Source organism: Vicia villosa, unplaced genomic scaffold (genome assembly GCF_029867415.1).
Source record: "Vicia villosa cultivar HV-30 ecotype Madison, WI unplaced genomic scaffold, Vvil1.0 ctg.001763F_1_1, whole genome shotgun sequence".
In the NCBI taxonomy this organism is placed as follows: Eukaryota; Viridiplantae; Streptophyta; class Magnoliopsida; order Fabales; family Fabaceae; genus Vicia; species Vicia villosa.
In genome coordinates, this window is record NW_026705720.1 from 63,669 (window position 1) to 135,757 (window position 72,089).

Here is a 72,089-nt window from a genome sequence, read left to right on the forward strand (position 1 = left end):
ATGTAACTTCGTCCACTAAAAAACACAAAAACAAACAAAAACTAAAGAGCCGAACTACGGCGCTCTGATTCCTGAAAAGGATACGTAGGCATTAGGTCGCGGGGCCTAAGCGAGCACAACTATTTAAAAACCTTATTTTCCCCGTGTTTCTTTTTCATTCATTTGCATTTAGCTTTATATAGTACACACCCTTTAGATAGCAACAAACATAGGTGGATACCATCGAGTACGATGGGCGTGAGGGGTGCTAGTACCTTCCCCTTGCGTAACCGACTCCCGTACCCTATCTCTGGTCAAAAGACCTCGTTTTTATTCATCTTAGGTTTCCTGATATTCCTTTCCCCCGATGGGATAAATATATTGGTGGCAACTCTGTTCATTTTCGCGAGCGTGCGACAGCTGGCGACTCTGCTGGGGATGTTTAAGCAAGTCGATCCTAGCCTTTGTTTGTTTTATTTTATTGGGTGTTTATTTGTTTTTATGTGTATACCTTGTATATATGTTTGCATGCTTATTCTTTGCCTGCATATCATGTTTATTTCTGTTCGCACATCATGCATATGGACTATATTCTGTGTTCCTTGGGGTCTTCTGTTCTGTTTTGCAGGTGGGGGGTTTGTATGAGGTAAAAGGCCCACTACCCAGGCCAAGTGACACCTAGGATTAGCGTGGATGCTCATGTTGACTCTCGTAGCGCTTGCTATGGCTGAGATTGGCATGGGGTACCACAACTGGGCGAGGTTCTTTCATGGAACACTGTGTCTGGCACGCTTGTTGCCTCAAACACTTTGTACCCCATGGGAACTGTAGACCCTGGTGACCATTAGGGACCACTTGTCCGTGTCTAGACTACATACCCGTGAGATTGGGGTGGGACAGGAAACTTGACCTTCATCACACCCGGATTTCTGCCATTCAATAAAAGGCGTCGAACCTTTGATCCTGGGACATTTGACTTATACAGAAGTTCTACATTAGTTATCTATCAACGTCGAACCTCTGAATCTGGAGGTTTGACCTTATTTGACTTATGCAAGGGTTATCTATCAGAATCAACGTCGAACCTCTGAATCTGAAGGGTTCGACCACCTTTGACTTATGCACAAGCTGTTTATCCAGAAAGCAACGTCGAACCTCTGAATCTGGAGGGTTCGACCATATCTTATTGCCACGAGAAGCTGTTATCCGAGAGGCCTTGATCCTTGATCCTGATTTATGATACATTTGCATCTTCATTAACATTTTTGCATTCATGCATGTGCATCCATAGTTACCAAGACTCTTACCACTCTTCCTCTCCATCAGATCAGTCAAGACGATTCCTCCACACCGATATCTGACAAGAGCTCACAGAAGAAGAATCATGGAGAACTATGAGCAAGATCAAGCTGCCATTCGAGAAGAAATGGACCAAATGAAGACTAAGGTTGATGCCATCTTGGAAGCTATCCAAGCCTTGAGAACTGAAAGGGTTCCTGTTGAACAAGAGATTCCCGTTGTTGGTAACCAAGCTGTCGCTAGCCAACCTGAGGTCATTCCACCTTCTTCCACTCCATTTGAGTTCCAAGCAAGGACCAATGCTACTCTTGGGATGCCATTTAACTTCATGACTGCTGATACCCTTGGAGCTTCAAACCAAGGAGGGACTATACCCGTGACTTCTGGAGTGCCGACTATGACTTGGCCTGTTTTCCCATTTCCTACTCCACCTCCTCATACAGAGATCCCTTATCCTGCTTTCTGTGGTCCTCAGTCTGCTAATCCAGAAATGCACCCGATACCAACTGTTGAGAGAGCTCGACCCATTGAGAGATCTGCTGATAAATATCAAATTCTTGAGGAAAGGATTCGAGCTATTGAAGGTTTTAGTGCCTATGGAATGGATGCTGAAGAGATGTGCCTAGTTCCTAATCTGGTTGTCCCTCCTAAGTTCAAGACTCCCGACTTCCAGAAGTACAAGGGTTTGAGTTGTCCGAAGAGCCATATCATCATGTATTGTCGTAAGATGGCTTCTCACATCCACAATGACTCATTACTCATCCATTGCTTTCAAGATAGCTTGTCTGGGGCATCTTTGAACTGGTATATGAACCTGGAGCGTAATAGGATCCGATCTTGGAAGGATTTGTCTGATGCCTTTCTCAAGCAATATCAATACAACATTGACATGGCACCGACTAGGTTGCAACTGCAGAATCAAGTGCAAAGAACCAATGAGACATTCAAAGAATATGCTCAGAGGTGGAGAGAAATGGCTGCTCAAGTTAATCCACCACTTTCTGAATCTGAATTGGTTGACATGTTCATGAACACTCTTCAAGGACATTACTATGAAAGAATGGTTGGAAGTGTTTCTTCTGGTTTCTCTGATTTAGTCAGGATTGGTGAAAGAATTGAGAATGGTTTGAAAATTGGTAAGATCCAGAACCCCGCCAATACTGCTGCTGCAAACCAATATGGGTACAAGAAACCTCAGGGTAACTTTGTCAAGAAGAAAGAAGGCGAGACCAGTGCCACCTATGCTCAAGATCAAGCTCCTCGCTATCAAGTGGCCGCCACCGCCCCTCAAGCTTATGTGGCACCTGTTGGTCAACAACCTTGGGTCCCTTATCAACAATATGTCCAAAAACAACAACAAGGTTTCCAACAACAAGGTTATCAGCAGAGACAAGGTCAACAGAGGCAGAATAGGCCTAAAAGGGTGTATGATCGTGTACCAATGACCTATAGCCAACTTCTCGCCGCCTTGCTTGATCAAAAACTGATTCAATTAGCTGAAGTGAGGCCTCCTCCTGATCCTCTCCCTCCAAATTACAAGATTAATGCCAAGTGTGAATTCCACTCTGGAGGATCTGGTCACACTACTGAAGAATGCAGAGTTCTCAAGGACAGGGTTCAGGATCTGATTGATGCAAAAGAGATTACATTCGCACCTGTGGCACCTAATGTGGTCAACAATCCCATGCCACCTCACAATGGAGCTTCCACCAGTGGACCATGAAGACTTTATGTTTGTCAGAGAACATTTCATTTGCATTAGAATAAGGCCAAGCTTGCCATTGTATAGATTTCTTTAGCACTTTCAATTGTATTACTTTTGCTGTTATCAAGTACTTCCCATTGTAAGAAATCCACTCTATTTGAATAAAAATAATGTAATATACATGTTTTTCTCAAATCATTTCATCTTTGTCATTATGTTCATTGATATTCAACTCATTTGTCTTAAGCAACTAAAAAAAGAGAATGATGAAAATCAAAAACACATGAATCACTAACTGTATGCTTTTGGAACAAGAAACCTGCTGACGATGTACAGGCATTATTTCAATTCCCAAACACCGGAGTTATAAGGGAGTGAAACCTTCGTCAACCCCTTTGAGCCTAAGGAGTAGTAGTTTCTTTTCAAAAAATACAAAACCCTCAATCTTAACCAGGGGCAGGGTAGTCTTCAGTTAGTGCGACCGAGCGCTCAACTTTCAGGTATTCCATCAGAGGATCAATCAACTTCTATCTCTCGCAACAAAAAAAGGAAGAACACAATCCACAATGGAAGTCTCTCATTCACTAAGAAGAGGGCAGTCACAGCCTTTTCATCAAGTCAATCACAAAAGTCATACAACTTGTTCCCGAACGAGACGAAAAGAATGAAAAGAAAGTTATGAATCATGATAAAAAAAAGAAAGAAACAATAGCCCGCTGTTGCACCCCAAAATTTGCCCATATATTTATTCCTAATTAGCTTTCACATCCCATTCATATACATGTTTCATTTAGGCCATCTTAACATTCATACATTCATTATTCAAATAACTTTGCATTGAATCAAGGATCTTGGAAACTAGGGTTTGTGTATGGACGTTCATGGTGGACTTCTTTATCCTAAAGCTACAAGATTTTCCTCTATGAAGATTCATTAGAGGCAAGAAGACTATGGTTCTTATACACAGTGTCTACAATTGTCAATTCATCAGAGATTCATTGGATTTCATGTCGAGGTGCTCTTATGTGCTTCAATACTTTCTTCCTCGAGGATTCTTCAATGCATTATTGTTATGGCGGATTGAAATACCAATGTGAGTCATGGCATGAGAGATGAACTTGTGAATTCATTGTGATTGAAGAAGTTTTTGTTCTCATCATTGTTAATCGTTGCCTATAATATAAGTTGACTTGAATCTAAGATGGGAGTTAAGGTTTTAAAAGTGACTACTTGATACCATGGATTCAAAGGCCGTTCATAAGTGAAGTTCCATTCGAGGGGTCGAGGTCAAAATTCATACATTCCTCAATTTCATTCATTCATCTAATACCATAAACACCACTACAAACAAAAAGAAGAGAAATATAACAAAGTTGGTTTTGTCCATTGAATGTACATATGCATTACTAAATTCCTCACAAAGTCCAAATGCCATTCACCTTCATAATCAAGCTTTTGTTCATTCAATCCATAGAAATATGCATTACCAAGTCATAGTACACAATTACAAAAGGAAGAGAGGGAAACCATTCATTTCATACTATTGGGAATATAAGTCACCGTCACAAGTTCATCACAATTATAAAGTTCAAAACGCGTGGAATACAAGCTATTACAAGTTTTAACCATTACACAAAAGGAAAGCCACGGTTGACCGTCGACTTGTTGACTCTTCGACAAATTCAATAGACTTCCTAGACCTAATGCTCTCCTTTTCAACGTCATTTGGTCTCTATCCCAAGACTTCTTCATTTCTCCACATCCTCATTTTTGCTCCACATCCATGTGCTATTTCAAGTGCCACTACAAACTACCACCAAGGAAATGCTGAACCTACAACACATCACAAAGGAACCATAGTCTTGCATCAGTTCAAAATAAACCAAATCCAACGCTGCACACACACAAAAAACAGTCAAGAAGAAAATTTCACATAAAACCCGCAAACCATACCATACCCAGTCCTTAAATAAACATTTTCAACAATTCAAAATAGGTCCCTCCATTGTTTACTACAGCAGCCCATACCAGTGCATTTTCACCAAAGCCTATTGCTACTATATCATAGACAGCACACACATTTATACATACACCATTCAACAAAACCAAATTGTTACAGAAAATCAAACAGCATCCAATCCCATACCCCATTCAAGACATCAAATTCAGTACCATACCCCAAAACTAACATATAGTTACTAGCAAAATTAACCCAACTACTGGATTTCATGACAAACCTATAAACAGAAAAATTTCACTTTCAATTAACATAACCTAACCATAGCTAACCCTAACAGAAAGATAACTACCAAAAAATCAGTTACAAACAACTAACAGCTCTAACAGAATTATAACCAACACCTAACCGATCCTAACCATATCTCAACTAACTTCCCATAACAGAATCTATAACTACCCTGCATCAAACCATAACCAACTAACAGTCATAACTAACTTCTAAACTACCTAACAGAATTATCCAACAGATTTTTGACAGAAAAGGGAGAAGGAACTAACCTGCAAACCATATATAACAGGCTTCACCCTTCACCTTTCAGCTCGGAGAATTCATTCATCTTCATCTCCCTTCATCACCTCCACCTCTTTCATTCTTCAATTCACTGCAAAAATCATCACCTTCTGAGTAGTACCACACAATTCTTCATCGATTCATCTTCAAACTCACCCCTCCAATCTTCAAATTCTTCAACGAGCTTCAAGAGTGCCTCACACCGTTCTTCATCTTCATCACTGTAACCTCATGATTCTTCATCGCACATCTTCGTCATCTCCGTAGATTCTGCAGAAAAGAGAAAGTGAAAAAGAAGAGGAAATTTGAATAGAAAAGAAGAAAAAACGAAGAAGAGAATGATTGAATGCGTTTACCGATTGATGTGAAAACGAAACAAATCTGAGAGAGAGTCTGATCGGAGAACGAAACTTGAATCGGAGAGATGAGATAAGAGACGAAGGCGGAGAGACGGGAGAGAGGCAGTTGTGTTGGTTTGTTCACGGAAGCGTTGCCGGAGAGGGATGAGACTCCGCCGCCGTCGCGAATTCACGAAGAAGATGAAAGTGAGCAAAGCGAAGGAACTGATGATGAGAGGAGATGTCGTTGATTCGTAGTGTCGTCCATGAAAGGCGCCTTGGAATCTCACCGGAGAGAACTCGCCGTCGCCGTTGAAGGAGAGTGAGGAAGATGAGTCCTCGAGGAAGCTGATGCGTCACATGAGTAAAACCCTAAATCCCTCTTTCATCCATAATTTTATTTAATTTAATTTCTTTTTTTTTATATAAAATAGAAAATCTGATAGTTGGATCAAAACAAAAACCATGGGCTCACGAAATTGCAATCTACACCCCCTGAGCCCAATCATACCTTTTTTTTGTGCTAGTAGAAATCTGAAACAAAAAATTCACATTGGGCCAACTATGGCCGGGCTTGCGCCTGTACTCTAGGCATACACTGATTTTCAGGCTTTCACCCCCTGTTCCCATATTTTTCTTGTTAGAATTTAGTATTTTTGACATAGTTTTGTTCTAGTTTTTTAGATAATAAAAAGCATGTAAAATCATAATTTTTTATTAGATTTTTAGATAATAACGTTTAGAATCATAATTTTTGTTTGATTTTTAGGTAATAAAAATGACATATAAAACAACAAAATTGTTAGTTTTAGGGTCAATAGATCTTTAACATAGTTAAGCTTGAATTAGATTTCCCTTATTAACAAAAACTAAAAATAGTAGTATTTTTTAGACTAATTTTGCACTAATGCTTGAATTGTTTTTGTGTCATTTCCATGCTATTTTTGTATAATTGTTGTGTAATCTTGTTACTTAGCTTTTGGCCATATTTTGGGCCTATTTTGTTAATACCATTTGTATGATCCTCTTAGAATATATCTCATTACCTTGTTCATCTTAAGACTTAGAATTTCCCTCGTACAAACAATGACACTTAGATTAGAGAATAGGTTAGTCTCCTTTGTTCATTTCTTTTTCTTTTTCAACTCTAAAATACTTAATAAAAAAACCTGACAAAGATCACACTGTGACTTTTTCTGATGCGTAGTGAGAAAGAAATGATTGGGGTGTAGGCCCCGATGTACGTTCTTTCTCACATAGTAGAAAAGAAATGATTGGGGTGTAGGCCCCGATGTACGTTCTTTTCTACTAAACGGAAAAGAAATGATTGGAATGTAGATTTCGATGTATTTCTTATCCGTTATTTAGAGAATCGATTGTGGTGTAGACCTCGATGTGCATTCTCTAAATAGTCAATAACAAAACTCTTTTTTTGGTATGATCCAAGTCGCAAAGTAAATCCCCCTTAAAAAATACTCAACCAGAAAACATTCAAAATGATTAATAAAGGCTTTGACTTAAAACAGAGTAAGGAAGCGACGCGAAGCCCTGTAGAGGGTCTTCGTCATCGTGGAATTACAATAAAAGACACAAACCAAACTTTTGCTTTTCTTTTGCCTTGTTAGGCGCTTAAGAACAAGTTAAGTCCCTTCCAAAAGTAGGCGTGTAAGTCTCCAAAGGTCGAGCATCGTGGATTGTGACCTTAACCTCTGTTCAACTAAAAAACACAAAACAAATGGAAACTATGGAGCCGAACTACGGTCGTTCTGATTCCTGAAAAGGATACGTAGGCATTGGGTCGCGGGGCCTAAGCGAACACACTTGTAAATAATTCCTTCTTTTCCCCGTATTTCTTTTGCATTCATTCGCATTTAGGTTTTAGACATTAGACACCCTTTAGATAGAAACAAACATAGGTGGATACCATCGAGTACGATGGGCGTGAGGGGTGCTAACACCTTCCCCTCGCGTAACCGACTCCCGTGCCCTGTTCTCTGGTCGAAAGACCTTGTCCTTGTTTCGAGTTAGGTTTTCTGATATTCCTTTCCCGCGATGGGATGAATATATTAGTGGCGACTCTGATCCATTTTTCGCGGTAGCGACAGCTGGCGACTCTGCTGGGGACGTGATAGACCAGTGCTGGTCCATTCTTAGCGAGTCGATCCTAGCCTTTGTTTGTTTCTTTTCTTTGGGTGTTTTTATTTCTCTGTATATATGTTTACATCCTATATATATATGTTTGCATATCATGTTTATTTTCTGCTTGCATGTCATATTTACTTTCTCGCATTCTGGACTATATTATGGGTCCCCGTGGGGGCCACATATTTTCTCTGTTTGCAGGTTGGGTGGGATGTTCTATGAGGTAAAAGGCCCAATACCCAGGCCAGAGTTGACACATAGGATACCTAGGATAGAGTGGATAGTCATGACGCTGATGAGATGTCAGGTCTTGTCTAGTGCGATCATGAGACCCACGCCCAGTCGAGGTCCAAATGGGGTATCATTGTTGGCATGTAGATGCAACGATGGTGGTACCTCAGGAGGACTGATAACGCTGGTTGCCACTTTGACCTACCCTGACCTAGATTCACCTGTGAGTGGGGAGGGATATACATGACAGGTACCGTTGGTGACTCAGGTTCTGTTGGTGACTATTGGTTCTCTTGGTATTCAAAAAGGCGTCAGACCTTTGATCTCGTGACATCTGACCTATATCAGTTATTCAGAAGATCGTACGATGGTTATTCAGATTATGTGGACCCTTGATCCCATGCTTTTGCATTGCATAACATCATTGTTGTATCCACTTCATTTGTGGGGGATCCTAAAGTCTATTTCCAAAAAAGAGAAAAAGAAAAAGGAAATAGAAAAATAAAAAAAAAAAAGAAAAGATACTATATGCTACAAAAAAAAAAAGAATAAAAGAGAAACAAAAGTTGATGAAAAGACTTTAGGATCCCTTAGAAATGAAACATGCATTCATACTATCATGCATTTCATAGTTCTCTCAGAAGCTTATGAGGGCCCTTTCTACTCAAATGCTAACTCCAGCAACAAATTGACTTCTCACCGCTACGTGCTTGAAAGTTAATGATGGAACAACTCCGTGAGGACTTGAATGAGATGAGGACATAAATGTTATTCAAGCCTTTTCTCTTTGACAAGGAGAATTGAGACAAATTCCTTAGAGGCCAAATGACAATGTTAATCTCACCCATGAGAAGTTCTTATGAATCAAAATGTCGAAGTACTGTTGAGGTTCCTATTCCTATTAAGGAGACTTCGCATCGTGATAATAATTTGGAAATTGAAGTCTTCAAGTTTCCGATTATTGAGATTGACAAAAGATTCCACCTCTTGAAGACAAGGTTGAAAGCCATAAAAGATTATGACTCCGTTGATTTAGACATTGTTGGATTGTGCCTAGTGCTTGATGTCAATAGCTGCAAAGGTCATTTATTTTCTCTCTGGATAGTTTGGACATGCAAGCAAAAGTGGTATTCATCTCTTGTACATATGTGGAAGTTATTTGGGGCTCCCGACCGAGGGATAAGCAAGACGTATTCTGGTCTTGAGCATTGCACCATTCGCGTTGCTCGAATCCCTAAAGCATTACAATTTTTTGTGCAACTTTGTCAGAATCTTTTGCCATGTGATAATCAAGAGTGTTCTGCAAAGGCATTTCTCATTCTCAAGCTGTTGCTTCATATCATGTGTCATCTCTTCCTGGAATTTTCTTCTCATAACCCTTTGCTTGTCAACAGAGATAAAAAGAATATGGGAAACATAACGATGTAATGCAAGTGCCTTGTGGTTGGTATTTCAGTTGGCATTATGGGTCTTCCTTACCACATATAGCTCTCCTGAGTTTGATGATCATACTAGCTTCTTCCATTTATGATGGTGATTACTGTTCTAGCATCTATATTTGGGGCTCCCGACCGAGGGATAAGCAAGACATTGTCTATCTTGAGTATTGCATCATTTGCATTGCTCGAATCCCTAAAGTAAAATATAAATGCACCACTCTTGTACGCCTTTGTTGGAATATACTTCTGGGAAGTAATCTGAAGTGTGTGGAAGGAACATATGATAATGTTAAGTGGCTACCATGCTGGGGCACCTAGCCATTCAATTGAAGGTGGTAGGACATTCAAAGGCAGAACTCAAGATCTCATTGATTTCAGAACAATCACATTCACTCCAAGAGGTTTATACACAAATTGAAGTCTCAATGGGGGTATCAAAACTACATAAAGCATTCAAGAGCAATAAGTCCAGACGGAGTCAAGTCTCCTCAACAAGGGCATTCATTTAGTTCTTTATTGCATTCTCATTTGTAACGTTTCATTGTTTGTTTAAGCATTTCTAGCATGTAAAAATTTGTTAATTTCTGAATGAAAATCATAATGCATTGTTTATGTTTGTCTTGAAGTAATCCATTCGTTTTCACTCAAAAAAAAAAGAGTTTTTGGAATTACGATACCAACTTTACTAATCACTTGCTTAGGCAAAGAGCGGAGGGAGAATGATGATAAAAAATGCAAAATCCCTAATTGTGTGTTTTTGAATAAAACCCTGCTGATGATGTACAGGCATTATTTCAAATCCCTAAACACCGGAGATATAAGGGAGATAGACCCTCGTTAACCCCTTTGAGCCTTGAAGTAGGAGTTTCTTTTCTAATAAAAAAAAAACCCTTATTTTTTACCCTGGGGCAGGGTAGTGTTCATTTAACTTGATCAAGTGTTCAAAACTCACAAATGATATGTATCTAAGGATACAACAATGGTTATCCTTCGAAAGGTTGAGGAAATTCAAAATCGTGATGATTATCTCTCACCTACCAAGTGGACAAAAGATGACGATACCACAATTGTAATTCTTCATCAATCATGGAATGAGGCAGTCGCAATCACTTCCAACGAATCAAAGACAATGCGAGTTCACACGACTTGTTCAAAAAAAAGAGAGCAAAAAAAAAAAAGGCAAAAAAAAAAATGAAAAAGAGAAAAAGAAAAAAGAAATAGCAGTAAAAAGAAAATTTGTGAAAATAAAGCAAGAACAAAGTCGTGTGATAATGAATCAAAAGAATAAAAGGTGAGCGACTGCCATGTCCGAAAAATCTCATTGATTCCTCAACCATTTCAAAAATTCCTTGTGAGGGATGAGCACTCATGTTGAGTTAATTGAACTTAGGAGTGGAGAACACCACGAAGGGGGTGGGCACCAAATAATTTTGAGCCTAAAAAATCCTTTGTTTCTAAGAACCATGAACTAGGCCAAGTTACAACCCTCAAAAGCCCTAATTGAAGTAGGGTTTATTTCGAAGACGCACTCCGAAGAGATAGCGTTTAGCTGACTCCCAATGAAGCGCAACACATATCTATGTTGGTATTGTATGCCCTCTTGGCATTTCATCCACAAGAGGTGGCCACCTCATTGCATAAAAAGTTTTTAAACTTCAAGACTAGCATAGGCTTCGCATTAGAATTATCATTCTCAGAATTAACATTCTCTTGCATACAAAACATTTGCTTAAACATCAAGGAAGTTTCCATGATGAGAATCTGTAAAGAGCTTGATCATGTCAAAGTAAAAGGACTTGAGAACTCCTTAGAGTAAAAAGAAATCATTCCAGAGACTAATATATCAAGGGGCATGTTGCCTGAAGACTCCATTGAGCATGATAAAGGTGCTTCCACAGTTTGGTTGACTTCAAAGAAAGTAGACTTGAGGATCATTATAAGATGTACATAATCAGGGGCAGTCACGACGGGGAATCTCTCTCTTGAGTTCATCCTATCTGGGGCAAGCAAGTCAAGGTTTGACATCTCAAATTCGACCAATCAGGGTTAATCAAGTCGAGGAATCTCTCTCTTGATTTCAATCAATCTGAAGTAGTGACGTCGAGGAATCTCTCAAGCTCACTCAATCTGGGGCAGTTACTTCGAGATTCGACAAATCTCTTCAAGGATCCGTGAATCAAGAGAAAGAATATTTCAAACGCTTGAATATGCTGGGGGCAGAATTATCTCAAGTAATTGTGGTGTAAGGATCCTTTCGAGGCAAATATCTTTGTAAATCAGATATCTTCATGAGTCAGGCGGCCTGGGGCATGACCTTTTTGGTTTGTATTGAAGAAATCATCATTCACTTGTAAAGTGCAGTTGGCCATCATAGAGTGGAGAAGTATCATAATGCTTTTCCCCAACAAGTTACTCTCTCCCCAAGCATAGGAGTTTATTTCTCCTGAGAGTTGATTCCATTTATCAAGCATAGGAGTTTATTCCTCCTAGAAAAGTCTCTCCCCGAGCATAGGAGTTTATTTCTCCTGAGAATTATTTCTCTCCCCAAGTATAGGAGTTTATTTCTCCTCGAAGCTGTTCTACTCATCCCATAAAGAGTTCCTCATCAAGGTTTCTCATCCCCAATATGGTAAATTGAGGGAATCTCCTCAAGCTAAAAATTCTCCGAGCTATGGCGCATGGTGAGAAGTCCGAAGTTATTCTTCAACCCAACGAAGAGATATATCTTGCAAGGGGATTCTCCCTGGTGTTTACCTCTCCCGAAGTCAGAGACGAAGCTCGATTGACAAGTCAGCGAAATATTCTTTAAAAGGCCCTCATTATCTCTACATATAGTAATCATTGCATTCACATTGCATCTACAAAAACGCGTAGCATTTCCATGAATATGGAGCATTACGCCATGGAAAAATTCAAACATGCATCAATGCATAAGCCAAGTTTGTATGTGCTCCCAAAGGCACAAGGTAATATATCCCCATAAAAAGTATCACTTGCGGACTGGATACAAAGTCTTTCTTAGTCAAGATCATTGCCTCTTTGGTTATTTCCCTTTTGTCGAGTTCAATCGTTTGGATAACCCATACTTGGTGTGTGGCAGTTCGAATGATTGCCACTCTTGATGAGTTACACCCCGCCTTTGGCCTGAGGGATCCATGTAATTCTTATGCTTCGCAAGCATTGATATCTCCTTGAAAGCCCAGTATTTACTAGCATCCCCTGACTGACTCTAGTTGTCACTAGCCTTTCTTTCAGTCAAGTCCAATGATTATTGGCATCTCTTACAAAAGTCCCATGGTTATGGGCATCCTTCAAATTCTGGTTGTTACCAACAAAAGCCCTGTTGTTACAGGCATCCTTTGGTTGAGTCTAGTGGTTACTAGCCTTTTCCTTGAAAGTCCCATGGTTATGGGCATCCTTCAAATTCTGGTTGTTACCAACAAAAGCCCTGTTGTTACAGGCATCCTTTGGTTGAGTCTAGTGGTTACTAGCCTTTTCCTTGAAAGTCCCATGGTTATGGGCATCCTTCGAATTCTGGTTGTTACCAGTAAAAGTCCTATGGTTATAGGCATCCTTTGGTCAGTTCTAGCTGTTACTAGTCTGTTCCTTTAAAGTCCTGTGGTTACAGGCATCTTTCGATTAGGTCTGATTGTTATTGGTCCTTTCCTTCAAAGTCTGGTTGTTACCAGCAAAAGTCCTGTTGTTACAGGCACCTTTGGTCAGTTCTAGTTGTTACTAGTCTGTTCCTTTAAAGTCCTGTTGTTACAGGCATCCCTTGGTCGAGTCTAGTGGTTACTAGCCTTTTCCTTAAAGTCCTATGGTTATAGGCATCCTTTGGTCAGTACTAGTTGTTACTAGTCTGTTCCTTTAAAGTCCTGTTGTTACAGGCATCCTTTGGTCAGGTCTGATGGTTATTAGTCCTATTCTTCAAAGTCTGGTTGTTACTAGTAAAGGTCCTGTTGTTACAAGCATCCTTTGATCAAGTCTAGTGGTTACTAGCCTTTTCCTTAAAGTCCCATGGTGACAGACACCCTTCGGTTGTGTCTCTTTTTAATGTCTAACTGAGGTTAGCAAAATAGGATCGAATTCCCCTTCGGCTGGTTTCATCCTTTATCGAGTCACCCTTCGGCTGTGTCTCTTTTTGAAGTCTAACTAAGGTTAGCAAACAAGGATCGGTTTCCCCTTCGGCTGGTTACATCCTTTATCGAGTCACCCTTCGGCTGTGTCTCTTTTTGAAATCTAACTGAGGTTAGCAATTTGGTAAGATTCCCCTTCGGCTGGTTTCTTCCTTTTGGAGTCGTCCTTCGGCTACGTCTCTTTGTTGAAGTCTAACTGAGGTTAGCAAACAAGGATCGGTTTCCCCTTCGGCTGGTTACATCCTTTATCGAGTCACCCTTCGGCTGTGTCTCTTTTTGAAGTCTAACTGAGGTTAGCAACCTGTGTAAGGTCCACCTTCGGCTGGTATCCTTTGATAACATTCAACACTCTTTGATTTACCGCAGAATGCAAATTTTGATGGTACTTTCGGGTATTCAATCCACTTACACCTTAAATGTCCGAAACCCAAGACGTTCGTACATTCAGGTCCAAGAAGATTGAATAGGGGCAGCTGTTGCACCCCAAAATTTGCCCATATATTTATTCCTAATTAGCTTTCACATCCCATTCATATACATGTTTCATTTAGGCCATCTTAACATTCATACATTCATTATTCAAATAACTTTGCATTGAATCAAGGATCTTGGAAACTAGGGTTTGTGTATGGACGTTCATGGTGGACTTCTTTATCCTAAAGCTACAAGATTTTCCTCTATGAAGATTCATTAGAGGCAAGAAGACTATGGTTCTTATACACAGTGTCTACAATTGTCAATTCATCAGAGATTCATTGGATTTCATGTCGAGGTGCTCTTATGTGCTTCAATACTTTCTTCCTCGAGGATTCTTCAATGCATTATTGTTATGGCGGATTGAAATACCAATGTGAGTCATGGCATGAGAGATGAACTTGTGAATTCATTGTGATTGAAGAAGTTTTTGTTCTCATCATTGTTAATCGTTGCCTATAATATAAGTTGACTTGAATCTAAGATGGGAGTTAAGGTTTTAAAAGTGACTACTTGATACCATGGATTCAAAGGCCGTTCATAAGTGAAGTTCCATTCGAGGGGTCGAGGTCAAAATTCATACATTCCTCAATTTCATTCATTCATCTAATACCATAAACACCACTACAAACAAAAAGAAGAGAAATATAACAAAGTTGGTTTTGTCCATTGAATGTACATATGCATTACTAAATTCCTCACAAAGTCCAAATGCCATTCACCTTCATAATCAAGCTTTTGTTCATTCAATCCATAGAAATATGCATTACCAAGTCATAGTACACAATTACAAAAGGAAGAGAGGGAAACCATTCATTTCATACTATTGGGAATATAAGTCACCGTCACAAGTTCATCACAATTATAAAGTTCAAAACGCGTGGAATACAAGCTATTACAAGTTTTAACCATTACACAAAAGGAAAGCCACGGTTGACCGTCGACTTGTTGACTCTTCGACAAATTCAATAGACTTCCTAGACCTAATGCTCTCCTTTTCAACGTCATTTGGTCTCTATCCCAAGACTTCTTCATTTCTCCACATCCTCATTTTTGCTCCACATCCATGTGCTATTTCAAGTGCCACTACAAACTACCACCAAGGAAATGCTGAACCTACAACACATCACAAAGGAACCATAGTCTTGCATCAGTTCAAAATAAACCAAATCCAACGCTGCACACACACAAAAAACAGTCAAGAAGAAAATTTCACATAAAACCCGCAAACCATACCATACACAGTCCTTAAATAAACATTTTCAACAATTCAAAATAGGTCCCTCCATTGTTTACTACAGCAGCCCATACCAGTGCATTTTCAACAAAGCCTATTGCTACTATATCATAGACAGCACACACATTTATACATACACCATTCAACAAAACCAAATTGTTACAGAAAATCAAACAGCATCCAATCCCATACCCCATTCAAGACATCAAATTCAGTACCATACCCCAAAACTAACATATAGTTACTAGCAAAATTAACCCAACTACTGGATTTCATGACAAACCTATAAACAGAAAAATTTCACTTTCAATTAACATAACCTAACCATAGCTAACCCTAACAGAAAGATAACTACCAAAAAATCAGTTACAAACAACTAACAGCTCTAACAGAATTATAACCAACACCTAACCGATCCTAACCATATCTCAACTAACTTCCCATAACAGAATCTATAACTACCCTGCATCAAACCATAACCAACTAACAGTCATAACTAACTTCTAAACTACCTAACAGAATTATCCAACAGATTTTTGACAGAAAAGGGAGAAGGAACTAACCTGCAAACCATATATAACAGGCTTCACCCTTCACCTTTCAGCTCGGAGAATTCATTCATCTTCATCTCCCTTCATCACCTCCACCTCTTTCATTCTTCAATTCACTGCAAAAATCATCACCTTCTGAGTAGTACCACACAATTCTTCATCGATTCATCTTCAAACTCACCCCTCCAATCTTCAAATTCTTCAACGAGCTTCAAGAGTGCCTCACACCGTTCTTCATCTTCATCACTGTAACCTCATGATTCTTCATCGCACATCTTCGTCATCTCCGTAGATTCTGCAGAAAAGAGAAAGTGAAAAAGAAGAGGAAATTTGAATAGAAAAGAAGAAAAAACGAAGAAGAGAATGATTGAATGCGTTTACCGATTGATGTGAAAACGAAACAAATCTGAGAGAGAGTCTGATCGGAGAACGAAACTTGAATCGGAGAGATGAGATAAGAGACGAAGGCGGAGAGACGGGAGAGAGGCAGTTGTGTTGGTTTGTTCACGGAAGCGTTGCCGGAGAGGGATGAGACTCCGCCGCCGTCGCGAATTCACGAAGAAGATGAAAGTGAGCAAAGCGAAGGAACTGATGATGAGAGGAGATGTCGTTGATTCGTAGTGTCGTCCATGAAAGGCGCCTTGGAATCTCACCGGAGAGAACTCGCCGTCGCCGTTGAAGGAGAGTGAGGAAGATGAGTCCTCGAGGAAGCTGATGCGTCACATGAGTAAAACCCTAAATCCCTCTTTCATCCATAATTTTATTTAATTTAATTTCTTTTTTTTTATATAAAATAGAAAATCTGATAGTTGGATCAAAACAAAAACCATGGGCTCACGAAATTGCAATCTACACCCCCTGAGCCCAATCATACCTTTTTTTTGTGCTAGTAGAAATCTGAAACAAAAAATTCACATTGGGCCAACTATGGCCGGGCTTGCGCCTGTACTCTAGGCATACACTGATTTTCAGGCTTTCACCCCCTGTTCCCATATTTTTCTTGTTAGAATTTAGTATTTTTGACATAGTTTTGTTCTAGTTTTTTAGATAATAAAAAGCATGTAAAATCATAATTTTTTATTAGATTTTTAGATAATAACGTTTAGAATCATAATTTTTGTTTGATTTTTAGGTAATAAAAATGACATATAAAACAACAAAATTGTTAGTTTTAGGGTCAATAGATCTTTAACATAGTTAAGCTTGAATTAGATTTCCCTTATTAACAAAAACTAAAAATAGTAGTATTTTTTAGACTAATTTTGCACTAATGCTTGAATTGTTTTTGTGTCATTTCCATGCTATTTTTGTATAATTGTTGTGTAATCTTGTTACTTAGCTTTTGGCCATATTTTGGGCCTATTTTGTTAATACCATTTGTATGATCCTCTTAGAATATATCTCATTACCTTGTTCATCTTAAGACTTAGAATTTCCCTCGTACAAACAATGACACTTAGATTAGAGAATAGGTTAGTCTCCTTTGTTCATTTCTTTTTCTTTTTCAACTCTAAAATACTTAATAAAAAAACCTGACAAAGATCACACTGTGACTTTTTCTGATGCGTAGTGAGAAAGAAATGATTGGGGTGTAGGCCCCGATGTACGTTCTTTCTCACATAGTAGAAAAGAAATGATTGGGGTGTAGGCCCCGATGTACGTTCTTTTCTACTAAACGGAAAAGAAATGATTGGAATGTAGATTTCGATGTATTTCTTATCCGTTATTTAGAGAATCGATTGTGGTGTAGACCTCGATGTGCATTCTCTAAATAGTCAATAACAAAACTCTTTTTTTGGTATGATCCAAGTCGCAAAGTAAATCCCCCTTAAAAAATACTCAACCAGAAAACATTCAAAATGATTAATAAAGGCTTTGACTTAAAACAGAGTAAGGAAGCGACGCGAAGCCCTGTAGAGGGTCTTCGTCATCGTGGAATTACAATAAAAGACACAAACCAAACTTTTGCTTTTCTTTTGCCTTGTTAGGCGCTTAAGAACAAGTTAAGTCCCTTCCAAAAGTAGGCGTGTAAGTCTCCAAAGGTCGAGCATCGTGGATTGTGACCTTAACCTCTGTTCAACTAAAAAACACAAAACAAATGGAAACTATGGAGCCGAACTACGGTCGTTCTGATTCCTGAAAAGGATACGTAGGCATTGGGTCGCGGGGCCTAAGCGAACACACTTGTAAATAATTCCTTCTTTTCCCCGTATTTCTTTTGCATTCATTCGCATTTAGGTTTTAGACATTAGACACCCTTTAGATAGAAACAAACATAGGTGGATACCATCGAGTACGATGGGCGTGAGGGGTGCTAACACCTTCCCCTCGCGTAACCGACTCCCGTGCCCTGTTCTTTGGTCGAAAGACCTTGTCCTTGTTTCGAGTTAGGTTTTCTGATATTCCTTTCCCGCGATGGGATGAATATATTAGTGGCGACTCTGATCCATTTTTCGCGGTAGCGACACCCGCTAAGTCAAAAGAAAAAAGAAAAGCTTTGAAGCAATTGACTTAGGCAAAAATTAGGGCATATCCCGCTGGACAACGAAAACCAAAAGAAACTTTCTGTCCAGGCAAAAGTTAGGGAATGCAAAAAAAGAAAATCCTCCAAGGGATAAGTTGTTATGACCATCAACAAAAGCGCAAAAGGGTGACTGCCACCTCCATCAAAGCTACAAAGGATCCTCATCCGTCACCATCCTTCCTGAAAGGCGAACGCTCGCGTTAAACTAACTGAATGTAGGACTGGAGAACATCACGAAGAGGGGTGGGTTAAGTAGAACTTGAGCCTTTATCCCTTGTTTCTTAAACCGTGAACCCGGCCACGTTACAACCCTAGAAAGTCCTAATTGAAGTAGGGTTCGTTCCGAAAGCATACAAACTGTAAAATCATGTCAAACTGACTCCTAATGTTGCTGTGTCATTTGTGTTCGTATCAGTACAACATTTTGAAAAATAAAACTTTTCTTTGAGATTAACATGTGCATTGCATTCTCATTATCTTTTTCAACATTGAAATTCCGTCGAGTAATCTTACAAGGGCAAAGGTTGGTCATCCACAAGGCAAATACTTGAAGCATCCATATGGTGGAACAATTCCTTTCAATCTGGGGCATTCATCCCTTGATCTATACTGGGGCAGACCATTACAAATCTCCATGATTCGAGCATTATCAAAATCCTGCATCAAAAGATCATACAAGCTGGGGCAAGATAGAAACAACTCATCTCTTCATCTTCAATCAAGTGTCAGATATCGATATATGTGTCGAGGAGTCAAGCTAAACACCACACCTTCACAAGTTCTATCCTTCAAGCAACAACCTTTCCGCAAGGGCATCCTCCATTCACTCCTAGTATCATGGAAACAATCATTCCATTCATAATCATACATGCATTATACATAGCATTGCATTGTCATTATCATTTCTCCCACATGATCCAATCACCAATAAAACAGGGGCATCCACCCTACCTTGATTCTCAAACAAAGTTTCAAAACTCCGCTTGATCTACTCCACAAAGCAGAAACCCTGATCAAATCAATCAGTACACTGCATATAGAATCCATAGCATTGCATCTCCAGAAGTGCACAAATAAATCAAACATTGCATATGAAGCATAGGCCAAGTTACTCATCAAATGAGGTCCTTACAAGTATTCAATTGATAGTTCCACTGGATCACTCAGAGTTACCATTGTGGTGTCATCTCCCATAGTCAATCGTGTTCATCTTTCTTCAACCCAGAGTTGATGTTTTTGTGTTCAACCCAGAGTTGAAATTCCTTTCATCTTTTAACTCCGAGTTAATTATCTTTTTCCTCTCAACCCAGAGTTGACGGTTATCTTTTGTTCAATCCAGAATTGACTTCTCCTTTTTCCCACTCAACCCAGAGTTGACGGTTATCATTTGCCTTTTCCCACTCAACCCAGAGTTGACGGTTATTCCTTGTTGATTTCTTCTTTCCCACTCAACCCAGAGTTGACGGTTATCTTTTGTCTTTTCCCACTCAACCCAGAGTTGACGGTTACCTTTTATTCAACCCAGAGTTGATCCTTTCCTTTTCCCACTCAACCCAGAGTTGACGGTTATTCCTTGTTGATTTCTTCTTTCCCACTCAACCCAGAGTTGACGGTTACCTTTTATTCAACCCAGAGTTGATCCTTTCCTTTTCCCACTCAACCCAGAGTTGACGGTTATTCCTTGTTGATTTCTTCTTTCCCACTCAACCCAGAGTTGACGGTTATCCCTTTTTCAACCCAGAGTTGACGGTCATCCTTGTTTCTTTTCCCTCTCACCCAGAGTTGACGGATACTTCTTATTGATTTCCCTTTCCCACTCAACCCAGAGTTGACGGTTACCCTTTTATTCAACCCAGAGTTGACGGTTATCTTTTCTTTTCTCACTCAACCCAGAGTTGAAAGTTATCTTTTCTCTTTTCCCACTCAACCCAGAGTTGACGGTCATATTTTGTCTTTACTCACTCAACCCAGAGTTGACGGATATTCCTAATTGTTCATCTTTCCTCTTTCAACCCAGAGTTGATTTACCTTCTCTCAACCCAGAGTTAATGTCTATCTCTTGTTTTCAACCCAGAGTTGATGTTCTTACCTTCTGTCTCAACCCAGAGTTGATGCCTATATCTGGTCCCATTAATACTGATTTCTCTTTCTATTCTCAACCCAGAGTTGATGTTTACATCTTGTCCAACCCAGAGTTGACTTCCCTTTATTCTTCGACCCGGAGTTGACCTACTTTTCTTTTTCAACCCAGGGTTGATGTGCATTTCATTTCTAACCCAGAGTTAATTTGTTCATCCATAATTGATAGAATTTTCCTCAGTGGATGTGACACCATCTTTTCCCCAGTGGATCCTATCTCATCAGGCAAATTTTCAGGTTCTTTTGGTATTTAATCCTCTTCTACCTTGAATGATCGAAAGGCTAGCGCCAATCTCTCTTTCAGGTTTGAGACGATTAAATAGGGGCAGCTGTTGCACCCCAAAATTTGCCCATCTGATTTTTATTCTAATTGGCTTAAACTTCACATTTCATCCGCATATCTCCATTAGGTCATTCGAATATCATGCATTCATTCATTAAATGAAACCTAAAAAAATATGGGATCAAGAAATCAGGCAAGCCATGACTCGTATGTGATTTGAAGATTTTCACATCAAATGAGTTTAATTTAATTGGTTTTTTATTGAGCATGGATTAAAGTTAGTGTGTTATTCTCCTCAATATACAAGGCTTTTTCGCCTTTTAACATTCATCGTGATCAAAGAAATTATGGGGTTTTAATCAGAGTTTCTAGGCTTGGCAAGTTTATTTCAAATGGGGTTGACATGATTAGAGTTTATTTCTCTATTCATGTGTTAAGCAAAAGTACTCTTTTCGGGTTTGATTTGTATGTTAAATATGAAAGCCTCCTTTGGCTCATGGTCCTTCGCTCAAAGTATAAATTATCCCTTTGGATCTCATACAAGTGATTAAGGCGTCATAATATAGAAGATTACCTTTTGAGTTCAGAATACAAGACTAAGAATTTTGACTTTGCTTCTGGAGTTATCTTATGTCATTCATTCACCTTGCAAAGTTTGAAAAAAGACATTTGGAATTTTGAACCGAAAATGAAAGAGAAAAGGAGGGAAAGATTTACTGCATTATTTATTTACAAGTTATTCTACAAAATGTCATTACAAAGGAAAAAGAGAATAACTATTTGGAAAATTGGTCTTATCATTGAATCTAAAAATTCATTACAAGAAGATTACATGAGCTTGTGCTTAAGTCTTATTCTAGAGATGTATTACAAGAAGTATACGAAATTAGAATTCCTAAACTCCATGCTACAATCTGCTTTTCACCTTGATTCAATCTCCATGCTGAACTAAAGTCCATCCTTGACCCCTGCACCTGTTCAAAACAAAAAAGACAGAATAAATAGCTCAGTCATAAACCAGCCCACATACAATACAAAAATCAAATAAACTCTTGCAGCCACACATTCATACAATTCCATACAAAAAATCAAGCAACTCCATACATTCATAAACAGCAGCCAACAATCAATGCATAACTTCACAAGTTCAACGAAGTACCTCACATTCAAGACAATTCACTTCACATATTCAAGCATTCTTCAGCTTGCAGCATACCATCATGTTTGGATATTTCATTCCAAATCCACAAAGTCAGTGTCATGCTTGTACGATCAAATGCGATGCAAAAAAGAGGATCACACAGCAGGTTCAGAACAGAATTCAGCAAGATAAAATTCAAAACCTTTCTATGCCACCAACAAATATGAACACAGCCCTAACTAATTATTAATTAACTAACAGCTTCCCTAACTGTTTCCAGCTAATAGTTAATCTACCTTCAAACTTTTCCTAATCTTCTAACCATCTAACCAACCTAACCGATTCTGTTACAAACTTAACAAACTTTCAACCAACTTCCCTAACAGAATTTCAATCACTTGTAACTAACTTCTAACCACTTTGTAACTGAAACTAACAGGCTATAACAGAAAAGAGAAGAAACAGAGTGGGAACTTAACTTCAGAAAACCGATCTTCATCTCTATATAAAAGGATTTTCTTCATTCTTCAAGGTCCTCTCCACCATTTTTCCATCATCTTCACACCACTCTCCTTCATCACTTTCACTCATCATCATACACTCTCTTCACCATTTTTCCTCTCTTCACTTTCACTCTCCCTTCACTTCCATAACCTCCACAATTCTCATTCATCTCCACCACCTTCAATCCTCCACCATTTTCTCACTTTCATTCATCATCATCTTCATCTCTACACATTCTTCATCCATCTTCAAACCTCTTCCTCAATCACTTTCTCACCTCCTCCACAATTCATCATCTTCAGAACCATTCTTCACCTTCCACAATCTCTTCAATCCTCTCTTCCGTCCACCATTCTTCATCTTCATCATACATTCTGAACCACCTCCACCATTTTTTGTTCTTGACCACTTCTCACCTCTCTTCACTTCTTCACATCTTCAACACTGCATCTCCTCTTCATTCATCTTCATCCCTTCAATCTCCACACTGAATCATCACTGCATCCTCAATCTTCCATCCTCAACCTACAAAAAATCCAACAATCAGCATAAGGAAAATTCAGAAAAAAATATGAGGAAAAATCTGTAATAGCAAAGCAACCACCGGAATCTTCATCACCTTCAACTCACCATAACAGAATCTTCAATTTCTCCTTCGATTCATCTTCAATCATCATCGTCATCCACATCTGTTCTTAATCATCAACGCGCATCTCCAGCAAAATTCTATCGTCCTTCTTCATCTTCATGGCATCATCTACCCTCACTGATCCTGCAACTTCGACAAACAACATCTGTAATCATCACATCAAAGGCGCAGCGCCATCAATCAAGGAGAACGGATCCGAAAACGAAAAGAAGAAGAAGCCAAAGGATCAAGAACTCCCAATCCGCAATCAACGCCCTCGCACCGCAACAACGACGAATCGCATCAACGTTCGCACATCAGAGACTGAAGAAAGGGACGAAGAGGTGAGGAGAGGGTTCGATTCGTTGCTCTTCTTATCATGTCCGAAGCATCACCGGAGTAGCAATCGGAGAGCCGCGCCGTTCACGTTTTGAGAAGGGGGAAGATGAAGTTCAGATGATTTCAAAGGTCACATACGCGAACCCTAATTCTAATTGTGTCCTCTTTGTTTTTTATTATTTTTGTTTATTAATTTTAATTATTTGTTTTAGTTTCATTCTTGAATAAAAGCAAATAAAACCATTAATGCTGAATAATAATTATCATGGATCAACACAAAGAAACCCTCTGGGCCCGAATTGATAATTACCCTCATCAGGCCCATCACATCTTTTTGCCATGAAAAATCTGACAACAAAAAAACATCACCTTGGGCCATCCTTTGGGCCCTGCGCCCAGCTTACTCCTCAGGCCCCTATATTCAGACTGCACCACCCTGTCTCCTTTTGTTTCACTTAACAAATTTATATTTTTACTTAGATTTTTTGCCACTTCTTTTTAGTAATAAAAATACTAATTTTTCCACTATCATTTTTTAGACCTTTAATTCACAATTTTATCATATAAAAATGTTCACAAAAATATTAGTTTTAGGCTATTTGTTTTTTAGTCTTTTGCTTGACTTGTAATTCAATTTCCTTCATAAAAATCAATATAAAAAATAGTAGTATTTTTAATTCATTTTGTACTATGTTTTTGAATTGCTACTTCATACTTGTGTATAATTTTGTACCATTGTATCCTTACTCAATTTTGCTCATGATGTGACTTTAATTTTCATGTTTCTTTTATTCCTAACCTTAGGTAGAAACCATGATAACATTAGGTAGAAATTCCCTTCATACTTAGGCTAGTTTCTTTTTCTTTTCAACTTTAAAACACCTAACAATATCCAAATAAATTTCCCATAAAAAATACCAAGAAAACTCATAAAAAATGACTAATAAATAATTTGACTAATAAAAAGGGAATGGAAGCTTGTAACTTCTCTTGCTTAAGGGATGTTCGAGTGCTTGGAGCTCCCTTGCTTAAGGGTTCCATTCAGGCGTAAGTTCCCAACCTCTAAAAAACACAAACCAAAGAGTAACTCGAGTTTCCCTTGCTTAAGGGATTTCCTCGAAACGCTCAGACTCTCTTCTCTATCTCGCCTCCGAGGCATTCTTTAATCGGACATGTTATTTCCGCTCCATTCCCAGCTTAAGACTCCAGAGGTCGAACAGCGGAGTGCGAATGTAACTTCGTCCACTAAAAAACACAAAAACAAACAAAAACTAATGAGCCGAACTACGGCGCTCTGATTCCTGAAAAGGATACGTAGGCATTAGGTCGCGGGGCCTAAGCGAGCACAACTATTTAAAAACCTTATTTTCCCCGTGTTTCTTTTTCATTCATTTGCATTTAGCTTTATATAGTACACACCCTTTAGATAGCAACAAACATAGGTGGATACCATCGAGTACGATGGGCGTGAGGGGTGCTAGTACCTTCCCCTTGCGTAACCGACTCCCGTACCCTATCTCTGGTCAAAAGACCTCGTTTTTATTCATCTTAGGTTTCCTGATATTCCTTTCCCCCGATGGGATAAATATATTGGTGGCGACTCTGTTCATTTTCGCGAGCGTGCGACACTCCTGACCTTAGAACTTTTGATACTTCAAATGGACCTGTCCATCGTGAGCGAAGCTTACCAGGGAAAAGTCGTAATCTTGAGTTGAACAGGAGAACGGGATCACCAATGTTGAAATCTTTCTTTATGATCTTCTTATCATGCCATATCTTGGTTTTTTCCTTATATATGATGGCATTCTCATATGCGTTCAAGCGAAGCTCTTCCAATTTGTGAATGTCCAGGATCCGTTTCTCTCCGGCCTTTAGGTAATCTAAATTCAAGGCCTTAATTGCCCAATAGGCTTTGTGTTCCAGTTCGAAAGGTAAATGACAGGACTTTCCGTAGACCAATTGATAAGAGGTTGTTCCAATAGGGGTTTTATAGGCTGTTCGATAAGCCCACAGAGCATCTCTAAGTTTTGCTGACCAGTCTTTTCTTGACAACGATACAGTTTTCTCTAAGATCTGCTTAATTTCCTTATTCGATACTTCCACTTGGCCACTGGTTTGCGGGTGATATGGTGTTGCTACTCTATGTTTTACTCCGTACTTACTTAGAAGCTTGTCAAATATCTTAGATATAAAGTGTGATCCTCCATCACTTATGACTAACCTCGGGGTTCCAAACCTAGGGAAAATGATATTCTTGAACAGTTTGATAACTACCTTGGTATCATTTGTGGGTGATGCAACAGCTCCGGTCCATTTCGAGACATAGTCAACGGCTACTAGGATGTACTTGTTACCCATTGAGGAAGGAAAAGGCCCCATGAAATCAATACCCCAAACATTGAATAATTCTACCTCTTAAATGTTACTCAAGGGCATTTCGTCGCGTCTTGAGATGTTCCCAGTGCGTTGGAATCGGTCACATTTTGAAATGTAAGCGTGGACATCGCGCCATATGGTAGGCCAATAAAGACCTGCTTGGAAGATCTTAGCGCATGTCTTAGACGTGCTTGCATGTCCGCCATAAGGTGCAGCATGGCAGTGTTCAATAACGTTGCCTAGTTCTTCTTCTGGCATACATCGTCTAAATATGTTGTCTATCCCTCTTTTAAATAGGAGAGGTTCATCCCAAAAGAAATGTTTAACATCACTGAAAAACTTCTTCTTCTGTTGGTAACTTAAGTCAGGGGGTATGATATCAGCGGCTAGATAATTTACAATATCTGCGTACCATGGTGCGCTGTTCAAGGTTGAGATTTCCTCATAGGTTTCCTCTTTAGAGGTATGCAGGGTATCCTTCTCAATTTTGTTCATCCCAGCTACTAGTCTTTCATAAGTAGAGTGATCGTCTATAGGTATTAGTTCAGGTTTAAGATGTTCTAACCTAGAGAGGTGGTCAGCAACTAAGTTCTCTGTTCCCTTTTTATCTTTGATATCAAGGTCAAATTCTTGGAGTAAGAGAACCCATCTGAGCAATATAGGCTTAGCATCTTTCTTACTAAACAAGTATCGAATCGCTGCGTGATCAGTGTATACTATTATCTTGGCTCCTACCAAATAAGATCGAAATTTATCGATAGTAAACACTACAGCTAGCAATTCCTTTTCTGTGGTTGTATAATTAAGCTGGGAAGCGTCTAGGGTTCTACTAGCATAGTAAATGACATGTAGTTTCTTATCTTTTCTCTGCCCTAGTACGACTCCTACAGCGAAATCACTAGCGTCACACATGATTTCAAAGGGTTGCATCCAATCGGGGGGTTGTATGATAGGCGCTGAAATCAGTGCTTGCTTTAAAACTTCAAAGGCTTCAAGGCATTTTTGGTCAAATTCAAACTCGACATATTTCATCAATAAGTTTGTTAAAGGTTTTGTTATTCCAGAAAAATTCTTGATGAAGCGTCGGTAGAACCCAGCATGTCCTAGAAAACTCCTCACTTCCCTAACGGTCTTAGGTGGGTTTAGGTTTTCTATAACTTCTATCTTGGCCTTGTCAACTTCTATGCCTCTCTTAGAGAGGATGTGTCCCAAGACTATCCCTTCGTTCACCATGAAATGACACTTCTCCCAATTCAACACAAGGTTCACTTCCACAAATCTTTCCAAGATTTTCTCCAAATTTGAAAGGCAGTTTTTAAAATCAAATCCATACACCGAAAAATCGTCCATAAATACCTCCATAATTCCATCGAGGTAGTCTGCGAAAATCGACATCATACAGCGTTGGAAAGTGGCAGGTGCATTACAGAGCCCAAAGGACATTCGTCTGTAAGCGAATGTTCTATAAGGGCAAGTAAATGTGGTTTTCTCTTGGTCTTCTGGGTGAATAGGTATTTGGAAAGAGCCAGAATATCCATCAAGATAGCAGAAATACGTGTGTCTAGCTAGACGCTCAAGCATCTGATCTATAAATGGAAGAGGGAAATGGTCTTTCCTAGTCGCCTTGTTCAACTTTCTGTAATCTATACACATGCGCCATCCTCCTTCTGTTCGTTTTGCTACACACTCACCTTTCTCATTTTCCACGACGGTGATACCTCCTTTCTTTGGTGCCACATGAACGGGGCTTACCCACTCACTATCTGAAATCTGGTATATGATGCCAGCTTCTAATAACTTAAGGACTTATTTCTTTACTACATCGCTCATGATAGGGTTTATTCTTCTCTGATGTTCTCTTGAGGGTTTCGAATTTTCCTCTAGCATAATCTGATGCATGCATACGGATGAGCTTATTCCTTTTAAATCATAGACTTTGTATCCTAAAGTTGAGGGATACTTCCGCAAGGTATCTAAGAGTTGGTTTGTTTCGATTTTGTTTAGAGTGGTGCTTACTATGACAGTTCGATTCATCTCGTCATCCGGTAGTTCCTTAAGTTCTATGGTAGGTTTCTTGGTGCACGGCATAGGGTCAGGGGTAAGAGCTAAGCATTCAAAAAGGTTTTCGTCAATGTAAGGTTCAATACTCTTAAATCCGTCATCCTCTAAAATGGGGGTAGGAGATAATCTGATTAAGGATTCGTTATGTTAGAGCTCATTTACACACTCATCAGTGACATCGATGGCATAACACGCATCTCCTATCACTGGTGCCATTAGAAATTTCGATAGAATGAACTCGATCTTTTCATCTCCTACCTCAAAAATCAGCTTCCCTTTTTTAACATCTATTATAGCTCCGACGGTCGATAGGAATGGTCTGCCTAGGAGGATTAGGATGTCATCATCTTCTTTGATATCCATAACTACGAAATCGGTCAAAATGTATAACTGACCAATTTTGACAGGTATGTCTTCTAAAATATCCATGGGGTATTTGACAGATCTATTAGCTAGTTGTAATGATATCTTAGTAGGTTGAAGTTCTCCTAATTTTAACCTCTTACAGACGGCCAAAGGCATCAGACTTACGCTTGCTCCTAGGTCTAAAATGCTTTGTCTATCATATGATTTTCTAGGACGCAAGGGATAGAAAAACTTCCAGGGTCTTTGTCTTTCATGGCAAGTTTATTCTCAGATATGGAATGAAATTCTAAAGGTTTGGGATCGTCGAGTCGCCATTTGTTTGACAAAATATCCTTCAAGAACTTGGCATATGAAGGTATCTAGGTTATTGCTTCGGTAAAGGGGATTTCTACGTGGAGTTTCTCTATTACCTTAATGAACTTTTGGAATTGGTTTTCTGTTTTGGTGTTTTTCAACCTTTGTGGGAATGAAATAGGTGGCTTGTAAGGTTGTGGTGTGCGATTCTCTACCTCTGGTTTTGATTGCTTTTCAGGTTTTTCTGATTCCTCTACCTGGTCCTTCGGTTCAGCATCTTCCTTTGGTTTTTCTGATGTGCTTAGGTTAGGATTTCTAGGTCCTTCATAAGCGGTTCCACTTCTCAAGGTGATAGAATTTGCTTGGCCTTTGGGATTGGGTTGAGTTTGTCCAGGGAATTGTCCTCCAGGTACAACTTGCGGAGAGGTAGTTTGGGCTACTTGTGAAATCTAGGTCTCAAGCATTTTGGTGTGGGTCATCATCTGGTCAAACTTGGTTGCTAGTTGAGTAACTAACTTGTTTGTGTGAATGTGTTGATTCATAAACTCCTTATTTTGCTGAGTTTGATTCTGAATAGAGGTGTCTACGGTTTCTTTAAGGTTTGGTCTTGGTGGCACAACTTGCATAGGTTGGTTTTGTTTTTGTGTTTGGAATCCTTGGGGTCTCGAAGATCCGGAATTTTGGATGGGGTTATTATTTTTATAAGAGAAATTTGGGTGGTTTCTCCATCTAGGATTGTAGGTATTCGAGAAAGGGTTCCCTTGGGTATAGTTAAGTTGGTTTGAGCTAGAGTCGTTCAAAAGGTTACAGTCAATGGTTTGATGTCCTTGAGTTCCACAGAGTTCGCACTCCGATTGGATTGCTGCCACTGTGGTAGGGTTTTGAGACATGTTCTCGACTTTCAAGGCCATGGCGTCCATCTTAGCATACATCATGTCCATGAAACTTATCTCATGCTTTCCTCCATGGCTCTCCTTTTTCTCTACCGTCGCTCGTTCTATTCCCCACTGGGTGTGGTTATGAGCCATGTCCTCTATCAGGGCACAAGTGTCTGGGTAAGGTCTGTTCATCAACGCTCCGCCAGCGGCAGCGTCAATGGACATCTTTGTGTTGTAATGAAGTCCATTATAGAAGGTGTGTATGATTAGCCATTGCTCCAGGCCATGGTGCAGACAGACTCTTAAAAGTTCTTTATATCTTTCCCAGGCATCAAAAAGTGATTCGCCTTGGTTTTGAGTGAAACTAGTGATCAGGTTTCTAAGGACAGCGGTCTTACTTGGTGGGAAATATCTGGCAAGAAAAGCTCTCCTAAGGTCTTCCCAAGTTGTTATTGAGTTGGCTGGAAGGGCGTCTAACCAGTCATGGGCTTTACCTCTAAGGGAAAAAGGAAACAATCTTAAGCGGATGGCTTCGGGTGTGGCTCCATTTGCCTTAAGGGTATCAGCTAACTGGATAAACACTTTTAGATGTTGATTCGGGTTCTTTGTAGCGAGACCAGCAAATTGGTTTTGTTGTACTAGTTTTAGTAATGAGGGCTTAAGTTTGAAATTGTTGGTGGTTATAGCGGGGTTTACTATACTAGAACTAGGCTCCTCATTAGATGGTTGAGCAAACTCTTTAAGCGGTCTATGGTTACGGTCTTCGGCCATAGCTTTCTTTAACTTCAGGATAAACAGACGTGCTCGGGCGTAACGTTCGGGTTCAACTAAAGGGTTTAATAGGTTACCAGTGCTACGATTTCTACGCATCTACCGGCTAGAATAGCCTTAGTCTAAACGGGATAACAATAGGGTACGAAATTTGACGAAGTTGGTCCCTGGCAACGGCGCCAAAAACTTGATGGGTTGTTTACGTATAGCCTAAATATAGAACTGCAAGTGTACAGCCTATCGAAGTAATATATAAGATTATCGAACCACGGAGACCAATTGTCAATCTATCAACTCTATTGTTAAGGTGCTTATCTAAGGTGAACAAGAATATTGTTGTGAGTGTAGTGCAACAAGGTAAGTGAGCGAAGTGAATAACAGTTTAAGCGACAGGTTAGAATGTAAATCATGAAATTAGACTATGATCCAGACATGCATAAATGAAACGACTCATGGGGCAGTATTTTCTATTCGTAGCAAAGAATCAGTTTAACGGGAACTTGTAGCTTTTGGCTACTGAGAACCAAATTTACTCTTTAAATTAACTTCCTTTATTGTCACATATAAAGGGTGCCTTCCGCGTTAAAGAGGTAAACCTATTTTTAAGAAATTGATAGTTTTGACTTAACAGAAAAGTAATTTTGGCTTGGAAAGATTAACTTAAAGAGACTTTTGGCTTTTGGCCAAGAGTCAGATTTCAAACCTACAAATGCGTCCGAAAATAGTTTCAAAATCGTTTTCTAAAAAGAGTTAATGATTCCTTTTTAACCAACCAAATCGCTTTCGCTTCTTTTGTTTGGTTAAATAATAATCTAGTCATATCATTGATATGGACGGCTTTCGATCTTACCCAATAAACATTTAAACACAAACTGACTTAAGTTAAAAGCAAAACATCCCCAGAGTATTTTCACTAGCATGATAATTGGAACACGATCATGATGACAATCATTACGTTCAAACCTTTATAATTTAGCCAGACATAATAAGTGTGAGTCTATAACACATGTAGACTATGATAAGAGCGAGTAATAAAAAAGGGTGCGAGTCTATAAAATCGTGTAGACTATGGTAAGAGCATTTAGAGTCTATAAAACATGTAGACTATGGTAAGAGCAAGAAGATAAATAAAGCAATTAAATAGAACCTTACTTCGATCGGAGATTTGAATCTGATACAAAGTGAAGGCTGGTATGATGAACTTCAACCAGAGTACTCCAAGACTCGATTACAACTCAATCTACACCGTAATAACTCCCCGATGTGAAGAGATTACTACTTTACAGAAACTGATAGTATATGGCTTAAGTTTGTACTAAGCTTGGATGAAACTAGAAAATGAAAATCGAAAACTATATATAGAGGATTCTGGAGGTGCGTAAGGACAGGAGTGCCTCTTAAATGCTTCTGAGCGGGAACTGCTTTGTGAAGGCCGCGGGCGCAGCAGCCTCACCGCGGGCGCGGTGTTGGGTAACGGACATGATCGTGGGATCGTGGCAGTTGGCCCCATTATGGAGTGGGCCACGTCATAGCGTCCCCTATAGCCGGCGCGGTGCTGAACGCCACAAGTGTGAATCTTCTTGAAAAACCCTATTTTCTTGGCGTTTTGGCTCGTTTCTTCACTAAAGGCTCCGAAAGGTCAAGAATCCTGAAAACAAAGGAAATAGAAGCATAATATGAGAAAATGATAATAAAAACTAAGGAAAACATGTGATATTCGAGCCAGAAACATAGTGCGATTCAGTGCGATTAGTCACTGATGGGTTTGGGTGGTGTATTGATGTAAAATCAGCAAGTAGTGGCTTATGCGTCGAGACAACTCAAAGTGCATGAAAGGAATTATCCGACTCATGATTTAGAGTTGGCAACTGTGGTTTTTGTTTTGAAGTTGTGGCGACATTATTTGTATGGTTCGAGATTCGAAGTGTTTAGTGATCATAAGAGTCTGAAGTACCTCTTTAATCAGAAAGGACTTAATACGAGGCAACGGAGATGGTTAGAGTTTTTTTTAAGATTATGATTTTGGTTTGAATTACCATCCTGGTAAGGAAAATGTTGTGCTAATGCGTTGAGTGGGAAGTCTTTAAATATGTCGGTGCTAATGGTGAAAGAGTTGGATTTAATTGAACAATTTAGAGATTTGAGTTTGGTTTGTGAAGGCAATCCTAATAATGTTAGATTGGGTATGCTAAAGATGACTAGTGGTATTCTTGACGAGATTAGAGAAGGTCAGAAAGCTGATGTTGAGTTGATCGATAAGTTGACTTTGAATTACCAAGGTAAAGGCAGTGAATTCAAAATCGAAGAGAATGGTATAATGAGGTTTGGTGATCGGGTTTGTGTTCCTGATTTTTTTGAGCTTCGAATGAATATTCTAGAAGAAGGACACCATAGTGAATTATTGGACTATGACGATGTTAATGAGTTTGAGTGCAAACTCAGAAAGGACACTATTATGTAGAAACGAAAGTTTATGCTTAAATATGGTTGTCAGCTATCTATTGACAAATTAAAGACTTGATCACCCTTAATCTCTTGTTGATAATAGACGAAATCATATAGATGAGATGATATTGTTTGTTACCTTAATGATATAAGATGTGATGAATACTAAGCTGTGAGAATAATCATTCACCATGTTGTGTGAACTTATGAAGAAGTGAATATGAAATAGTGCAACATATTGGACGGTGACTTAAGACGGGTAATCGGAGTCGCACAACGAAAGTGTGATGTGGAGTGGTGTTATGAGTACTACTCATGGGCAGTGAGGAATTAATATGTCAGGAGCCTACGTAGAGAACGTGTATTGATCTATATGTTGGATTTAAGATCTAGTGGATGTAAGGATGTTGTACCTGAGAATTAGAACCCTTTTGAATAACTGCCGAGATGATGAATATGTTATTGTGGTTGTACGTAGTTAACGAGTATGTATTCGGCGAAGTTAAGACGATGAGTTGATGCTATATGATACTATAATAATTTTGTGCTGTTGTAAGGTGTTATTGTAGATTTCCAGATATAATGAGAAATTATACTCTATGAAGGACGAAGTTGATTTAATTCTTAGAGAAGAGTGGGACTCAGTTTGAGCTTTTTTGTAAGCAATGATATATTGAGGCTGATGAGTGTGATTATAACTACTTGTGTGTACTCGTTCCGATGGTTGGAATGTTTTAATAGATGTAGTAACTCAAGAATTTGTTTTTGAGTGCGTGTAAGTATTTCTAAGTGGTAAATTAGTATCATGTATGATAAAGAATGATTCTTGAACGAATGAGTAAAGAGAGCCAGAATTGGGTAAAACTCGGAAATCTAATTGGTAATGATGGTTGTAACGAGTAACCAGAGTAGTGCAGCAAAAGCGGAATGTAATGGATTGGATAATTGCAGGTGTGAATTGAGAGGAGTCAGATAGTTGAAATTCAATGGTATAGGAATATGATTATTGAGTTTCTCGAAGGAAGCAGTTGGTGAAAAGTGTAAGTATTATTTTATTGCTCAGATGGAAAAGTGTGTCTAAGGTTGATACGTTCGGTAGATGGAATGCATTACTGCAGTGTTGATCAATTATGATCATACCATGGATTGTGTAATTATATTATTCAGTTATTGGGCGTATTATATGAGTCGCACCTCGACGTTTCGTTGTCGTTAACCTTTTGGAGATATAGCGAGTGGTACACCTTTGGGGTGGTCGAATGCGATGTAAGAGCTGAGATTGAATGCATGAGACATGCTTTCTGTTGGCTATGTCAGATGAATTTTGAGGATCAACTATGGAATGTTACCTGGAAACTGGAGAGTCAAATGAAGGACTCCTATCCGGAACTTTTCACTTGAAGTATGTTTTCGAGAACGAAAACTCTTTAGTGGGGGAGAGTTGTAACGCCCCATATTTTCTAATTTTAATTTAATCGGAAATTAAATTATTATTTAGAATTATTTAGTATTTTTGTTGAACTAATTGGAGGAATTATGAAATATTGGTCTTTGGGCCAAGTGTGGTATTTAGTAATGAGGGGGTGTTAAGTTGTTGAGCCCATTACTAAATTATGTTATGTTTTCATAAAACAAGGAAATAAGAGGAGATTGAAAAATAGAGGAGGAAAACCTAAGAGGGAGAGAAGAAGAACTCTTGGACAAAACCCATTTTCGTATTCATGGTGCAACCCTCACAAAATGAGTCATAACTTTCTGCTCGTAGCTCCAAATCAGGTAATTCTTGAAGATTCGGATTCTACATGAAATTTCCTTCGATTTGATATATTAATTTGTGTCAGGGAAGTTCTTGATGAGGGAGATAAGCGAGTTTGAAGATTGGAGATTCTTGCTGAATTTGAAGAAAAAAGGCTTACGGGTTTGATGGAGAAGAAGGGGAAAAGTCCAGATTCTTGGCTAAGGTAAGGAGGGACTCTTCCGATTAATTTCTATTATGTAATTATGGGCAATAGAATAGATTGGTATATGATCCGATTCAATTGGGTATATTGTGATTGGAATTGTTAGGTTTAAGATTGTTATAATTGATGAAATTGCATGAATTGTTGGATCAATGGTGGACATAATTCCCATTGAGTGGAATTTTTGTCGGTTGGGCGTATCTCAATGAGGTATAAATCGGTTAGGTGGATTAGTTCCACGATTTATTGGTATCACATGCATAGTGTCAGTTGGTCATATGCATTGATGTCATAACATGATTGAAATGATTCAGTGTTATGTTTGGTGTGTATTTGTTGTGGTAGATGAATGATGATTGAAATCTGAATATATGACAAATTGGGTGAATGATATATTATGATTTTTTGTTGCTTATGAATGCATAACATTGTTTAATTGAGAATGAGACTCACCCTTACTTGTTGACATTTTTCAGATTGAGGAGTAGCGGCATTAGTGCTCGGTGAGGATGACTCGTAGAGTTATCCGTTATTTTGGGTAGTGTCGGTCATGCTCTGATCTTGTAACACTGGGGGGACGCTAGTTTAGAGTTTTGATTATAACTCTATCTATTTGTTTTGGATTTATTTTATGGGATATTGCATAGATGATGTTCTGCTTATCCGTTGAAGAATGTTCCGCTGTGTAGAAACATGATTATGATAATTTGATGATTTGTTCCTAAGTGTAGCATGACAATTGACATATGATAAATGGATTTATTTTAATTGTGGCACCCTTGTTTTTATGTTTTACTCTGAATTTTGTATAATTGTCGCGGGGTTTAGAAGGGTGTTACATGGGTGACCGGATCCTAAACCTATAAACGCGTTCGCTAATAGTTTCAAAATCACTTTCTAGAAATATTAAGCTTTCCTAATTAATTAATAAATTTTTTTCGCGGTATGTATTAACCAAAAACAAACCAATTTTAGTCTTTAGTATTTGAATGACTTTCGATCTTACCCGACATGTTCACGGTTCTACTTTCGTAGTAGCCGATCAAATTAAGTTCAGAAAAATTATGTTAAAACCAAAATAAACCTCAATTGTATTCCTAAAGAAACAACATAAAGAGTACGGTCGAATCAATGATCCTCACATTCTAACACTTAAGAAATTAGTTGGACATAATTACGGTAAAAATAAAGGCTTTTGTTTGAAAAGTGGAATTAAACATATTAAGAGTGTGATATATTAAATTGCGGAATTAAAGTTAAGCAAGGAAGATAAACATGCAAGATAAATAGACAAGGAAAGTGAAGAGTAAATAATGCACAATAAATTAAGAACCTGCTCCAAACAGAGAATTGAATCTGGTACAGTGGAAATAAACTTCGATGAAATGTAAATGGCGGAAACAAACTTCTGCATAATGTAAATGCAGGAAGATAAATGACTTCAAAGTAAAGGTGCTCCAACTCGACAACAACAATGTGATATCCTCTGATGTGAAGAATCAAAGCCTTTTGAATGTGAACTTATGCCTAAGTTGTACTAAGTTTGGATGAATTGAAAAGTGAAAAGTAAATACTGTCTCACGAAGGCACCCCAAATCCGAAGTGTCTTTAGAAGCCATCATTCAAGGCAAAGATGAATCACTCTGTGCCTATATTGAAAGGTTCAATAAAGAGGCCGTACATGTGTGAACCACTGCTGATATGAAGAAGTATTTGCTGGAGTGAGGACTCTGACCCCGTTCTGATTTTGCTAAATCTATGGGCATATAAACGCCCGCTACGCTTGACGCGTTCTTCCTCAAAGCTCAAGCTTATATCCAATACAAAGAAAAGGAGGCTGCGTACGTTGCTCGAGACTCCAGGCATGAGGAAAGTGCCAAAAGTGTGAAACAAGAAGAAGGGTTTCGCTGAGGATCCGAGAAGAAGAGGGAGGAAAAAAACCGCGATGCCCGGGATTACAAAGGTCCTTTGGGAAAGTTCAGAGACTACACCCCATTGAACGCCTCTCACGAACGCATCCTGAAAGAGTGTGTGAATTCAGAATTCAAGACAGCTAGGGTTTGCTTCCCTAAACAACTGCCTGGTCAACCTAACATGGACAAGTCCATGTTCTACCGGTTCCATATGAGCCGCGGGAATAATACACAAGACTGCATCCATTTAAAGGATGCCATTGAAATACTCATTCGAGAAGGGCATCTCAAGCAGTACGCCAAGAAGAAGGAAACTCCCCCAATAAATAGAGACAATAGCCGAGGAGATACCATCTTCCGACGATGCAGCTGCTCTACAGGTCGCCATGAGCATCACCAGGCCTAAAGATTTTTACATGCCCTAATGGGCCCATATTCCTACGTTTTTATCCTCTCACAGCCCCTGGGAGTCATTTCCATCCGCAGTGGCCATCTCAGTTGGAGGATTCAACAAATTCACTGTGGGATTTGTAAAATATAAATTCGAGGAGCTTATCTTGGCAAGCTCGAGCAAGAGCGCTACACTGGACCAAACTCGGGGAAGTTCAGTCTCAATCGCATTCTACAAGGAGGAACTCCCAGTGGCTCTCCCAATGCTACCATTCTCTTGCTCGTCAGGGCTAGGATGGCAAACTTTGACGTTTGACGCATCTTGGTCGATTAGGGAAACTAAGTAGATATTATGTACTCATAACTGTTCTCCACTATACAACCGGATGAGAGTCATCTTACTCCTTACGTGGGCTCAAACTTGCAAGGATTCAATGGGGTCATGACCAAACCATAGGGGTTCGTAGAGTTGATTGTATCGTTTGGAGCATCCGAGACGGCCATGGCCATCAAAGTTTAATTCCTGGCCGTCGACTGCCCATCCATCTATCAGTGCATCTTCGAACGTCCCAATATTGCCGAACTGATTGCAGTACCCTCAACCGTCCATCTCAAAATGAAGTGCTATGCTACCAAAGGATAAGTTGACACTTTACACGGAGATATCGAAGCTGCCCGGAGGTGCTTTGAGGCAGCATCTAAGGGCCTCAATTCCATTAAGGTGTCACCTTGGTAGGATGCGAAGTTAACACTACCCAACAACTTTGAGTCGCATAAGCTGTTGCCACACGTCGACACCGTCGACTTAGACAGCCGCTTTTTCAAGGAAGCCGAAGATCGATTCAGGAATGAAAAATATTCATATATCGTCAAGGACCCCTTGTGCCCTATTCTTGATGGCGACTTCGAGCTGGTCCCCCTAGGCTATAACCCAAATAGAGGAGTCAAGATTAGAGTCGATCTCCTCAACCTGGCGAGGAAGCGGCTAAAAGCATGTCTTCGAGAAAATGTTGATCTATTCGCTTGGGGTGTAACACAGATGCCCGGCCTTGACCCCGAGGTCGCCTGCCATCATCTGACCATTGATCCCACATGCAAAGTCGTTACCCAACGAAGGAGGAAGCAGCCCCGGAGAAGACGGCTACGATCGAATTAGTTGTAAAAGACCTCCTAGAGGCAAATTTCATATTGGAGGCCAAGTATACCAATTGGTTGTCCAATGTTGTATTAGTTAAAAAGAGTAATGGAAAGTGGCACAAGTGTACCGACTACACCGATCTCAATAGGGCTTGCCCTAAAGATGCATATCCTTTTTATAGCATAGATAAACTAGTATATAATTTTGCAGTCTTTAAATTACTTTTGTTTATAGATGCATATTTGGGGTACAATCAAATCCCCATGGCTAAAGCCGATAAAAAATATACAGCCTTCATGACAGATTCAGGGAACTATTACTACAATGTAATGCCTTTTGGTCTGAAGAACGCTGGCGCGACATATCAACGAATGATGAACAAAGTTTTCCGAGGAAAAATCGGTGACATGCTCGAAGTTTACATGGACGAAATGATCGTCAAATTCCATGAGGAAATCGATCATGCGCTCCATCTCAAAAAAGTTTTCGAACAAGCCAGGAAGTGCATGATGCGATTTAACCCTGAAAAGTGCACGTTCAGCGTTCAAGCAGGAAAGTTCCTCGGTTTCTACCTCACAGAGCGTGGAATTGAGGCTAACCCCTGACAAGTGCAGGGCCTTTTCCGAGTTCCCTACGAGCTCCAAAAAATCCATCAAATCCTTAAACGGAATGCTCACATCATTATCCCGTTTTGTCGCCAAGTCGGCCCAGTACGCTCTTCCCCTCTTCAAACTTTTGCGCAAAGAAGCCGCGTTTGAATGGACAGATGAGTGCGTCAAAGCCCTCGCTCATCTTAAAATAAACTTTCACGACCACCAGTCCTTTCGTGACCCAACATCGGAGAAGTGTTGTACTTGTACCTTGCCATAGCATTTGAGGCCGTCAGCGGGACCCTCATTAGAGAAACCCTAGAAGGGAAGAAACCGATATACTTTACGAGCAAGGAACTTCAGGGCCCCGAGCTTAGATATCAACAAATCGAGAAGGTGGCACTGGCCCTAATCAACTCGGCGAGAAGATTAAGACATTACTTCTTAGAACACACTATTATGGTGCAGACAGAGCAGCCAATTAAGCAATTGCTTGGACGTCTCGATATGGCCGAAAGAATGCTCCTTTGGTCGTTGGAACTATTTGAGTTCAACATCAGATACGGGGGAAGAAAGGCCTTAAAGACTCAAGTCTCAGCTGATTTCGTAGCCGAGATGACCTTTGTTGATTATTCAACGAGCGATGCCCGAAAGTGGACCTTTTACGTCGACGGGGCATCCAACTCAACAGGCGGTGGAGCGGGCATAATTTTGGAAAACGAAAAAGGTATCCTGATCGAGGTATCCCTCACATTATCTTTCCATACTTCTCACAACCAAGAAGAATACGAAGCATTCCTCTCCAGATTGAGACTAGCCGAAGAAATAGAAGCCGAGGAGATCAAAATTTTCATTAACTCCCAACTCGTCGTGTCTCAAGTATCCGAGCAACATCAGGTCAAAAATGACAACCTTGCGGAGTACTTAGCCCTAGACGAGAGAGAATAGTCAATTTTAAATCGGCCAGAGTAAAACACGTTCCCCGCGAGCACAATACCCGGGCAAACGTTTTATCCAAACTAGCGAGCACCAGGAAGAAAGGAGAAAACAAATTTGTCATCCAAGAAGTGGTCCCCCGATCGAGCATCGAAAAACCGACTGCGGCCCTAGCCGTATATGCAATCGGAGATGCCACTTGGCGGATGACCCTAATATATAAGTACCTCACAAACGATGAAGAGCTTGCTCATACATCTTAGTGGAGGGAAAACTAAACCAAAGAGGATTCTCCACCCCCCCTCCTCAAATGCGTCGAAGAGACAAAAATCCCTCACATCTTGCACGGATTTCATGAAGGGATCAACGCCCAACACTTGGGAGGAAGGTCCTCGCTCAAAAAACCTTACGAGCAGGATACTACTGGCCCACCATGTAACAAGACGCAAAATAGAACGTCAAGAAATGTGATAGATACCAACAGCACGGGGACATGCATATCGCTTCTCCTAACGAGCTCAAATCCTTATCCTCCCCTTGGCCCTTTGTATGGTGGGGCATGGACCTCCTTGGACCATTCGTCACCGGCTCAAACCAAATCCATATCGCTCCTCCTTGGACACTCAAGTGGAGCTTCCCTTTCGTAGTCGTACCATGATGGTAGAAAACCCTGCTCGCGAAGGGACTGTTCATGCCATGAAATTCTGGCACTATATCTACAGAGTCTAAGATTCATTCGAGCCAGGAACATGACCCCGGCAAATCGATCAAGTTCCCCACACTTGACGATCACTTAAAAACCAAGCAAAACTCCCTATATGAAAAGCTACAAGCACGACATACATAATAGCAGAAACTATAAAACATGCACGCGTGGGAAGAAACTTATCATAAAAAGGCCAAAAGCCCAAAAATAATATGCCCGTCACTAGACCATTACAGCTTTGATGGTAATATTTAGTACATCATAAAAGGGGGGCATACCCCCACCAAAATAAAAAAAAAAATCCCAAACAAAGTGGCCCGTAGGCCAGAAACATAACAAAAAAATAACATAAATCACAATCAAGAGGTCTCCTCCATAGGTATGCTCTAATCACCATTAGCATTAGACTCCTCTCCTCTGCTACCATCCTCGAGATTGGGAGCCACTATTTGCCCATCAACCACCTGATGAAGATGCCTGATACTCGCGGTCACCAACTCAACCCCCAAATTCACAATCCTTAATAGGGCTATGGTCGAGTTGTGGGTGTCCTGAGCAGTGGCCAAGCAATCATCTTCAAGTAATTTGACGTGCCAAACCAGATCTGCCTGAGTTTGGAGAGCTTTCTCCTCGTCCGTCTCATCCTCGGCGGGAACCAAGGATCGGCGAAGAGCAGTTTCCTTAATAGCGACAGCCTGCATGACCCCATACAAGATCCTCACCAAGAGAACATGTTGATAACCCAGGTCCAATAAAGCAGCATCCTTCTCGGCGATGACCCCAACATTAGCCGCCAACAGACCATCCTTCCTTTCCAACTCTTCATCCTTACCGAACAGCGCCTTCTCATGCTCCTCCCCCAGCGTCACTAGCTTACCCTTGTAGTCGTCGACAATCTTCCGCAACGTCTCAGCAGAATGAGGATCAGCCTCGGAATACATGACGGCCATCTCCAAGACACGCATTGTAACACCATTTTTATAACCCCAAAATATTACAAACATTTATAGAGTATTCATATGCATACAATAAAAAGGGCGTTACATGTTATTTTCATCGAAATGAAAACCCAAAACAAACATACCAAATATGCACTAGTCATATCATAACACAATTTGACACTCCATGCTTTCATATATAATGCATATCGCACGCGGAAGAATAAATACAACTCAAACAATTTCAATGAATATATCCCATACTATATTCATATATCAAATTCAAAATAACATAATCACTATGCTATGTGAAATCCAAGATCTAGGCAACATAGTCTTTAAACAACGTATCCAAATATCATGTCACATACGAAAAAGATAACAATATCCAAATAACCAAAACACGAGTTCAAATAAACCTTCCCAAGTGTTACATGACCAGAGCATTTGACTCTCTACCTAATCAAAAGATAAACCAAAGTTCCTCGGCTAAATCCTCGGATAAGCTCACTACTCGTCGGAACTTGCACGATGTCACGATGAACATCATTCAAACAGAAGGGTGAGAGTTCAAATTATTATAGATAAACATAATAATGGGAAATGTAAAACACAACAGTAATACATCTCACAAATTCATCACTCTTCTCAAAACATGCATTCATATACCATATATCAAGGTTAACATGTTTAGCTCAGTCAACAAGGTTCCATTATTCGAGTAATCATATCCAGTTACCAAAACCAACCATTGTAATCCAACAATGAAATACACTCAAGTATACAATATCAATTCACAACAATCCACATATATACATATCCACCAATAATCATTCCACACAATCATATCACATAATCACACACAACACAATTCACATCGACACGTGCGACTCAAGTGTGACTCTATGTGATATGCATATGGATCCCTCTATTATCATTTCCGGCAAGTCGATAGTCATTCTCTACAGACTAGATAACCAACTCAAAGCCCCATACTGTTAAGCTTTCAAACCTCATACTCGTTAGATTTGGGACAAGCAAATAATCTTCGTGAGATTACCCGACATTGCCACTTTCAAAGACTCATGCTTGTGTAAGTGTGCAACAAAACAAGACTCATGCATTTAAGACGATCTCTACCTCTTAAACTACACAATCACATCTTTCCAACATTTCACAATATACACAACATGATCTCAAACCAATCATCAAAGCATCAATTAACACATAGAAACTCAATCACACGTTCATGGTTATCATATCACATAATACATCCATGAATATTAGCCACAAATTCATTCATCCATAACACACACTTTCATAATTACATGTTATCCATGCATTAACATCATAATTAATTCAATAAGTTCCAACCAATCCTATTCTATCACATAGAATATCAAATTAGCTTCCTAACGCTTCGAGCGGTACATAAAAAGGAGTTACAGTTCAAAAGTTATGACATATTGAAGTTTCATAAAATTTTACACAGCAAAGTTCGCTTCGCGGTGTTAGAACAAGATTGAGAATCTATGTTCAGAATCTGATTTTGATGACAACAAGAATATATTTTGTTAGTAACAATTTTATTACTAATGATTTCATTGAGTGTGCAGATATTATGCTATAAAAGCCTTATACGACAACATCAGAAAGACACGACATCAAAAGTTCTGGTACAAAGAGCAAGAATTCAACAAGACAAGCTTCAAGGATTTAAACAAAGAAGATCACATGAATAGAAGATCAGAAGTTCTGATAGAGTAACGCAGTGACATACAAAAAGCTACAACAACAAAGGCACACGTGAACAAGAAAAAAAATAAAATTGCAGCCTAAAAAAGTTCAGAATCAAAAGAAAAGCCGTTATAAACATCATCATTAGCAAAACAGTTGCAAGAAGTTAATGGAACAACTCCCAAGGTTGATTGATGAAGCAACCCAGATGCAGCTGTAGCGGGGAAAATCTGAGATCAAAGCCATAAATTGACTCGACTCAATATTTCAGTGAAAGTCGCCACCGCGCTTTATTGTTTCCAAAGGAAAAGGGAAAAGAACAAAGAAAACCCAAAGTTTAAAACAAGAAAGAGATCTTAGGTACGGGTGTTGATTATACAAGGGGAAGGTGTTAAGCACCCATCATATCTATGGTATTCCACAGGAACCTTTTTGAAAATATGTGTCGTGTGTGCTAAAAAGGGATTTGTTTATTTTAAAATAAGCTCGACAAGACATTAAGCCTTGTGCCTACATACCTCCTCGGTGCAATGGAGAAGTCAGAGCAAATGTAGTTCCGCTTAAAAGGGAAAACAGTTTTAAAAAGGAATAAACACTTTATCGTCGTCGGAGAGAATACTCAGCCATTGATCTTGAGCATGAGAACAAATGAGTTCTTTGCATCGCAAATGAAAGAAGGGCTCCAACTCGGATAAAAATCAACAAGTATGCCACTAGCTCGATCACGCGGAAAAGATCTAATTATATCAATCAACTTCAAAATCGTGGGGTATCGCAACTCGCTACAACAATTAATCGTGTCTAAACTTTTGAAGAAAAGCCACTAAGGGCAAAAGATATTTTTAAAGAAAAAAAGGAATTTTAAAAGAGGTTTTACAAACATAAGAAGGTTTTGGAAAAAGGGAGAAGATTTTGAAAATCTAAGAAGGGGAGGAGATGAAGAGGCTATCCTAATACGTAAAATAAAAGCTAAGGAAAGAAACGGTCTAACCGAAATAAGAAGCCGACACTTGACATTAAGAGTCGAGGTAGATTTCCCATCCTTTGGAATATCAATACTAAACCAATACATTATCACTTGGGGATCCAGATGAATTTATTATCTTTAGCACCACTTTGCATTAAGCACATTAAAATTCTGACGAAAATCGGGAAGAGTAACGGCTGTTTTCGGGTAAAATCCTTATCACAATGCCTTGGAATTAACCATCAAGGGCTTTCAAGGAAATACCTGCACACACAAACAGACAACAATCCAATGCCAGATAGACAAAATAACCATAGAATAACAACAGAATAAGGGTCCAGAGGTACTAAGTCCAAAAGTCCACATCTCCAAAATGCTCGGGATAGTAACCAATAGTCCAAAAGAGAGCCTTATGTGTTTTTTAGAATTTTAGTTATTTATAAGTGTTTTAGCAGAAAAGTAAAGTATGGTCCAAGTGGACAAAAAGAAAATAGCGGAAACATAAACAAAACATCCAAATGAACAAAGAGAAAATAGCGGAATATAAATGTCTAAATGGACAAAGAGAAAATGGCGGAAATATAAACATGATGAAATGATAAAATAAAGCGAAAAATATAAAGAGCAATATAATAAAATGCGGAAATTAAAGTCAATTGTTAGATGTTAAAGATAACCATCTTGAAATTTGTCAAGTATGTTATCAAAGTTAGTAATAAAGATCGATGGTGAGTGAAGGATGTTCTCGGATTTAAATTCAATGGTCATTTATCAAAAGCTTGATAAAATCATAGCGACTACACGATAAACCTCCATAAGTCTTAAATCAACCGCATACGATTCTCTTCCATATTTGATCTTTTTTTATTCGGGACACGAAATATTGCGCTATGTTAAGCAGATCGCCAAGTGATTTATGTAGAAATCACCCTACAACGAGGCCGGTCAAAACTTTATGTGCTAATGCATGCGAGAGAAGTGATATATAGATCACTCTCCGAAAGCAATACCGCGCGAAAAGAATATAGGTAACGATCTAGTCTTTACCAAGAATCCATAAGAATTCTCAAGGTATTAAGACTTTCATCGATCAAAAGAAAAAAAGAAAGAGAAGAAGAATAAAATGCATAAAATAAATCAACTCACACTATCATTAATATCATTCATCTAATATTATGGATTTGGTCATTTCAAACCTATCAACATCCTAGATCCAATGATATTAATGAAGTGGAGGAAGAAGGAAGCAAAAAAAGCATAAAAAAGCAAAAAAAAACATTTTGCCTCAGTGGAAATCGATTTACCTCCGTGGGAAATCGATTTCCTGAGTGCAGATTTTCAAATCTGGCGCAAAAATAGAGTGGAAATCGATTTCCCTCCGTAGGAAATCGATTTCCTGCGCACAGTTTTCAAAAAAATAGCATTATGAAGCATAAAACTTGAGTTAAGCAAACATACAAACACCTTATGATCACATATCAATTGGAGCACGAAATTTCCATCAATTCACCATCAAATAGGACCAATGTAGCATCAAAGATGCATCAAACACAAGCACAAAAGAATCACATTATGATAGATGAAAAAGGATGAAGAAAATTACCAAATCTTGAACAAAACTTAGATCCACTTCAAGAATCACCAACACAAATCTTGATCCCTCAACAATTGAAGAAAAAGAGTGAAATGGATGGTGGTTTAGCTCAAAGTTAGTGAGGTTCAAGATGTGACTCACTAACTTTATGAAAGAAAAAGAGCTTTGGTGAATTTGGTAGGGATGAAGAGAGAAATTGCAAGAGTTTTATTGGCTTTCCAAGCTTGTGAAATGAGGGGGCAAGGCCTCTATTTATAGAATTGGAGCAAGAGTAGTGGTAATTTGGTCATTTTTCATTTTGTAATTAATTTGTGCTTAATTGGTGTTTAAATGGTAAAATGAGTTTAAAATGGGGTTTAATGAAGGGAATTAATTTTGGTGAGGTGGAAAATTGGTAAAATGCCAAAAATGATCAAAGAAAATAGGTGCCAAAATGATGTCATGCTTCCCTCTCTATTTTGTTTTGAATTTTCGCCATAGGAAATCAATTTCCCATATGGGTAAATCTATTTCCACCTTCAAATTTTCAAAAAAATTTCTTCTTGCACTGTTTTGATTTTTGCCCGATCTTTTACCTTTAAAATATAAACAAAAGAGACAAAATACATATTTTTGATTTTGGTTAGTATAAAACAAATTAAAAGCTAGAAGTGCTTGATGATTCCCCTCAGAGATAATCACAGAGACGAAGCGAGCAAAACACCGAAAACAGAACTTCAAAGTGAAGCTCTTGATTAATGATTGGGATGTACATGATGTATGATCTTATGGTCAAAAATTGGGGTATGACAGCAGCGCGTTGAAAAAGATAAGCTTAATCAAGGAAACACGCTACCAATTTTCATCATCACGCTAAGGATAACGATCCTCCAAGAACAACACTTGTCATTCATGATTCAATCGAGACAGCATTCAAAGCAATATTCAAACGAATCTTAACGGCTAGATTCCAACAGTAACTCATCAAGCTATATATATAGATCAAACTTCAAACTTGATAGTGTGTCCATTGTACACCAAAAGTACATTTAGTGTGTATCCATGGTGCATCTACAGAGTGCAACAAAAGAGAGATCTTGAGAGAAAATCTGTAGAAGAGAAGCTGAGCATGAAAGTATAAATGAAGAAATATGAAACCATGCATCAGAAGTTACACAAGAGGCAACACATACTCAGTATGTGATGAATCAATCCATAGTGTTGTTATACACTAACTATAAGCCTATGTGAAGAAAACATAAAAGAGTGAAAAAGAAATTTCTTTTGTTAAGTAGTTCTCCATTGGAGTCATCACATGCAAAACAGTTGTTAAGTTCACTAATACTTGATCAGTTCATACATTGCTCATATTGAATGTCTAGAGAAACTGAATACACTGAGTTGTTGCTTGAAAGTATTTCATGTTTGCTTATGATAATTAAATGTGTTATCAGTTGTACCAATGAAGAGGCTACAACTCATCACACAAATTAAGTAAAATATAAAGAGCTTAGAATCTAAGGGAGAGCTGTTAGTAGCATCATCACATGCAAAACAGTTGCAACGTTTAAAAGGAACAACTCCCAAGGTTGAAAGAAGAAGCAACCCACATGCAGAGCATTGAAAATACAAGCTTATCCAAAGAAGCACGCCATCAACTATAATCATCATGTTGAGGATAAGTTTCTGCCAAGAATAACACATGTCACAAAAGGCTCAATCCAGACGAAGCATTCAAGACAACATTCAAACAAGTCTCAACGGCTAGATTCAAACGGTAACATATCAAGCTCCATAAATAGATCAAAGCTTCAGACTTGAAGGTATGCATTCTAGTATGTATCTGTGTATGCATCTAGAATGAGCATCAGAGTATGTATCTAGGATACATCTACAGAGTGAAGATCAAGAAGTAATTCAGAAGAAAGCCTGTAATGATAAACTGATCATGAAAATATGAAAGAAGAAATCTTGAAGACATGTATCAGAAGTTATTCAAGAGGCAACATACATGAAGTGTATGATGGAAAAAAAACGTTATTATCATCTGCCTCCCAGAAGAAGAACTCTAGAGAAGACAGACAATTCCTGCTAAATGAGCAGTATGTGTCACAAGAAAACTAAGTTGTACACTTACTAAAGATGCATCAAAAGTTGATGATGAAGACAGAATCAAAGGATATAAGAGTTGCTGCTCCTTATGTGATTCTGAGAAAAGAAGATGAAGATATTTCTGAAGAAGCAATAAATCCCTCGTGCAAATGCTCAACATATGCTTAATCAGAATTAAAGGAGATGGTCTTACAAGAAGTAGTGATTGCTCCAAAACTTCAACCTCCATATTCAAGAAAAAATTAAAGAAGAAAATTTACATGAGAGTTATTGTTCTTAAACTTCTTAAAGAAGAACGAAGATGAAAATCAGATTCAAGAAGCAATCATCATAAATGAGCAAATATTCTAATTCTGCTTACCAATCATAAAAGCGAACATCTCATCTAGAAGCTGAAGACAAGAAGACTGCAAGACATATGTTTCTTGTATTCAAAATGTAAAAACACATAGAGTTGTTGCTCGTAGTGTGTTCTATCTTAAATTATGAACTTAGAATAGGAGACAATCTGCTTAACTAAGAAGCACATATGTAATCTCCAGAAGATAGATGAACGTTATATCCTGCTAGGATCCATGAACAGTTCATTATCGGAAGTTAGTCACAGTGGTTTGCTGTGCAGGGTTAGTCACAACAAGTTGGTTGTGCAGGGTTATTCACAGTGGGTAGACTGTGTAAGGTGCCTGAGTCAATGGATGTTATATCTCGCGGAGATCACTGAACGGGTCATTGTCTAGATGGTTAGTCACAGCAGTTGGCTGTGCAGGATGGTTAGTCACGATGGAGGATCGTGCAGTTGTAATCATGAATTGGTTATAGTGGATTAAGACCTCTATTGAGAGGCAAATAACCTAAAGAAGGTGGACTGGAGGTAGCCTTAGTTAGAAGGTGAAGCAGGATAAAAATGAATGGGTCTTTTATTTTCTGCTCATGTCATTTTAACTTAGAACTTCCAAGCCTTAATCTGCAGAACTGTACTGAACTCGTCAGAAGTTTTGATATCCTTAGAAGTTAAAATAAACATCTTATTGGTTATGTAGTTTTACACTTCATGCTTCCGCAACATCAAAGCATAATCCAATAGATGACTGAACCGAAGAAAGAAAAGACGTTAAAGAAAAGAAAGGGAATTTTAATTGATAAAGAACACAATTCAATCCCCCCTTTCTTGTGTTTTTCTCCACCTTCAGTTTCAACTCCAGCCACTGAACCTCGAACTGAACAAACTACTGAACCAGAAACAGAACAACAAGAACAAGAGCAATCCCCCAACCAACAACAAGAACAATCCATGGAACCTGAACCTGAACAAACCTCTGAACCAGAACCAGAACCTTCCCATGAACCTCATCATCCTGAACCCCTCCTAAGAGATGTTGACATATTATTCAAGAATTTTGAAACAGGGATGCAGGGATGGATTGTGTAACACCCCTCTAAATAACCCGCGGCAATTAAACAAATTATTTAAATCAGAGTAACATGTAGAGAGGTATCACACTTCATAAATAACAAAAGCACACGTCACATAAGTCATGCATCATTGGAACACCTGAAAATCATAACTCATTATCCAAACCATGTTCTACGCAGCGGAAAAATACATCATCAAGTCTACATTATTACTAAATGTATCAGACTTCAACCAAAACAGATAAATATAGAGTTACAATCAAACTACAAACAAACGTTCCCAGTGTTACAACTACCAGAGCATGACACCTGACGCTAACTAAAAACACTGACTCATGAGCTAATCCTCATCGAGTCGATCAGCCGCTATCCTCAATCTGAAAATGACAACATGTAAGGGTGAGTCTCGTCATAATTAACAAATGTTATAAGGTTATAAAGCAATAACACGTCACAGTTGCATCATTCACCCAATTGTTTCATAAACAGACAATCAAAACAAAACAAATAACAACCAACACATCATCAGCATTTACAACACTGGAATACCTCCAAATCATGTCATAAATCATGCATATGAATGAACTGACACTATGCATGTGGTACCAACGTCATCCAATGGGAATAACCCATGACCGATCTATCATCATCCAGATACGGCCCTGCCAGCACAGATTCCACACAATGGGAATCATGCCCTTCACTGATCCAACACATCCCTTATGGATACAGTATCAACAATGCACATGAATGAATGCAACATATATAACATACTTATATCATTATCAACATCATCCTCAATCATCATCATCATCATTCAAGTATGTTCATATATATTAACATCATTCAACCACAATTCTATCATCATCCTGTCGAAACACGTACATATTTGCTACAATCATCGTTATCATCAAGAAATAGCAACATATATTATCATCATTCTAAAACCAGTCAAATCATCATCACATAGATCGTTTAATAAAGTTCATTTAGCCCAAAACGGCGCATCAAATGAACCAACGGTTAGAAAGTTACGCCTCTTTGAACTTTCTTAAAATATCACAAAACATCAACAGCACGCGGCGCCATCAAACATTCGCGGCGCGGTACGAATCGAAACAACGCCTTCGCGGCGCGTACACATGTTTGCGGCGCGGAACGATTTGGAACAACGCCTTCGCGGCGCGGTCACCCGTTCGCGGCGCGTACTGAACGCAACAAAACTTCCTGACCTTTTGCCTTCAGGTTCGCGGCGCCTCCACTCTGTACGCGGCGCGAACCGCGATTCTGGAGACCCCAATCTGCAGAAAAACAGCATTCCATGTATCCCAAACACCCCAACACATACCAGTGCGAACATGGAGAATTATAATGCACAAACAACACAATTTACGTCTCATAATGCACCAAATATTCATCAATTGAGATTATAACAACGCATACATCATAGATTCAAAACACAGGGTCAAATATCACACAATTGACACAATCCCTAAACCTATTATATGACTCAATTGATCCGAATTTTTACATCTATTCAGCATTATCAACCCCTAACCCGATAATAGATGGTAATCAAGACAAGTCCCCCCTTACCTTAGATAATTCTGGATTCTTGGTCTCTCCCTCTATCGTTCTCCTTCGCGTTCCTCGTTCTTCAGACTTCTTTCTTTCACGCTCTTTCTTGGTTCCCAAATCCAATGTTTATGAAATAATAAAATTAGAAAAAGGTTTTACAGAATCACCCCCCCTTCTTCCACTATTTCCACATATGGCCCAAAAGCCAAAACCTCATTTATTTATTATTTCCACCATTTCTTTAATAATTCTAATTATTAATTCAATAATAAAATTAAATTAATATTAAAATTATACGGGCGTTACAACCCTCCCCCACTAAAAGAGTTTTCGTCCTCGAAAACATACCTCAAGCAAAGAGTTCCGGATAGGAATCTTTCATCTGGCTCTCTAGCTCCCAGGTAACATTTCCTTCAGCTGGTCCTCCCCAAGCTACTCTGACTAAAGCTATTTCCTTGCCACGCAATTGCTTCAGTCTTCTATCTTCAATCCTTACAGGCAACGTTTCAACCGTTAAGTTGTCTTTTACCTGTACATCGTCTACTTGGATCACATGGGACGGATCTGGAATGTACTTCCTCAATTGAGACACATGAAACACGTCGTGCAAGTTTGCAAGCATCGGCGGCAAAGCGACACGATATGCCAATTCTCCCACTTTTTCAGAAATTTGGAACGGTCCAATAAAACGCGGAGTCAACTTCCTTGACTTCAATGCCCGACCAATTCCTGTCATAGGAGTAACTCTCATAAACACATGATCTCCCTCTTGAAACTCAAGTGTCTTCCTTCTTTTATCATAGTAACTCTTCTGACGACTCTGAGAAGCTCTCATCTTCTCCTGAATCATCTTAATCTTCTCCGTAGTCTGTTGTACAATTTCCGGCCCAATCACGGCACTCTCACCAGATTCATACCAACACAACGGCGTCCTACATCTCCTACCATACAAAGCCTCAAACGGAGCCATACCAATACTCGAATGATAACTATTGTTGTAAGTAAACTCGATCAAAGGCAGATAACTATCCCAAGTACCTCCTTTTTCCAGCACACAAGCACGTAACAAATCTTCTAACGACTGTATTGTCCTCTCCGTCTGTCCATCCGTCTGCGGATGATAAGCAGAACTCAACCTCAGTTTAGTACCCAAAGCCTTCTGCAAACCTTCCCAGAACTTAGACGTAAACCTCGGATCTCTGTCTGACACGATACTTGAAGGAATACCGTGAAGACTAACTATCTTCTCGATATACAACTGGGCTAGCTTCTCCATCGGATAATCCATCCTCACCGGTATAAAATGTGCAGATTTCGTCAACCTGTCTACCACGACCCAGATAGCTTCACAATTCTTGCCAGTCCTCGGCAAACCCGACACAAAATCCATTGATATGCTATCCCACTTCCACTCAGGAATAAACATCGGTTGCATAAACCCAGACGGTTTCTGATGCTCAATCTTTGACTTCTGGCAAATTAAACAAGAGTACACAAACTCGGCAATTTCTTTCTTCATTCTCGGCCACCAAAACAACTTTTTCAAATCATGATACATCTTGGTAGCACCAGGATGAATACTCAACCCACTACGGTGTCCTTCTTCTAAAATACGTTTCCGGAGTTCAACAATATCAGGGATACACACTCGATCACCAAACCTCAGTATACCATTTTCATCAATTCTGAATTCACCACCCTTGCCTTGATTAATCAAAGTCAACTTATCTATTAACTCAACATCATCTTTCTGACCCCCTCTGATCTCTTCAAGAATGCCACTAGTCAACTTCAACATACCCAATTTGACACTAGTAAGAGTACCTTCACATACCAAGCTCAAGTCTCTGAATTGTTCAATCAAATCCAATTCCTTCATCATTAGCATAGACATATGCAAGGTTTTCCTACTCAATGCATCAGCAACAACGTTTGCCTTACCCGGATGGTAATTCAAACCAAAATCATAATCTTTCAGGAATTCTAACCATCTTCTCTGCCTCATATTCAACTCTTTCTGGTCAAAGAGATACTTCAGGCTCTTATGATCACTGAATACCTCAAATCTCGAACCATACAAATAGTGTCGCCACAACTTCAAAACGAACACTACAGCTGCCAACTCCAAATCATGAGTCGGATAATTCCTCTCATGTACTTTAAGTTGTCTCGACGCATAAGCAACTACTTGCTGATTTTGCATTAACACGCCACCTAAACCCATTAGTGACGCATCACAGTAAATCACAAATGATTCTGTCGGATTCGGCAAAATCAAGATAGGAGCACTAGTCAACCTTCTCTTCAGCTCTTGGAATCCCTCTTCACACTTTGCATCCCAAATAAAAGCTTGTCCCTTCCTGGTTAGTTTAGTTAACGGTAACGCTAACTTTGCAAATCCTTCAATAAACTTCCTGTAATAACCTGCAAGGCCAAGAAAACTACGAATCTCTGATACTGACTTCGGAGCTTCCCACCGAGACACGGCCTCTATCTTTGTAGGATCAACAGCAATACCATTCTTAGAAATCACATGTCCAAGAAAACTAACTTCTTCTAACCAGAATTCACACTTCGACAGTTTGGCAAAAAGTTGCTTCTCCTTCAACAGTTCTAGCACAGTTCTGAGGTGTTCGGCATGTTCTTCCTCATTCTTAGAATATATCAGAATATCGTCGATAAATACCACCACAAACTTGTCGAGATAAGGATGAAATATTCTGTTCATATACTCCATAAAAACACCAGGTGCATTAGTAACTCCAAACGGCATTACCGAATACTCGTAATGTCCATACCTCGTTCTAAAAGCAGTCTTCTGAATATCATCATCTTTCACACGTATCTGGTGATACCCAGACCTCAAATCAATTTTACTAAATACTCGTGCTCCAACCAACTGATCCATCAAATCATCAATCCTCGGCAATGGATACCGATTCTTGATAGTAACCTTGTTCAATTGTCTGTAATCTACGCACAGCCTCATCGAACCCTCTTTCTTCTTTACTAGCAGCACAGGCGCACCCCATGGAGAAACACTAGGACGAATAAATTTCTTCTCCAGTAATTCTTCTAACTGCTTCTTCAGTTCGGCTAGCTCAGACGGCGACATACGGTACGGTGCCATCGACACTGGACTGGTTCCCGGAATCAATTCAATAGAAAACTCCACTTCTCTTTCCGGTGGTAATTCATTTACATCTTCAGGAAAAACTTCTGGAAATTCACACACCACAGGTAATTCGCTACTAGCCACCTTTTCTTTCACATTCATCATTGCGAACAACATAAATACCGTTGCACCATCTCCGATAGCCTCATTCACCTGCCTAGCTGTCATTTCCAGATTATCAGCACAACCCTCTTCAGGAAAAGTTACCGTCTTCTCAAAACAGTTGATATGAACACGGTTGAACTCCAACCAGTTCATTCCCAGGATTACATCAAGTTCTTTCAACGGAAGGCACACTAAGTCCATTCCGAATTCTCTACCAAAAATGTCAACCGGACAATTCAAGCATGCAGACGAAGTAGTTACTGAACCCGACGCAGGAGTGTCAATAATCATACTTCCATTTATGTCAGATATCTCAAGATTTAACCTCGTAGCACAGTCCAAAGAAATAAAAGAATGAGTTGCTCCAGTATCAATAATCGCAACTAAAGGTGTGCCATGAATGAAACACGTACCTTTAATCAATCTGTCCTCTGGAGTAGTCTCTGACCCGGTCAAAGCAAAAACTTTTCCTCCCGATTGGTTCTTCTTTGGCTTAGGACAATTAGGACTGATGTGACCCTCTTCACCACAGTTGTAACAAGTCACAACTCTCTTCTTACAATCAGCCGCGACATGACCCACTTCCTCACACTTGAAGCACTTCTTCTGGTTCAGCTTACACTCATTCCTACGATGTCCCATCTCACCACAATTGTAGCATCTGATACGAGCACTGGAATCTCCCCCACTGGGTTTCTTCCAATCAACAGGTTTACCTCTACCATATGGTTTACCTCTGTCCATAGGCTTCTTCCCCTTTCTGTCAACCAACTCGCGAGAGTGAGATGACTTCAGCTTGATGCTATCTTCCTCAAAAATCCTGCTACAATCCACCAGATCAACAAATCTCCGGATCCTCTGGTACCTGATACCCTGTTTGATCTCGTCACGGAGGCCATTCTCAAACTTGACACATTTCGAGAATTCACTGGCTTCGTCGTTGTTGTAGTGCACATAGTACTTTGCCAGTTCCACAAACTTGGCAGCATACTCTGGTACAGTCATGTTACCTTGAACCAACTCCAAAAATTCCACTTCTTTTCTGCCCCTGACATCCTCAGGAAAATACCTCCTCAGAAACTCCCTTTTGAATATAGCCCAAGTAACCGCTGTACCGCCGGCATCCAGTTCAGCTTTTGTTGTCAACCACCAGTCATCAGCCTCCTCAGACAACATGTGGGTACCAAACCTCACCTTGAGATTCTCAGCACAATCTATGACTCGGAAAATCCTCTCGATCTCTTTGAGCCATTTCTGAGCACCCTCAGGATCGTGCGTGCCTTTGAACAATGGAGGATTGTTCCTCTGAAAATTCCCCAGTTGCCTATCAGCTCCAATCCCTGTTCCTACAGTCCCTCCTCCAAGCACACCAGCAATCATGCCCAGAGCCTCAGCAAGAGCATCATCGTTTCTTCCTCCTCTTCCAGCCATTTGTTCTGCTTAAATACAACAATCCAGTCAGAACAAGTATCGACAATAACTCGTATTAGTCGTATACACAGGAAAACTGACACTGACACTAAGACTCTGGTCACAACGACCAACCAGGCTCTGATACCACTATTGTAACACCCCTCTGAATAACCCGCGGCAATTAAACAAATTATTTAAATCAGAGTAACATGTAGAGAGGTATCACACTTCATAAATAACAAAAGCACACGTCACATAAGTCATGCATCATTGGAACACCTGAAAATCATAACTCATTATCCAAACCATGTTCTACGCAGCGGAAAAATACATCATCAAGTCTACATTATTACTAAATGTATCAGACTTCAACCAAAACAGATAAATATAGAGTTACAATCAAACTACAAACAAACGTTCCCAGTGTTACAACTACCAGAGCATGACACCTGACGCTAACTAAAAACACTGACTCATGAGCTAATCCTCATCGAGTCGATCAGCCGCTATCCTCAATCTGAAAATGACAACATGTAAGGGTGAGTCTCGTCATAATTAACAAATGTTATAAGGTTATAAAGCAATAACACGTCACAGTTGCATCATTCACCCAATTGTTTCATAAACAGACAATCAAAACAAAACAAATAACAACCAACACATCATCAGCATTTACAACACTGGAATACCTCCAAATCATGTCATAAATCATGCATATGAATGAACTGACACTATGCATGTGGTACCAACGTCATCCAATGGGAATAACCCATGACCGATCTATCATCATCCAGATACGGCCCTGCCAGCACAGATTCCACACAATGGGAATCATGCCCTTCACTGATCCAACACATCCCTTATGGATACAGTATCAACAATGCACATGAATGAATGCAACATATATAACATACTTATATCATTATCAACATCATCCTCAATCATCATCATCATCATTCAAGTATGTTCATATATATTAACATCATTCAACCACAATTCTATCATCATCCTGTCGAAACACGTACATATTTGCTACAATCATCGTTATCATCAAGAAATAGCAACATATATTATCATCATTCTAAAACCAGTCAAATCATCATCACATAGATCGTTTAATAAAGTTCATTTAGCCCAAAACGGCGCATCAAATGAACCAACGGTTAGAAAGTTACGCCTCTTTGAACTTTCTTAAAATATCACAAAACATCAACAGCACGCGGCGCCATCAAACATTCGCGGCGCGGTACGAATCGAAACAACGCCTTCGCGGCGCGTACACATGTTTGCGGCGCGGAACGATTTGGAACAACGCCTTCGCGGCGCGGTCACCCGTTCGCGGCGCGTACTGAACGCAACAAAACTTCCTGACCTTTTGCCTTCAGGTTCGCGGCGCCTCCACTCTGTACGCGGCGCGAACCGCGATTCTGGAGACCCCAATCTGCAGAAAAACAGCATTCCATGTATCCCAAACACCCCAACACATACCAGTGCGAACATGGAGAATTATAATGCACAAACAACACAATTTACGTCTCATAATGCACCAAATATTCATCAATTGAGATTATAACAACGCATACATCATAGATTCAAAACACAGGGTCAAATATCACACAATTGACACAATCCCTAAACCTATTATATGACTCAATTGATCCGAATTTTTACATCTATTCAGCATTATCAACCCCTAACCCGATAATAGATGGTAATCAAGACAAGTCCCCCCTTACCTTAGATAATTCTGGATTCTTGGTCTCTCCCTCTATCGTTCTCCTTCGCGTTCCTCGTTCTTCAGACTTCTTTCTTTCACGCTCTTTCTTGGTTCCCAAATCCAATGTTTATGAAATAATAAAATTAGAAAAAGGTTTTACAGAATCACCCCCCCTTCTTCCACTATTTCCACATATGGCCCAAAAGCCAAAACCTCATTTATTTATTATTTCCACCATTTCTTTAATAATTCTAATTATTAATTCAATAATAAAATTAAATTAATATTAAAATTATACGGGCGTTACAACCCTCCCCCACTAAAAGAGTTTTCGTCCTCGAAAACATACCTCAAGCAAAGAGTTCCGGATAGGAATCTTTCATCTGGCTCTCTAGCTCCCAGGTAACATTTCCTTCAGCTGGTCCTCCCCAAGCTACTCTGACTAAAGCTATTTCCTTGCCACGCAATTGCTTCAGTCTTCTATCTTCAATCCTTACAGGCAACGTTTCAACCGTTAAGTTGTCTTTTACCTGTACATCGTCTACTTGGATCACATGGGACGGATCTGGAATGTACTTCCTCAATTGAGACACATGAAACACGTCGTGCAAGTTTGCAAGCATCGGCGGCAAAGCGACACGATATGCCAATTCTCCCACTTTTTCAGAAATTTGGAACGGTCCAATAAAACGCGGAGTCAACTTCCTTGACTTCAATGCCCGACCAATTCCTGTCATAGGAGTAACTCTCATAAACACATGATCTCCCTCTTGAAACTCAAGTGTCTTCCTTCTTTTATCATAGTAACTCTTCTGACGACTCTGAGAAGCTCTCATCTTCTCCTGAATCATCTTAATCTTCTCCGTAGTCTGTTGTACAATTTCCGGCCCAATCACGGCACTCTCACCAGATTCATACCAACACAACGGCGTCCTACATCTCCTACCATACAAAGCCTCAAACGGAGCCATACCAATACTCGAATGATAACTATTGTTGTAAGTAAACTCGATCAAAGGCAGATAACTATCCCAAGTACCTCCTTTTTCCAGCACACAAGCACGTAACAAATCTTCTAACGACTGTATTGTCCTCTCCGTCTGTCCATCCGTCTGCGGATGATAAGCAGAACTCAACCTCAGTTTAGTACCCAAAGCCTTCTGCAAACCTTCCCAGAACTTAGACGTAAACCTCGGATCTCTGTCTGACACGATACTTGAAGGAATACCGTGAAGACTAACTATCTTCTCGATATACAACTGGGCTAGCTTCTCCATCGGATAATCCATCCTCACCGGTATAAAATGTGCAGATTTCGTCAACCTGTCTACCACGACCCAGATAGCTTCACAATTCTTGCCAGTCCTCGGCAAACCCGACACAAAATCCATTGATATGCTATCCCACTTCCACTCAGGAATAAACATCGGTTGCATAAACCCAGACGGTTTCTGATGCTCAATCTTTGACTTCTGGCAAATTAAACAAGAGTACACAAACTCGGCAATTTCTTTCTTCATTCTCGGCCACCAAAACAACTTTTTCAAATCATGATACATCTTGGTAGCACCAGGATGAATACTCAACCCACTACGGTGTCCTTCTTCTAAAATACGTTTCCGGAGTTCAACAATATCAGGGATACACACTCGATCACCAAACCTCAGTATACCATTTTCATCAATTCTGAATTCACCACCCTTGCCTTGATTAATCAAAGTCAACTTATCTATTAACTCAACATCATCTTTCTGACCCCCTCTGATCTCTTCAAGAATGCCACTAGTCAACTTCAACATACCCAATTTGACACTAGTAAGAGTACCTTCACATACCAAGCTCAAGTCTCTGAATTGTTCAATCAAATCCAATTCCTTCATCATTAGCATAGACATATGCAAGGTTTTCCTACTCAATGCATCAGCAACAACGTTTGCCTTACCCGGATGGTAATTCAAACCAAAATCATAATCTTTCAGGAATTCTAACCATCTTCTCTGCCTCATATTCAACTCTTTCTGGTCAAAGAGATACTTCAGGCTCTTATGATCACTGAATACCTCAAATCTCGAACCATACAAATAGTGTCGCCACAACTTCAAAACGAACACTACAGCTGCCAACTCCAAATCATGAGTCGGATAATTCCTCTCATGTACTTTAAGTTGTCTCGACGCATAAGCAACTACTTGCTGATTTTGCATTAACACGCCACCTAAACCCATTAGTGACGCATCACAGTAAATCACAAATGATTCTGTCGGATTCGGCAAAATCAAGATAGGAGCACTAGTCAACCTTCTCTTCAGCTCTTGGAATCCCTCTTCACACTTTGCATCCCAAATAAAAGCTTGTCCCTTCCTGGTTAGTTTAGTTAACGGCAACGCTAACTTTGCAAATCCTTCAATAAACTTCCTGTAATAACCTGCAAGGCCAAGAAAACTACGAATCTCTGATACTGACTTCGGAGCTTCCCACCGAGACACGGCCTCTATCTTTGTAGGATCAACAGCAATACCATTCTTAGAAATCACATGTCCAAGAAAACTAACTTCTTCTAACCAGAATTCACACTTCGACAGTTTGGCAAAAAGTTGCTTCTCCTTCAACAGTTCTAGCACAGTTCTGAGGTGTTCGGCATGTTCTTCCTCATTCTTAGAATATATCAGAATATCGTCGATAAATACCACCACAAACTTGTCGAGATAAGGATGAAATATTCTGTTCATATACTCCATAAAAACACCAGGTGCATTAGTAACTCCAAACGGCATTACCGAATACTCGTAATGTCCATACCTCGTTCTAAAAGCAGTCTTCTGAATATCATCATCTTTCACACGTATCTGGTGATACCCAGACCTCAAATCAATTTTACTAAATACTCGTGCTCCAACCAACTGATCCATCAAATCATCAATCCTCGGCAATGGATACCGATTCTTGATAGTAACCTTGTTCAATTGTCTGTAATCTACGCACAGCCTCATCGAACCCTCTTTCTTCTTTACTAGCAGCACAGGCGCACCCCATGGAGAAACACTAGGACGAATAAATTTCTTCTCCAGTAATTCTTCTAACTGCTTCTTCAGTTCGGCTAGCTCAGACGGCGACATACGGTACGGTGCCATCGACACTGGACTGGTTCCCGGAATCAATTCAATAGAAAACTCCACTTCTCTTTCCGGTGGTAATTCATTTACATCTTCAGGAAAAACTTCTGGAAATTCACACACCACAGGTAATTCGCTACTAGCCACCTTTTCTTTCACATTCATCATTGCGAACAACATAAATACCGTTGCACCATCTCCGATAGCCTCATTCACCTGCCTAGCTGTCATTTCCAGATTATCAGCACAACCCTCTTCAGGAAAAGTTACCGTCTTCTCAAAACAGTTGATATGAACACGGTTGAACTCCAACCAGTTCATTCCCAGGATTACATCAAGTTCTTTCAACGGAAGGCACACTAAGTCCATTCCGAATTCTCTACCAAAAATGTCAACCGGACAATTCAAGCATGCAGACGAAGTAGTTACTGAACCCGACGCAGGAGTGTCAATAATCATACTTCCATTTATGTCAGATATCTCAAGATTTAACCTCGTAGCACAGTCCAAAGAAATAAAAGAATGAGTTGCTCCAGTATCAATAATCGCAACTAAAGGTGTGCCATGAATGAAACACGTACCTTTAATCAATCTGTCCTCTGGAGTAGTCTCTGACCCGGTCAAAGCAAAAACTTTTCCTCCCGATTGGTTCTTCTTTGGCTTAGGACAATTAGGACTGATGTGACCCTCTTCACCACAGTTGTAACAAGTCACAACTCTCTTCTTACAATCAGCCGCGACATGACCCACTTCCTCACACTTGAAGCACTTCTTCTGGTTCAGCTTACACTCATTCCTACGATGTCCCATCTCACCACAATTGTAGCATCTGATACGAGCACTGGAATCTCCCCCACTGGGTTTCTTCCAATCAACAGGTTTACCTCTACCATATGGTTTACCTCTGTCCATAGGCTTCTTCCCCTTTCTGTCAACCAACTCGCGAGAGTGAGATGACTTCAGCTTGATGCTATCTTCCTCAAAAATCCTGCTACAATCCACCAGATCAACAAATCTCCGGATCCTCTGGTACCTGATACCCTGTTTGATCTCGTCACGGAGGCCATTCTCAAACTTGACACATTTCGAGAATTCACTGGCTTCGTCGTTGTTGTAGTGCACATAGTACTTTGCCAGTTCCACAAACTTGGCAGCATACTCTGGTACAGTCATGTTACCTTGAACCAACTCCAAAAATTCCACTTCTTTTCTGCCCCTGACATCCTCAGGAAAATACCTCCTCAGAAACTCCCTTTTGAATATAGCCCAAGTAACCGCTGTACCGCCGGCATCCAGTTCAGCTTTTGTTGTCAACCACCAGTCATCAGCCTCCTCAGACAACATGTGGGTACCAAACCTCACCTTGAGATTCTCAGCACAATCTATGACTCGGAAAATCCTCTCGATCTCTTTGAGCCATTTCTGAGCACCCTCAGGATCGTGCGTGCCTTTGAACAATGGAGGATTGTTCCTCTGAAAATTCCCCAGTTGCCTATCAGCACCAATCCCTGTTCCTACAGTCCCTCCTCCAAGCACACCAGCAATCATGCCCAGAGCCTCAGCAAGAGCATCATCGTTTCTTCCTCCTCTTCCAGCCATTTGTTCTGCTTAAATACAACAATCCAGTCAGAACAAGTATCGACAATAACTCGTATTAGTCGTATACACAGGAAAACTGACACTGACACTAAGACTCTGGTCACAACGACCGACTATGCTCTGATACCACTATTGTAACACCCCTCTGAATAACCCGCGGCAATTAAACAAATTATTTAAATCAGAGTAACATGTAGAGAGGTATCACACTTCATAAATAACAAAAGCACACGTCACATAAGTCATGCATCATTGGAACACCTGAAAATCATAACTCATTATCCAAACCATGTTCTACGCAGCGGAAAAATACATCATCAAGTCTACATTATTACTAAATGTATCAGACTTCAACCAAAACAGATAAATATAGAGTTACAATCAAACTACAAACAAACGTTCCCAGTGTTACAACTACCAGAGCATGACACCTGACGCTAACTAAAAACACTGACTCATGAGCTAATCCTCATCGAGTCGATCAGCCGCTATCCTCAATCTGAAAATGACAACATGTAAGGGTGAGTCTCGTCATAATTAACAAATGTTATAAGGTTATAAAGCAATAACACGTCACAGTTGCATCATTCACCCAATTGTTTCATAAACAGACAATCAAAACAAAACAAATAACAACCAACACATCATCAGCATTTACAACACTGGAATACCTCCAAATCATGTCATAAATCATGCATATGAATGAACTGACACTATGCATGTGGTACCAACGTCATCCAATGGGAATAACCCATGACCGATCTATCATCATCCAGATACGGCCCTGCCAGCACAGATTCCACACAATGGGAATCATGCCCTTCACTGATCCAACACATCCCTTATGGATACAGTATCAACAATGCACATGAATGAATGCAACATATATAACATACTTATATCATTATCAACATCATCCTCAATCATCATCATCATCATTCAAGTATGTTCATATATATTAACATCATTCAACCACAATTCTATCATCATCCTGTCGAAACACGTACATATTTGCTACAATCATCGTTATCATCAAGAAATAGCAACATATATTATCATCATTCTAAAACCAGTCAAATCATCATCACATAGATCGTTTAATAAAGTTCATTTAGCCCAAAACGGCGCATCAAATGAACCAACGGTTAGAAAGTTACGCCTCTTTGAACTTTCTTAAAATATCACAAAACATCAACAGCACGCGGCGCCATCAAACATTCGCGGCGCGGTACGAATCGAAACAACGCCTTCGCGGCGCGTACACATGTTTGCGGCGCGGAACGATTTGGAACAACGCCTTCGCGGCGCGGTCACCCGTTCGCGGCGCGTACTGAACGCAACAAAACTTCCTGACCTTTTGCCTTCAGGTTCGCGGCGCCTCCACTCTGTACGCGGCGCGAACCGCGATTCTGGAGACCCCAATCTGCAGAAAAACAGCATTCCATGTATCCCAAACACCCCAACACATACCAGTGCGAACATGGAGAATTATAATGCACAAACAACACAATTTACGTCTCATAATGCACCAAATATTCATCAATTGAGATTATAACAACGCATACATCATAGATTCAAAACACAGGGTCAAATATCACACAATTGACACAATCCCTAAACCTATTATATGACTCAATTGATCCGAATTTTTACATCTATTCAGCATTATCAACCCCTAACCCGATAATAGATGGTAATCAAGACAAGTCCCCCCTTACCTTAGATAATTCTGGATTCTTGGTCTCTCCCTCTATCGTTCTCCTTCGCGTTCCTCGTTCTTCAGACTTCTTTCTTTCACGCTCTTTCTTGGTTCCCAAATCCAATGTTTATGAAATAATAAAATTAGAAAAAGGTTTTACAGAATCACCCCCCCTTCTTCCACTATTTCCACATATGGCCCAAAAGCCAAAACCTCATTTATTTATTATTTCCACCATTTCTTTAATAATTCTAATTATTAATTCAATAATAAAATTAAATTAATATTAAAATTATACGGGCGTTACAGATTGCAAGATTAAAAGCTGATTGTGAAACAAATGGAAGTCCAGCGGCCTCAAAAGCCCTTTGGGATGCATTCAAAAGGAGATTCAACTCTGAGTCTCTTAAACTCAAAGAAGTATGTCGTACTCATGCTAATGAGAAATTTTCTGAATATCAGAATACTATCATCACTCTTGTGATGGATCTCTGGGCGCTAAAACCTCCTCTAGTAATCAGCAACACTCCCTGTTCAACATCTTCTGAGCATATGGATATTGATGATCAAAAAAATTCCTTGGCCTTTATAAAGCAAATTCCAATTGAAGTGCCTGAAGACATTTGTGAAGGAAAAATACCAACCTGGAAAGTAAATGCAAATCAGATGTCTCACAAAGTTCTCACGGTTTCCTCTGTGCTTGTTGTAACATCCGTATTTTTCCTAAAATTAATTTAATTAGAATTTAAATTATTTATTGGAATTAATTGGAATTTTATTTTAAATTATGGAAAATAATAGAATTGGGCCAAGGTAGTGTTTAGTAAAAAAGGAGGGGTGTTAGTCATGAGGCCTTTTACTAAGGTTGAGTTTTATTTTTCATAAAAGAAGGAAAAGAGGAAAATTGGAAAGAGAATGAGAGAAGAGCAAAAGAGGAGAAGAGAGCAAGAACGTGAAATTGCAAAAGCAGAGAAAGAGGAAGAATTCAAGAACTTGGATAAGGTAAGGGGGACTTATTTGGTTAACATCTATTATCGGATTAGGGGTTGATAGCATAGAATAGATGTAGAATTCGTATCGATTGAGTCATATGATAGATTTAGGAATTTAGATCAATTGGATGGTAATTGATCATTTTGTTGGAATCTATGATGGTTGTGTTGTTATGACTTCAATTGATGCTTGTTATGTGTTTTATGGTGTGTATTATGTGTTGTATGTGTGTTCTAATTCCTAAAATTCGTGCTGGTATGATTTGATGGGAATTGGAATGCTTAGAATGTTGTAATTCTGCATATTTGGGGTTGCAGGTACGCAGTAACCGGTTACTGAGGGCAGGGTAACTGATTACTACAGTGTAAAATGGAAAAGATTGCTGGCTGGGAGTCGGTAATTGGTTACTGAAAGGGATGTAACCGATTACCCATACAAAAAACAAGGGAATGAGTTTCGTAAAATAGGGTAACCGGTTATTGGCATTTCGGTAACCGATTGCCACTGAAGGTTTTTTAAAAATGAAGTATTTTGGAAAACTCATAACTTTTGAATCGTTGGTCCGTTTTGTGTGCTGTTTCGAGCTAAACGAACCTTGTGAAATAATCTATGTGATGAATAATGATGTGATTGTGATTGAATGATGCATATATATATACATGCTTGATGATGATGATTATGATGAAATGAGTATTTGATGATGTTACTCATAGGCTTGACGATGGTATAAGTATGTTCATGTATGTTTGCATTCATTCATATTCATTGTTGATGTTGTATCCATGATGATGTGTTGGATCAGTAAAGGGCATGATTCCCATTGTGTGGAATATGTGCTGGCAGGGCCGTATCTTGATGATGTTGGATCGGTCATGGGTTATTCCCATTTGATGATGTTGGTACCACATGCATAGTGTCAGTTCATTCATATGCATGCTTTTATAACATGATTGGATGTATTCCAGTGTTATAAATATTTTATGATGTGTTGGTTGTTTATGATGATGAAACTTGTCTGAATGTCTGTTTATGAAATAATTGGGTGAATGATGCAACTATGATGTGTTATTGCTTTATAACCTTATAACATTTGTTAATCATGATGAGACTCACCCTTACATGTTGTCATTTTCAGATTGAGGATAGCGGTTGTTCGACTCGGTGAGGATTAACTTATGAGTCAGTGTGTTAGTTTAGCATCAGGTGTCATTCTCTGATAATTGTAACACTGGGGACGCGATGTTTAGAGTTTATGTCTTATAACTTTGGTTATTATTTGATGTTTTGAAGGATAAGTTTTAAAGATGTTTAACTTAATCCGTATGATTTAATTTCCGCTGTGTAAACATGAAGCTTTTTTAATTTATGACTAATTGCCTCAGTGAATGCATGACATAACTGAACGATGTTTAATTGATTATTGAATTGTGGCACCCTTGTCTTTCATTTACTCTGAAATGAATTTATTTAAATTGCCGCGGGGTTTAGAAGGGTGTTATAATAGTGGTATCAGAGCATCGTCGGTCGTTGTGACCAGAGTCTTGTGTCGGTCTTTCCTGTGTATGCGACTAGTACGAGTTAACTTGTCGATACTTTTGTTCTGATTAAATTTTTTGTGATTTAAGCAGAGCAATGGCTGGAAGAGGTGGAAGAAACGATGATGCTATCGCTGAGGCTCTGGGCATGATTGCTGGTGTGCTAGGAGGAAATGCGAATAGAGTCGGGATTGGTGCTGACAGGCAATTGGGGAATTTTCAGAGGAACAATCCTCCATTGTTCAAGGGCACGCATGATCTTGAGGGTGCTCAGAAGTGGCTGAAGGAGATCGAACGGATTTTCAGAGTCATTGATTGTGCTGAGAACCTGAAAGTGAGGTATGGTACGCATATGTTGTCCGAAGAAGCTGATGACTGGTGGATAGCGACTAGAGCTGAACTGGAGGTTGATGGTGTGGATATTTCTTGGCTGTGTTCAAGAGAGAGTTTTTGAGAAGGTACTTCCCTGAGGACGTACGAGGCCGAAAGGAAATTGAATTTCTGGAGCTGGTTCAAGGTAATATGACGGTACCAGAGTACGCTTCGAAATTTGTGGAGCTGGCGAAGTACTACGTTCACTACAACAATGATGAAGCTAGTGAATTCTCAAAGTGCATCAAATTTGAGAATGGTCTTCGTGATGAGACTAAGCAAGGTATCAGAGGATTTAGAGATTTGTTGATTTGGTGGACTGTAGCAGGATCTTCGAAGAAGATAACCTTAAGCTGAAGTCATCTCACTCTCGCGAGTTAGTTGATAGAAAGGGTAAGAAGCCTATGGAAAGATGTAAACCATATGGTAGAGGTAATCCAAAGAGTGGTGGTTGGAAGAAGCCTAGTGGAGGAGACTCCAGTGCTTTTGTCAGGTGCTACAACTATGGCGAGACTGGGCACCGTAGGAATGAATGCAAGTTGGATTAGAAAAAGTGTTTCATGTGTGAGGAAGTGGGTCATATTGCTGCTGATTGTAAGAAGAAGATTGTGACTTGTTACAACTGTGGTGAAGAGGGTCACATTAGCCCACAATGTCCTAAACCGAAGAAGAACCAAGCGGGAGGACAAGTTTTTGCCTTGTCTGGGTCAGAGACTACTCCAGAGGATAGACTAATTAAAGGTACGTGTTTCATTCATGGCACACCTTTGGTTGCAATTATAGATACTGGAGTAACTCACTCATTTATTTCTTTGGATTGCGCTAAGAGACTGAATTTAGAAATATCTGACATAAATGGAAGCATGGTTATTGATACTCCTGCATCGGGTTCAGTAACTACTTCATCTGCTTGTTTGAATTGTCCTGTTGATGTTTTTGGTAGAGAATTTAGAATGGACTTAGTGTGTCTTCCATTGAAACAACTTGATGTAATCCTGGGAATGAACTGGTTGGAATTCAACCGTTCATATCAACTGTTTTTCGAAGACGGTAATATTTCCTGAAGCTATTAATGTTAGAACAAGATTTGTTCTGATCAATATTCTATGTTTTGATGATAACATTACATTTGAATTTTGTATAAGGTAATGTGGTACTCTAATCCTTTGCATTTTCCATTTCAGGAAATACATAAAGAGTATGCACAAATCAGCGCTCAGAAATAACTGACTCAGAAGGTTCTAGATGGCTACATCAGAACATGCTCTGGCAAGACATCAGAAGATGGTCAAGAAGAATCAGAACATGAACTGAAAGCATCAGAAGAATGAAGTCAGAAGCAGAAGCACTGAAGTTCTGAATGGTACCACGCTCAATCTCTTCAAAGTCAGAAGACAAGAAGATGCTCTGCACCAAGCTGTTGACTCTAAAATTCAAACGTTGTTATCTACAAATCTGAGTCCAGAAGAAAGTAAAAGATGACAGGCTACTAAGTCTAATCTCTGACTGACAAAAAGAACGTTAGAAGCTACAAAAGGAAAAGTCAGTAAAAGCAGCAAAAGCATGGCTCGAGGTAGTTGACAAAAGTGTGAAACATTAAATGCAGCGTTGTACTTTTCACGCAAAGCATTAAATGCAACCAACCAGTCATCTTCTCTCAACGCCTATAAATAGAAGTTCTGATCAGAAGCAATGTAGAACACTTGTGTAATATACTGAAACGCTGTCAAATTCAAAACTCACGAACTTCATCTTCAACCTCACAAACTCTTGTAATATTTAGTGAGTGTTAAGCTTTGAACTTAAGAGAAATATCACTGTTGCGATTATAGCTTTATTAGAAGCAATATTACTCTTGTAAACATTATTTTACATTGTTTGTAAAAGGTTCCTAGAGTGATCAAGTTGCGATCAGTAGACTCTATAAGACTTAGAAGGTTTCTAAGTGGAGAATTCCTAGAGTGATCAAGTTGTAATCTGTATTCTCTAGAAGACTTAGAATTTTTCTAAGTGGATAACCATTGTAATCAGTTGGATTAGTGGATTAAATCCTCAGTTGAGGTAAATCACTCTAAGGGGTGAACTGGAGTAGTTTCGTTAACAACGAACCAGGATAAAAATAATCGTGTTCATTGTTTTTATCTTATAAGTTTTTAAAGTCACACTTATTCAAACCCCCTCTTTCTAAGTGTTTTTCTATCCTTCAATTGGCATTAGAGCGCCGGTTCTAGGTGCAAGCACTTAACCGTGTTAGATAAAATATTCAGGGAGAAAAACACAAAGTCAATATGGTTGAAACAACTTCATCTACTCCTACACCTGAACAAAACAACAATGGTAATGGAAGTAGTAGCTTCAATGGCTATAATAGACCACAAGTTTTTGATGGTGAAAACTTTGAGTACTGGAAAAATAGACTCAAAAGTTACTTTCTTTGTCAAGATGGTGACTTATGGGATCTAGTGCTGGATGGTTACACACATCCTGTTAATGCTCAAGGTGTCAAGGTGTCAAGACAAGCCATGAGTGATGCTCAGAAGAAAGACTTCAAGAATCATCACAAGTCCAGAACAATATTGCTAAATGTTATCTCTCATGCTGAATATGAGAAGATAACAAACAGAGAAACTGCTCATGATATCTTTGAATCCTTAAAGATGATTGTCATACCCCAAAATTTGCCCACTATATTATTTCAAGCTTTGATTCACAAAACAGCTCAAATGGTCAACAGTCGACTGATTTGACCTAAAAGTCAACTGTGGTCAAAGTACAGTAAAAATTCCTTATTTTTGGTCAACATCCTTATTTTGAAGTATCATTCATCATTTGATCAAGGATTGATCATGATTCATCAAGAAAAGTTCAGAAATCAACAAAATCCAAAGTTTCTAAATTAGGGTTTCTAAGGAGAAAGTCAACCCAACTTTGACCAACCATAACTTTCACATGGAACATCATAAAATTCCCAACCAAATCCTATTTTGAAGGAAATTGAATTCTCTACAACTTTGTCTCTCTAAAGCCAAGGCCAAAAATACTTCATTTGGGAGATATGAGCTAAAACATTACAGGTCCTTCTAAAGGATCGCAAAAGGTTGTTTTTCGTCAGGAGCCATATCATCAAGATAAAATCTCCAAATGGAAAATATGTTCCAAAGTGGCTTTTAGAGGACATCTTGGGCTTTCCAAAAAGTCCTAGATCATCTCCATATGATAAATATCGAATGAGTTATGGCTCGCACAAGTTGGTCGATTTTTGAGAATTACATGAAGCCCTAAGTGATGAAATTTATATTTTTGAGTATTGGGCCCATGAATTTGTATTATCCACGTGACTCCAAGCTCAATAAAGGCCCATTGGTCATATAAAGTTTATTTCATGATTTTATTTTATTTACATTTGATTTTATTCATTTAAATTCAAATTAAATCAAATAAAATCATATCTTAATGAAATAAAATTTATTATTCATGTTCCAAATATTTAGTCAATCAAAATCTCATCCAATGGTAAATAATGCATGAGAAATATGCATGAAATAGAATAAAGCTCAAAATAGAAAGATTTGGTGCAAATCAAAATCAAATTTTTTCCATGATCAAAGGTTGATTTCTCTCCAAGTTATTTACCCTAATTATTCTTGTAGCAACCTGCCTAAAAATTATAACTTAGAGAGTCGCCACCTATTCTACCGAGGCAAATAGGAAACCTACGCAGTTTAGAGATCAGGGTAAGATACTATATTCAGGTCGAGGGAAGGTGTTAGGCACCCTCAACCCTTTCCTATGGCTTTGAATCTAAGGTTAACAATTTTATGGCTAAGAGTATTAAGGTAAGGTTTATGCTTTCGAGGGTTAATAATTAAGGGAAAACAAATCGAGAAAAAAAAAGAGATTTATGGGGAAGGGGACTCGCCTTGTTGCCAAGTGCCTACGTACCTCCTTATGGAGGATCAGAGTCTACGTAGTTCGGGGCACAGGATTGTACGCCTTAGAATTTGATTGAAATGACTTTAAGGCTTTTTGAATGGCCTATCGTAGTTTGAATTTGATCTGAAAGGCATTTTGAGTTGCCTAGGATAAAAATCCGTAGTATCGTGGTTTAGTGTATTTTGAGATTTGGAAAGTGTTTTAGGATTTAGGCGTACAACCCTGATTTGATTTAGCACTATTAACCGCAACGATCAATGGATTCAATCGCCATAGTTAACAGATTTGAAATTGCACCGTTACCAATTTTAATCAATTAATTTGATTATTACTAATAACGAATTAGAATGTCTTTTAATAATTTTACTAATTGATTTGCATTGTTACCCCTTGCAATCGATTGATTCGATTACAAATAATAACAAGTTTTTAAAAGGTATGCTAATCATCGTAACCAATAGATTTGGTTAAAACCATTTAGCAAAATAAATGTTATTTTAATTTATATTTAAGAATTAAGTAATTTGTTTGATTATTACCCACCGCGATCAATTGATTTAATCGAAGCGAATAAAATTCTATGATTGTTTTTTTTTATGAAACTAAATCGGTTGGAAAACCCTAATCCTAATATCGTAGCCACTGGCCAATGGGATTGGGCGAACCCTGATGTTGTAACTCTAATAGGGTTTTTTTATTGTGATTTTTGAAATTAATTAAAGTTAATTAAATAAATTACTCGACATAATCGAATAATCAGAAAATAATCCTAATGTTAACCGTTGGTCTAACCCTATTATTTTATTCCTAAGCAAATTAACTAAACCTAAATATAATTAATTAAACCTAAATATAAACAATACAAAATAAAAAAATAAGAAAAATATATAATAAAACCTGGTAACAATCCAGTGTTGTACACCTCTGAGACCCCATGATGCACCTTCAGCCTTGCTTACGTTAGATCTGGATTATAGGGAGATTCTGGGGCTGATAACTGAGAGTGCATGGTGGACGTGTGTTGGTCACGAACACCAGATCTTGAAGTTTGTTTATGCAGAAAATTGTGTAAAAATAAAGGGAGACGCTGGGTATCGAACCCAGGTCTCAATGGTAACAAACTTCTTTCCTCCACCACCTGCGCCACGTTCTCTTTCTGAAATTAATATGGCCGTAAAACATTATATTAATATTTGTGTCAGTTCTAGGAATTCAAACGAAATGTCAAACTGGGGCCCACTATATCCTGTGTACGCCAATGATATGGAGAGAGAGGAGGTCTCTTTGTTGACCCTTCAATCATCTTGCTTGCGCGTGGAAGGAGAGAGGGAGAGAAAATTTGACTGGCCAATTGGAGAACCCGTACGCGCCACGCAAGCCAAGCCAACTGCTTCTGGTTTTTACCGCCGCCGGAACAGTATCGGGGGTCTTCTTCTCCGACGAGCTAGAACCCAGATCTTGCAAATCTCCAGCAAAATAGAAACGGGAGTAACCCAGATTATATAATTCGGACCTCGCGAGTTCATTGGTACCGTTAGTTTGCCTTAAAACGAACTGCAACCAGGGGTTTGAAGCTTTCCCGAAATCTTGCCCTAACAATGGCAAGTCTCGGTTCCGGTCCCAAAATTCTTAAGTGATCCACCGGTATTGTTCTAAATGGGTTCCTGAGATCA

General features: G+C 39.2%; 1 protein-coding gene and 1 non-coding gene across 2 annotated transcripts; one reads left to right on the top strand and one right to left on the bottom strand.

Moving 5' to 3' along the window:
- Positions 1 to 29,165: 29,165 nt before the first annotated feature.
- On the bottom strand, positions 29,166 to 30,365 carry LOC131636516 (uncharacterized). Its single transcript, XM_058907130.1, has one exon. The coding sequence runs from the start codon at positions 30,363 to 30,365 to the stop codon at positions 29,166 to 29,168; it is 1,200 nt and encodes a 399-aa protein (XP_058763113.1).
- LOC131636523 (small nucleolar RNA R71) lies at positions 29,875 to 29,981 on the top strand. Its single transcript, XR_009294113.1, has one exon. It is a non-coding gene; the product is annotated as a small nucleolar RNA R71 (small nucleolar RNA).
- Positions 30,366 to 72,089: the final 41,724 nt, after the last annotated feature.

Bases quoted from the DNA above. Each gene is read 5' to 3' on its own strand.
- LOC131636516 (XM_058907130.1), bottom strand. From the start codon at position 30,365: ATGGCCGAAGACCGTAACCATAGACCGCTTAAAGAGTTTGCTCAACCA.